This window comes from Cinclus cinclus, chromosome 17 (genome assembly GCF_963662255.1).
Source record: "Cinclus cinclus chromosome 17, bCinCin1.1, whole genome shotgun sequence".
In the NCBI taxonomy this organism is placed as follows: Eukaryota; Metazoa; Chordata; class Aves; order Passeriformes; family Cinclidae; genus Cinclus; species Cinclus cinclus.
In genome coordinates, this window is record NC_085062.1 from 9,815,032 (window position 1) to 9,884,400 (window position 69,369).

At 52.5% G+C, this 69,369-nt stretch overlaps 1 protein-coding gene across 1 annotated transcript; it reads left to right on the forward strand.

The window, feature by feature from the left end:
• Positions 1-3,184: 3,184 nt before the first annotated feature.
• RBM19 (RNA binding motif protein 19) lies at positions 3,185-55,001 on the forward strand. Its single transcript, XM_062504197.1, has 25 exons — positions 3,185-3,220; positions 3,888-4,070; positions 4,498-4,629; positions 4,834-4,872; positions 5,326-5,527; positions 6,464-6,720; positions 7,158-7,232; positions 7,477-7,555; positions 8,275-8,346; positions 9,282-9,482; positions 10,052-10,182; positions 10,545-10,666; positions 11,347-11,443; positions 11,879-11,989; positions 12,449-12,649; positions 13,192-13,309; positions 13,540-13,685; positions 14,697-14,757; positions 16,040-16,119; positions 16,539-16,594; positions 17,908-18,024; positions 36,345-36,450; positions 41,968-42,088; positions 47,499-47,612; positions 54,643-55,001. The coding sequence occupies exons 1-24, from the start codon at positions 3,185-3,187 to the stop codon at positions 47,588-47,590; spliced, it is 2,835 nt and encodes a 944-aa protein (XP_062360181.1). The 3' UTR covers positions 47,591-47,612; positions 54,643-55,001.
• The last annotated feature ends 14,368 nt before the right edge of the window (positions 55,002-69,369 follow it).

The following is a 69,369-nucleotide window of genomic DNA, read 5'->3' on the forward strand; positions in this document are numbered from 1 at the left end:
CCCTGGCTGGAGCTCATGGGGACCTCGTCCTGTCCCTCCTTCATGGCTGATGGAGCCATGGGTGCCCCTCTGTGCCCAGCGTGGATCTGGAGAATGAGGGAGAAGGGACAGTTACCACCTGGACCCTGCCACCAGTCTGTTGGCACCCCAACATGGAGTGGGGGGACAGCAGACAAACATGGGGGTCTCTCTGGACAGCACCTGGCTGGGGGGGGGATGTGTCACTGTGTCATCTTTGCTGGGCCTGTCACCTCCCAGTCACCCTCTGCCTCTTGCTGCACTAAGCCAGTTCAGGAAACAAAGCCTTTTCCTTTCCCTGCCCCACCCAGCAGCCACCTGGCCACCTGCATCCAGCCCAGCACTGCTGTGGGGACAGGTGACACACAGTGACACTGGGACATGGAGTGTCTCATACTGTTATCATCAAATAAAATAGTTTCCATGTGGAAAAACATCCCAAATAGATTTTGTTTATTATATATATATCTTCCCCTGCCTCTGTTTCAGAGTATGTGCTGGGTGACCTGCCCCTGGTGAACTATCCACTTTGGCTCAACAGTGCCTGCTCTGTCCTCTGCTCATGCTCTTTGCCAGCAGTAGAGGGGTTAAGGATGATTTTCAGAGCCATTCAAACACTGGGAGCTTTCCAAAAAGTCCTTTGAGCCTTCTCAGGACAGGGCCTCAGTTTCCCTCATCTGCCCAGGGCTGGAATCTCAGGTTGGAACTGAGCCTGCCTTGGGGAAAGACCTTCCATGGTGCAGCACAACCACCTGCTAAAGGGGCAACTCTCATGTCTCTGATCCCCTTAAAACCCCCAGATTTCCAGAAAAAGGGTGTTCCCAGTCTTACATTTGCAAACTTAAAATCTTGACCCACCCTGAGGAGAAGAACCCACAAAGGAAATCAAATCTGAAGTTGGTGTGTGTGTAAATCTTGTGCTTCTGTACTGAAGCTTTGCATTTGGGGAGGGATAAAATCAGTTGTTTTCAATTAAGTGAGACCAGCAGAGCTGAACATCTCCATGTACTTTGCCAAACCCACTGCATGACCACTGGAATCAAGAGGTAGATGGGTACCTGGCCTGGTCTCAGTTAAGCACTGCTCCCCCAGGCTGTCCTGGAGAATAGGCTCTTTCTGATCCCAGGCATCCTTAGGGGTCACACCTGTATCAGCTGAGCACTGGGGCCACGCTCCTACCTGGGCAAGATCACCCTTGACTGCAGAAAAGGCAACGAGGAGGCAAATTGCAACTGTGCTGTGAGGTGAGAGCCCAGATGGAGCAGAAGAGCTGGACGCAGCCAGGCTCCATCCCTGTGCAGCTTCAGAAGGCAGGAGCAGGCAAGGTCACGGCTGGTGTGGGCAGGAGCTGGGCACTGCTGCCAGCTGCACACAGTGGGTGAGGGGGACATGGGGAGGGACACAGGGGGACAAGTGTCTCGGAGAGGAGACAGGAGTGATAAGGGCACAGTCTGGATGCGTTAGTGATGGTGTGATTGTCCTGTCAGTGCCAGCCTTCATCCCCAGTGACAGCCCTGACAGCCCGGCCAAGGACGAGCAGGAGCAGAGGGCAACGGGGGGAGGGACCTGGGTCCCTGTGCTGTGACACCTCACGGAGACTCCTGTGAAGGGACAGAGGACCCGCTCCCCCCCAGCCAGGGCTGAGGGGTGAGAGGGGGCTGTGCTGCGCACTTTCCCTCTGAGCAGGGCACTGATGCAGTCCCAGAACATCCCGCTCTCTCCTGCTCCCCCTGTCCTGAGCCTGGCCATTGGCTCTGCCCTGCCTCCCTGGAAAATGCATTTCCCTCTGTGTTCAGCCAGGGGAGAGCAGGGGCTGCAGCCCAGTGCTGCCAGGACACTGGGATGTGCCTGGGTTGGGGTTGCCTCCCCCAGACAGCTCCTGCCCTGTCTCCTTGCTGCCTTCAGCCTTTGGGATGGGCTCAGCCAAATCAGTTGCATTAGAAGATGGGGAGGGGGCTTCAAGTTATCCCCGGGGTAACGCCAAACTGTGGGGAGAGTGGGTGAGCGCTGGTGCTGAAGCTCAGAGCTGTCCTGAGCATCTTCTTCTGGGAATAATGGTGTAAAAATCAGGTTTCCAGCTCGTGTGACACAGGCAGAGCAGGGCTGAGGGACTGTGAGCAAGAGCAGGCACTTGAAGAATGCTTCTGCTCCCCCCAGATATGCTCAGCCTCCAGCAGTGGATCATGGAAGCATAAAATACCCTGAGTTGGAAGGGACCTGCAAGGATCACAGAGCCCTGGTCCTGGCCCCTCTCTGGGGGGGAAGAGCCTTTTCCTGAAATCCAAGCTGATTTTCCCCTGGCACAGCTCCAGCTGTTCCCTCGGGTCACAGCAGATTGGTGCTGCCCCTCACGAGGAAGCTGGAGGGGGATGTTCAGGTAGCAAAGGATCTACAGTGTTTACTAATGCTCAAGGGATTTTTTTTATTCTGTGACTTTTGCTTTCTTTTATCCTTTGGAGCTGTCACAACACAACATTCTCTGGCTGTCGGGTTATTTAACCATTCCTTGGAGGGGAAACTGCTTTTATTCAAAGAATCACAGAACGGTTTGGATTTGAAGGGACCTTAAAGCTCATCTCATTCCATCCCCTGCCACGAGCAGGGACACCTTCCACTCTCCCAGCCTGCTCCAAGCCCCAATGTCCAGCCTGGCACCGTGAATACATCCAGGGACGCAGAGTTTCCCTGGACCAAACCCTCTGTCCCCCTTCCCTCCTCTCTCCCGCATGACTTTAAGCCGTGATATCGAGGCCCTGTGCGCCACGCCCCCGCGCAAACTCGACATTCTGGAGCTCCTTTGGCTCAGTGGCCGGCCGGAGCCGGGAGCGGCGAGCGCGGAGCTCCCTCCTGCGGCCCAGCCGAGCAGCACGGCCGGGCCGGGGAGCTGCAGTCGCGCTCTGCGGGGTAACCCGGGGATTGTCACCCCTTTCTCATCGTGCCCCTGCTCCGCTCCCGGCCCCGCCGCTCCCCGCCCGCGGTGCCCCCGCGATGCCCCGCGGCCCCGCAGGCCCCGTTGCTAAGGGGCCGTTGCTACGGACCAACATCCGGGTTCCGCCCTGCGCATGCGCGGCACCACCCACAGGGCACGTGACCCGGGGAAGATGGCGGCGCTCATGGGGCGGCGTGTACGGCGCTGAGCGGTCCCTTCTTGGTGTCTGTCGCTGCCATGTCGCGGCTTATCGTGAAGAATCTCCCCAATGGGGTGAGGCATCTGTGCGGTGGCGGGGGTGCAGGGGGCGTGCCGGGCCTAGGAAGGGTCGGAGGGGACGCTGCGGAGGGAAAGCGGGATGCCGGGCAGGGAGAGGCATTGGGAGGGGAGCGTGTAGTGGGTATGGGAGAGAGCGGGAGAACCTGCGGGAGAGGTTTGAAGTGGTGGAAGGATGAGGTTTTGGAGGGGGAATGGTGATGAGGTGTGAGATGTCCCGAGGGAAGGGGCTGTGAGGGATTAATGGTCGTGGTCAGTGCTGGGACGGGGGGCATGGGGACGCCTCGGGGGGAGGATGGTGCGAGAGCTCCTGGCGGAGTCAGGAAGGTGCGGGAAGCAGCATGAAAGGTACGGGCTGGGCAGGCGGCAGCCTCTCGGGGGGGCAGTGGACCTTGTCGTGGTCACTGTACCCTCCTTGTTGTCCTGGAGCTGGGAGCAGGTGCTCTCGGTCCTGCTGTGCCCGGCAGGATCCCGCCCTGTTCCCCGTCCCCATGTGTGGATTCGCGGGGAAGATGAGTGGCTTCGGTGCCTGAAGTAGGGATTTGGTTCACAATGTGGTTCCTGTAGTCTTCTAGAAGCCTTCTGAGACACATTTGGTTTGGACTTGTTCTCAGAGCCTCCCTGTGGCTGATTTCCCTTCCTGCTGCTCTCCCTCCTTTCCCAGATGAAGGAGGAGCGCTTCAGGAAGCTCTTTGGTGCCTTTGGCACGCTCACTGATTGCTGCCTGAAGTACACCAAGGATGGAAGGTTCCGGAAATTTGGCTTCATTGGCTACAAGTCTGAGGATGAAGCTCAAACAGCCCTGAATCACTTCAACAAAAGCTTCATAGACACTTCCAGAGTCACAGTGAGCTGATCTCTACAAATATCTCCCTGAGGTTCTTAAGGAATGGGATCTTAGGAAGAGATTTTTCCCTGGGAGGGTGGGGAGGCCCTGGCACAGAGAAGCTTTGGCTGCCCCTGGATCCCTGGCAGTGTCCAGGGCCAGGTTGGACAGGGATGGAAGCACCCTGGGATAGTGGAAGATGTCCATGGCAGGGCATGGAACTTCATGGCCTACTGCAATCCAAGCCATCTTGGGATTCTGTTCCTGTCCATTCCTGACTCTGCCATGGTGATTGAATGTGTAGCTCTGGGCTAATCATCTGTAAGAAGTTGTTCCTGCACATGCCCTGCATCCCATCAGGGTTACAATAATTCCTGAGTGAAGTTATCCAGCGGTTACAACCCAGGCTGTTGAGCACGTGTTTAATTAAAGACCTGACTCCTTCCAGGTGGAGCTGTGCAAGTCTTTTGGTGACCCTACAAAACCCAAAGCCTGGAGCAAGCACTCTCAGAAGGCCCCTGCCTCAGAAAAGCAGACCAAAGAGCCCTTGGCAAGTGCAGCTCCTGCAGGCACAAAGAAAGTGAGTCTTGCCTGAGTGCTGGAGGCTCTGATGTGTGTCAGTGCCAGAGAAGGGTGGCCTGGGCTGTAGGGAAGGGGACAAAGCAGCTGGGACACCAGATGCTGGAGTCCTGGTGCTGGTGTATTCTGCCTCAGGATCTCTGTGCTGTTGGGTTCTCTGGAATTGCCTGTGCTTCTAATAAACCTTTCTGTTTTTTTTCCCAAGGATAAAAAGAAGAAAAATCCAGTGGATAACTTAAAGACGGTGAGTTGAGGTTGGATTGCTGTCCATGCATTCTTGCTGCTGAATAGTTCCTTTCTGTCCTACTTCCCATGCTGTTAATTCAGGCTGGGGCAGCCCAGTTCTATTGTAAAAAATCATTTTCACAACCCCAACACGGGGGTCCAACTTTTTAGTGTGTTCTGTGAGCATACACTGCATCCAGGTCAGTTCTGTTTCAGCAGTTATGGGGTTTATCCATGTGTGAGTTTTGTCACATTGAACTTGTCTGCTTTTTTGTCTTTTTGTTTTGTTTTCCTCTTTAAAGTACTTTCTAAACACCAATTATAAAAGAAGAGTAGGAATGAGACACCTTGTCAGTGTAAATTGAGCTCCCCTTAAGTTTACACTGCTGGACAGAAGGTGACATCTTGGATTTCAGATTCACTGAGTCTCCCTTCACAGCTTGTCTTTTTTTTTTTTTTCTCCCCCCCCCAGCTGGAGGAAGATAAAACATTCCAGGAGTTCTTGGTGGTTCACCAGAAGCGGTCCCAGGTGGCCACCTGGGCTAATGACACTTTGGCAGAGGAGCCTAAGAAGGGAAAAGCAGCAGCTGATTACCTTAACTTTGATTCTGATGAGTCTGAGGAGCTCAGTGAGGCTGGGGATGAACCTTCTGAAGATGAGGAGGAGACTAAAGGTACCCAAGGGACTTGTCACCCTTTGCTTGTCTCAGGGACAGGATTGGACTCAGTGTCACCTTTCTGTGTGCTGGGAATGTCTGGTAGTTTCCCCAGATTTGGGGAAATGTGGCAAATGCAGTGTCTGATATCGGGGAGAGTGGCATTTGTGCTTTCCCTGTGTTGTTAGGGAGGAGTAACAGGGCAAACATCTGCAACTTTCCTTGAAGTGCTCTCCTTTCCTGCAGCCCCTTTCATCTCCAGGATTTCCAGGGCTGGATGTGGTTGTTGTTGGTTTAGGAACCTCTGTGAACTTGTCTGGTCTGCCTTTGATGCATGTTTCTGGAAACTGGGGCTGCCAGGGTTGATGGGCAGGAACAAGGTTCAGTATCTTGGCTCCTGAGAGGAAATCTGGAGTTGTGGGTTCATTCTGAAGACTCACAAGTCTGGGCTTGCAGCCTGGTGTGTGTGTTTTGGAATCCGGTGTCCCTGCAGTAGGGGTGGGTGTGGATTTGAGCTTTTTTCCCTCTCTCCATGAGGTTTCCTCAGGCTGTTCTGGTGGAGTGAGTGGTGTTTTCCCTGCTGCTCCTCATCTCTCTTTTGGGTAACTCAAATGCAGGTGTGCTTGTGTCCTTTTCCCTGTAAAACTAAACACTTCAAACCCTTCTCTGAGGCCTGATTGGGGTATTTAATTAAAATTGTGACAGAATACGTTGTCCTGGAGTACCTCAAACCCTTTTCTAATGTGTTTTATATGTGAACTGTTGCTTTGAAATCCAGGCTGTCGGTCTGGAAGTGCTGAGATTAAATTGCTCTGCTGTTCTCAAGCCTTTCCCATGGAAAAGGTAGAGGACAAGGAGGTGATGGTCATGATTGTGTCAGTTCTCTGCTTCTTCCTGGCCTGGGGGTAGAGCAGCAGCATCTGTGTGAAAAAACTTCTCTATCCTCTCTGCCAGGAAAGAAAGAAGGGAAGAAGGCAGCTACCAGCAAAGACCTCTCAGATATGGATTACCTGAAATCTAAAGTGGTGAAGGATTCTTCTTCCTCATCCAGTACAGAGGAAGAAACAGAAACTGAGGGGGAAGAGGAAAGTGAGACTGAGGAGGATTCATGCATTGCAGAAGCCCACCCAGAGAAAAGGGGGAAGCCAAAAGCCCAACAAACAGAGCAAAAAACACCAGTGGGAAAGAAGAAAAAGGGATCCAGACTAGAGGTACAGCTGAATTAGATTTCTGTCTGTTTTGAAGCAGCAGCTTTGGTGATAGCAGGTGTCTGTCAGTCCCTGCAGGGATGAGCTGACAGCCTGGGAGGGCTGCAGGGCCCACTGGGTACCAGCTTTCTTGGCATTCTTGGTGTGACCCATTTACAAATGTTGAATCTCCTCAGGGCTGACTAAATTCCCAGAGATGGGGCTTCCAGCTAAGTGTTTCTAGTGTCCTTGTCAGAGGCTTTTTTCCAGGAAATGCTGTCCTGGAAAGAGCAGAATTCAGTTTTTCATGGCAGTGCACCTTTAGCTGGCACCTCCTGCCCCAGGCTGCTGCAGCTGTGGGAATCTCCTGATATTCCCTCCCACTCTTCAGCCAAGCCCAGCTGGTTGTGCTGTGATTTTTGTTCTTTCATTCAGCTTTTTCTCTCCCCTCCTTTGTGCAGAGCCAGGGCAGCTCAGGGGAAGCCATCACTCCATTCACAGTGAAACTCCGTGGGGCCCCCTCCAACATCACTGAGGCAAGTTTGGTTTCCCAGCTGGGGAGGGAGGCTCAGGGGCATCTCCCAGTGTACCTCTGCAAGATGTTTGCAGAAACTTTTCACTCTTTTGAGGGATGTGTTGGTGATCAGGGGAACTTCTGAGCTGTCTTTGTGCAGAGATCTGCTTGCTGAGCGGGGTGTTTTATGTATAAAAACCTGAGCCTGCAACTTGCTGCTTCCTGTATCTGAGAACTTATTCAAACAATTCTAATTCTTCCCACAGCAAAAAATTCAGGAATTTTTCTTCCCTCTGAAGCCAGTGGCAATCCGGATGGGAAAAAAGGCCCAGGGGAAGAATTCAGGTAAGAGCTGTGTGTGGAAGAGGGGTGGACTCTGTGAGCCAGGGCACCTCTTGATCACCCCTCTGCTCTTTCAGTCTGCAGTTCCAAATCCCTGGCTCGTGGCCTGATTCTTTGAGACCTTTCTGTGACTTTGCAGCTCTCCTGCCCTACTTGCTGTCCACAGGATGCCGTGGGCAGAGTAATGTTGGCTGTGCTCCCTTAGCAGTAGCAGCAGCCTTTTTTTAGGAGACTTCTTCTTTTTTTTTTTTTTTTCTTTTTTCTTTTTTCTTTTTTTTTTTTTAATTGAGCTGCATCCAGAACTTTTCTGAACACCCCAAACCATGCCAAGGAAAAGCCTGTTCCTCTGGTATAGCTGCAGCAGCCCAGGGCACTGCCGATTTGTGGGAGCAAGTCCTTGGGGCTTTGCTATGTGCTCTTTACTTTAATAGTCCAGCAAGGATGCACCTTTTATTTGCTCTCAGAGGCACCTGTGAAAGCCTCCTCCAGCTGCTAAGTCAAGTTTTTTTTTTTTTTATTTTTGTATAGAGAATAAGATTTGAAAAGGCAGCCTTCCAGCCTGACATGGCCATTTCCAGGCTGGATTGAAACTTTTCATGGGAACTGAATGCCCTATCTATAGGAATCTATATTAAAGCAGGCCCAATTCACCCTTAATTACCCAATTAGTGGCTGTGTGTATTCCCCACATGATGCTCAGTTGAACCTTCCCTTCCTCCAAGGTTACATCTTTGTTGACTTGAAGAGTGAAGCAGAAATGCAAAGGGCCTTGAAGCGGAAAAAAGAATTCCTGGGTAAGGGCTGTTTGTTCCTCCTCGTTCCGGCCGTGGGAGCTCAGCTGCTCGAGTGTTCCCTGCACAAGTAGCTCCTGTGATTGGAGTTTTTCCCAGGCAGATGGGAGGCTTGTTCCTTGGGATAAACCAGGTGCTGTGGCAGGAGTGGGGTTTTGGGGCTCTCATGTTTTGCCGTGTGGTTGAGGTGGTTCTTGTTGGGATAAAAATAACACTGCTGGAGTCCAGCTTTGTACAGACAGTGCTGCAAGGTTGGGTTGGAGCCCTAGGCTTGGCCTAACCCTTGGAGTAACTTCTGAAATTCTGTTTGCAAATATTGTGTAGGTTGGCACAGACAGGCTGGGGCTCTCTGAAAGGAAAGATTTTTATGAAAACTGACTCTTACAGCCCCCACCTCCCCCTTATTTTTGAGTCTCAGCCTGCGGGGCTATGATTGTGTCTAACCATGGGCTTTTTGTGATGCTTTCAGTTTTAGCTTTCATATTATCCAGGTTCTGTACTGCGTTAGTATGTAACTCTGAACTTCATATAAAGTCTTAGCAAATTCTCCTCCCAGCTTAGTTAGACAAAGCAATCCTTTTCCAGTTCAGGCCCAAAAAGTATAAACAACAGTGAGTTGAGGAGAGCAATCTGAAAGGATAAGACTTCGTAACCTGGAGCTGTAATTGGACAATTAACCCCAACATATGAATGGGACAAAAGTTATAAAAGTGTGAAAACTCGTGACCCATCATGCATCTTGGGGGTAGCCTCAGCCAGGCTCTTGCACTGCCCAGGGTGTTTCCTTTGAAGGCCTTTTCATGAATACCTCCTTTATTCCTTTAGCTCTGTCTAGTCTGTGTTCCAGGCAGCCTCTCTGGGTAGCATTTGCACGTGAGTGTTGTTTGCTCATGGCCTTGGGAAGCATCCAAGGTCCCTCTGTGCTGTTTGGGGATCAGGTGGACGCTGTGTGGAGGTGTCCCGGTGCAGCAACACTGCAAAAGAAACTGCTCCAGCAAAACCTGAGCACCAGCCCTGGCAAAGGATCCTGAGGGATGATGAGGAGGAAGAGGACTTGTCTGAGTCAGGGAGACTGTTTGTCAGGAATCTGCCTTTCACCAGCACTGAGGAGGACTTGGAGAAGATCTTTTCAAAGTATGGTGAGTGTTTGCCATGGGGCTGGAACCTGCAGGGTGACCTCTTTCCTTTGCCCAGAGGTTTTCCTGCTGGGTGGGAATGGACAAAGCTCTGTGTCCCATGCCTCTTGAATGTTGCCCAGCTGCCATAATCTTCATTTTCTGGTGTGATAATGTGAGCCTGCTTGGCAGGATGCCTCCTACAGGTGAATCCTTGAGATCCACCTGACCTTCCAAACTTGGGGTGTAAGTTTGAAGTGTCTCTCTTCTACCTCCAAATTCAACACATATAAGGTTATCTTGGCATCCTGGGGCAGAGAGGGTGAGGTAGTGGAAGTCTTTATTCCTGACTGGAGGTGAAGGCAGCTGCTCAGAGTTTGCCTGATTTGTGTCACCTCTAAGATCCCATGAGTTGCCACACCTAGACTCGGGGTGCTTGTGCTGGGCCAGCCTTGTCCCTCTGCAGCTCCTGGCACAGGCTGGTGGTTCACCACACATCCAGAGCTGCTCCCCTCATTCCTGATTGTATGTGGGAGGTGCCAGTTCAGAGCTGTGCAGGGACATCTGTGATCAGCAAGCCTTGCCTCCTGCAGGTCCCCTCTCGGACATCCACTTCCCCATAGACAAATTCACCAAGAAGCCAAAAGGATTTGCTTTCATCACCTACATGATCCCTGAGCATGCTGTGAAGGCCCTGGCAGAGCTGGATGGGCAGGTGTTCCAGGTACAGCAGCTGATGCTTTTCCTGTGCTTTGGGCTGCAGCTGGTGGGAGTGCTTGTTGGGAATGTGGCTGAGAGTTTGTTCTCGGCTTTGTTAAAAAGGTTGAGGCTCTCCTGCAGGCTCTTTTGGTAGAGTAGATTGGTTGGAACAGTTTTGCAGGCACCAAAATCCTGATAGAGGTGGGGAAGGAGCTCTGAGTCTGTCTTACACTGTGTGGCCACTTTGACTTGAGGCTGTGGATCCTTTGGGAAAGAAAATTCCCTCCTTCCACCAAGGCTGACTGGGAAAGGTGCCAGGAAATTTTCTCCACGTGGACATCTGTGGTTTATTCCAGAGCTGCTGGACCTCTTCTTCCTGTCTTGCAGGGCAGAATGATGCATCTTTTACCGTCCACAATCAGAAAGGACAAAATGGAAGATGGGGATGCAGAAGAGTCTTCCTCCTACAAAAAGCGCAAAGAGGCCAAGGACAAAGCCAACAGTGCCAGGTACAGGACAAGCTGCCAGATTCCCAGGAAATTGCAGGAAGGCATGTGGGATCTTCACAGGGGCTGTAGACATTCCCAAAGTTGATGAAGCATTTGCTGTGCAGCTCTGTTTCTTTTGTCTCTTCCTACCTGGCTCCTGTGCCCAGGTAGCTGCAGTAGCTCAGTGGGCAGCAAGGCTTTGGTATGAGTTACTTCTTTAGAAAGAGTTAGTCTGTAATTCTTCTGGGGAGTGGTTTCAGATCAGTTGGGCCTTTCTGCACTGCTTGGCCACCTGTAATTCTGAAGCTTGTAGCAGCTTTGCTTGCTGGGTGACAAATCAGTTTGCAAGAAGTGGCTGATATTTTCTGTATTGAAGGGAAAAAGGTGCAGCCTTTCTTGCTTGGGGTTTGTGGGTCTAGGAAACCAGTTGGAAAGGTGTGTTCCTCTGAGCCAGTACCTGAACTTAGCTGCAGAGCTGTGACCAATCAGGTCTGTGGAAGCAGAGCTCAGCTGCCTGCACTGCTTTCTGTTTGCTCTCCAGTCACATCTGCCTCAGCCTGTCCCTTCTCTAGGGATCTTCCACCCTTCTTTCCCTCTCTCTTCACCCTGCCTGCTCATGGTGGTCCTCAGAGCTGCTTTCTCTCAGGATTGTTGACTAGAGGGGCCCCATGACTGACCCTGGCTGTGTTTTCTCTTGCCAGCTCCCACAACTGGAACGCGCTCTTTGTGGGAACAAATGCTGTGGCTGATGCCATGGCCCAGAAGTACAATGCTTCCAAAAGCCAAGTGCTGGATGCTGTGAGTTGGGTTGGGATGGATCAGCTGGGGTGGGACATCACTTGCCTGCCTGTTTCTTTGTGGCCAGGGCCTTCCTGGTCTTGTACAGGAAAAGCCTCTGTGCATCCATGGGCACCACACAGCTAAGGCCTGTGGTTCTGTGGCACCTCTGTGGGGTCTGAGCCTATTGATACCCTGGTGTCCAGCCTTCCTTCCCACTCTGCTTTTCTGTGACTGAATTTTGCATTTCTACATAACTAGAAGTTGATGGGAATTTACACCCTATACCTCAGCTTCTTCCTGGAAACTTCATTTTACTTTGGGATGTGTTTGAATTCCAACAGCACAATTTCCAGCGGCTCCAGAGGAGCTGGAGCATTTTACCCTCAAGCTGCCTGCCACATTGCTTTTGCACGTGCTTCTGAGAGCAGCAGGTGACTGAATTCTTGCCTGCAGGAGGGCAAAGACAGCGTGGCAGTGAGAGTGGCTCTGGGAGAAACGGAGCTGGTCCAGGAAATTCGCCGTTTCCTCGTGGAAAACGGAGTCAGCCTGGATTCCTTCAGCCAGGTGAGAGGCTCAGCTGGAGGCACCAATAGGGATCCACCTCTTCTAGTCCTAGTGTTCTCAGCTCTCTTGGAAATTGGTAATTGAATCCTGAGCATCTTGCAGGATTGAACCCTCCCTGATAAGTTAGGAAATGGATCCATTTGAAAGTACAGCTGCCCTCAGGATGGGTGACATCCATATTATGATGGCTTTGGGATGGTGGGAAGCTTGCTGTAGGCAGGGAAGGAGCCTTGTGGATCTGCAGCTGAAAAGTCCATCCAAGGGATGTGGTTGTAGTGGGGTGTGGATTTTCCAGGGGAGATTTTCTACACAACTGTTGGTCCTTTTGGATCTGAGAAAGGAGTGGCACGGAGAGATGAGAGCACAACCTGCTGAATCCGGAGTCTCCAGTTAGAAAATTGGTGGATTTGCTCTCTTACATCCCATATTCTTTCTTTCTTTCCCTGCTGGCTGTCTCAGGCTGCTGGTGAGAGGAGCAAGACAGTGATCCTGGTGAAGAACCTCCCAGCCAGCACGAGCACGATGGAGCTGGAGGAACTCTTTGGCAGACACGGCAGCCTGGGCCGGGTGCTGCTGCCAGAGGGAGGCATCACAGCCATCGTGGAGTTCCTGGAGCCCACAGAGGCCAAGCAAGCTTTCACCAGGCTGGCCTACTCCAAGGTGAGAGCACTCCCTGGGGAGTGGGATCTTGGTGAGCTGGGAAGCTGCAGAATGGCTCTGTCTGAGCGTGAGGAGCACAGGGAGTGTGGGAAGGGTGTTATCCCAGAGCCACGGAGGTGCCTGGTACAGCAGAGCAGGGCTCGGCCTGCAGAGGATGCTGGAGAAGGGGGCTGGGACACAGCTGGAGGGTTTCTTTTCCCTTTCACAATCCAGAAGTGACCCATGGCAGGCTGTGCTTGTGTAAGGCTGGATCCTTTAGTGTCAGAGTTTAGGCTGTGCTCCTCCTTTAGTGTCAGAGTTTAGGCTGTGCTCCTCCTTTAGTGTCAGAGTTTAGGCTGTGCTCCTCCTTTAGTGTCAGAGTTTAGGCTGTGTTCCTGTAAGGCTGGCTCCTTTTGTGCCAGAGTTTAGTCCATTTGAAAAGGTTACTCAGCTTTTCCACTGCTGTTTGCCATTACAGAGCAAGGTGAAAATGAAGCTGAGAGCAGTTTTTCTTTCAGGCCTTTCCCTTCACTCATCATTTCTCTCCTGACTTCTCTTCACAGTTTCATTCTGTGCCTTTGTATCTGGAGTGGGCTCCAATGGGGGTTTTCCTTAGCTCAGCCCCTCAGAAAAGAAAAGCTGGGGTTTCAGGAAAGGAGGATGAAGCGGGGCTGGCACCAGGTAAGAACTCTGCCTGACTTGTCATGGGTCTCTGTGTTTCTCTGCTGTTGTGTCAAGCCCCAGGATATGTTTGGTCTGGGGGATTTCCCACTGTGAGGGCTGATTTTCCCTCCCTAAGTACACCCTCTTTCTCCCCATCCCAGGGGCTCCCCCACTCTTTGAGTGGGCAATTCCCCCATAAGTTGGCTTTGTTGCATCTGACAAAGTTGGGTTTATTCTTCTTGTTTCAGGTGAAGCTATAAAAGACTCAGAGGAAGCCGCAGCACAAGAAGAAGAGGAGGAGGAAGAAGAGGAGGAAGAAGAAGAAAATATTCCTGGGTGTACCTTATTCATCAAAAACCTGAACTTTGCCACCACAGAAGACACACTGAAGGAGGTGAGCAATAAGGACACAGTGTTTAAAGGATTTCAGCTGCAGCCAGTGTGACCTAGTGGGAGATGAGTGAGCACTGGGTTCTGCTGGGACTGGGTACATCACTCCAGGTGTCAGTTAAGATAAATGCATCTGAAACTGTTTTGGTGGGGTTTAATTCCACCTAGAGACAGGTGGAGGCAGTAGGAAATCTTCTAACATTCCTGATTTCCCATGTTTTCTGTAATGCTCCTCCTTGGGACAGGTACTGCTGCAGCTCTACCACTGCTTTGTGTGTGAGAGGCAGTGAATAAATAGATGATGATTTTTAAATGGGCTTTTCCTCTCAGCTTCTGCTGACACTGCTGCCTTGTGCTGTTTCTCCTCAATGAAGCACTTGGGAGAGAGTCTGGCATTCCTGAAGTTCTGTGGGGTGTTAATACCAAAATAAAGAAAGGCAGCTGATTTTGCCATCCCTGGCACTTCTTGTAGCCAGAGTGTAAAATGCCACATTCCATGGCCCAAAAATCCTGGACCTGTGAGACTGTGTAGAGACTCTGATCCAGCTGTGGACAAATAAATGTCCAGTGGAGGGCTGGCACTTTGTCCCCTCTTCTTTTTCTGGCTTTACAAGTGAGTCAAATAAATAGTTTGCTACTCTCTAAGCCCCCATTTTTGGGAAGAGCTATGTTGTAGGGACATCACAGGCACCACCCACCCTTAAGGCCTCTACCTGGTTGAGAGCATCTTGTAATCCAGTGTTCCTCCAGAGCCATCTCAGATCTCTGCACAGTTTCTGAGGGGTGGTGGAGCATTTCTGGGAACACGTGTCTTTATCTTTAAAACTGTGTGTGTGTGTGTGTGTGTGTGTGTGTGTGTGTTTGCACAGAAATAACGAGGTGAGGAAAGGCTCAGCTGCACTGCCTGGCAGGTGTGTGCTGGGGAGGAGGGCCTGTGTGGAAGAGGGCCACGTTGGCAGTTGAGTTGCAAGCCTGTGACAAAGGGAACTGAATCACGTGTCCAAATTCCTTGCAGACGTTTGCCAAAGTGGGAGCCCTGAAGAGCTGCACAATATCCAAGAAGAAAGACAAAGCAGGTACTCTAGATGTTGCTGTTCAGTTCCTTCCCTCAGCTGGTTGCTGGGGGCTCAGGTGTGGCATTGCTTCAGCATTCATCTAGCTGAGCATTTGTGTTCCTGCTGGCAAAATCCTCAGTGCTTCCCGAAGTGTTCCCGTCGAAATGGCTGCAAGCAGCCCCCAGACCTTCCCCCAGGGTTCACAGTCTAGAAGCTTGAGCTCCACTGTGGGGTTTGTGGAGACGTGGCCTTCTCTTGAGATCTTGAGATGGGAGAAGCCAAACTCCTTCAGGATGACAGAAGAGAGTGGGATGCAGGCTGACAGGAGCCGGTACCCCGTGATGATTAAACCCTGCGTTATCTTGGAAATGCCAGATCCTCAAGGATGCCTGGCTGAGAGCTGTGCTGAGTGGGCTTGGTTTGCCTTCTCCCTGCCAGCCTTGAGCCCCCCAGGCTGCAGGGATGAGTGCCTGTGCCTGTTGTTGGCTGCTCTCATTTCCCAAGGAGTTGGATTAATGCAAGTGCTGGCTGGAGGGGCTGTGGCTTCTCTCTGGGAGCTGCACAGCTTTGTGGTATTTCCTCTTGACAGAGCTTCCCTGTCGTGTGATATTTGAAAACTCAGATCTGCTGGGAGATAAAGAAATGAAGTGAATTCTTCAGTTCTCTTGGAGGTCTGAGCAGGCAGCACCAAGTGTGAGCTGATCTTGGAGCACCTGATCCCCTCTGGCACTGGGGGTCACCTCTACGCCCTGCCACTACTGAGGCTCTGAAGTTGAAAATGGGGTGTTGTTTTCTCCCCTTATTATTAATTGTCCTTTAATTATGGCTCCTGTATTAGGCAGCAGGTTCCTCAGGGGTGTGGTGTGACTGCACGTGCTGCAAACCTTTGCTGTGCAGGGGTGGAAGAGATCTCTCCTTTCTTGTGGAAGTGGCAGCTGCCCACTCCAGCTTAAGGGATGTCTGTCTCCACAAGGGGATCACTTCTCCTGATTGTGACCAGCAGCTGCTTTGTAGTGTTTTGTTGAAGGAAGTTTCACTGAAAGCATCAGTTTGTGTGCAACATCTGTTAGCCCCTCTTCACATCAGCACCAAAAGCAGCTGGTCCAGAGCAGTGCCTTTCTCAAAAATCTCAGCCAGGGGTGCTCATGAGGAGTATCCAAGTCCACCCATGGACAGGCTGGCCCTTTTCATGGGATATGAAGTTTTTGTCCCCCCAGTTTGGCAATCAGTGCTTGCTCCTGGTTTGTTTTTATATCTTTTATTATCACTGCTTTCTTAGCAAGTCCCCTTTCTCTCCTGACAGGCACTTTCCTTTCCATGGGCTTTGGATTTGTGGAGTACAAGAAGCCAGAGAGTGCCCAGAAAGCCCTGCGCCAGCTCCAGGTGAGCCCGATTCTGATTTCCACGCTGGGATTCTTCCCAGACACTTGGGTGAACCTGGCAGCTCAAAATGGAGCTGAGGATGTCAGTGCTGTGGGTTGCACTGGACAGGTGGAGAAGCTTCTAAAATGGGCCAGGATTTTGAGGGAAGAGGACAGATTTTATAAAAGGACAGAACCGTGGAAAAGTGTGTTTCTTAGTGCTGATCCAACATGGAAATCCCAGAAATTGTACAAGGATTGAGTTTTCATGAGGTTTCCTGTCAGGTGCCCCTTGCAGGGGGTAGAGACCCAGATATCCCCTCACAAAACAAACACTAATTTAATGTTAATTCAGTGCTGATTTGACTTCTAATGCATTTATGTATTTATTTATATTAATTATATGCTTTTTTCCTGCTGTTTCTTTGTTTGAACTCCCAGGGCTGCACTGTGGATGGCCATAAGCTGGAAGTGAAGCTCTCAGAGAGAGCTGTCAGGTAAGGCTCACCTCTCACCTCATTAACATTTCAGCTACAGTAATCCTTGGGAACTTCTTCCCTTCTTTCCCAGCATCTGCATCTGAGGGATGTGGCCAGGAGTGCTCCAGCTGTTGAACACATCAGCCTTTGCTCAGCTGTACTCAGTCAGCTTTGCTTGAAAGGAAAAAAAATTAGGGAATGAGCTGAAGTGGGGCCCCAAAACTGAGCCCAAAGTGAGAACCAGGCAGAATTTTCTTCACTGCTCAAGGAAAAATCCTCTGCTTTGGTGACAGTTCAGGCAGCACTGCAAGTTCCCAGGAGTTTGAAAAGTTCTTGGAGAGAAATTTTCTGTGGGTAATGAAGTCTTTTACCTGTTCATCTGAGAGAACAGGAACTCAGGAATAACACTCTGGTCAAATCAAGACAAAACCAGGTTTCTTGCTTGATAAAAAATTTAGATTTACCTCCTTTTGTCTGGGCAATCAGGCACAGAGGAGAAGGTTACTTGTGGGTGAATTTACCTGGAGCTAGCTTTGGCTTTTAGGGATTTCTTCCCAGTTCTTCCTCAGCACAGAATATTCTAACTGCAAAGTTGCAAATTAATCCAGATATTTGTATGGGCACCTAAACACTGTCCTTCACACACTCTGGAAACCCTACTGGAAGTGATATCTGTTAAATGTCAAAATTTGTTTGAAAATCTGGTTGCTGGGAACCACAAGCAGTCATGACAGCTCCCTGTGTCTGCACTTTGTATTTCAATTCTTTCATGAACCATTTTTATCCAGTTTGATTTTGAAAATCCCTTCAGCAGGTATCCAGGCTGCAATGGGAAGTGCTTTGCTTTACGGAATAAGCTGCTGTCTTTTGTTAGGTAAATTCTGACCTTGTCTAAATGCAATACAATTCCAGAGGTAAAAAACCAAAATTCGTACTCTGTTACAAAATTTCAATTACTATTTTATAAGCCAGGAAGCAAAAGAATCCACGTTATCTTACATTAAGCAAATTTGAAAAAAAATATATTCATTAATGCATTCTCCTGACAATTAAAAGGCAAGATTTGGTGACAAAAACACAAGTTAGTGACAAATGTGAGACGAGGACCTCACCTGGGGCAAGGTGGGCTATTTAATTTTCAGATGAGGGACTTAAAGGTGTTTGGAATTTGATCCTTCTGGGTGTCCTGTGTGGCACTGCCACTGTCTCAACTAAGGATGCCAATGTGAGCTGGTGCCTTAATTTTCCACATTCCAAATCCTGAGGGAGCCACGCTTCAAAGGGACTTTACTGCTGCATGTTCTTTACCTGCCCTTCCTGTTGGCTTCCAGGCCTGCTGTGAAATCAGCCCGAAAGAAACAGACTGCCAAGAAGCAGAAAACTTCCAAGATCCTGGTGCGAAACATCCCCTTCCAGGCCACTGCCAGGGAAATCAGGGAGCTCTTCAGGTAGGAAAGTGCTTTGTTGGCTCTGTGGGTTACTCTGGGTGCAGCTGCTGTGATTTTCATACAGGGTCTTTATCAATCTGTAAATATTATGAATTTTCTGTTGTCTCTGTAGAAGAAAAACAGGGATTTTGGGATCACCTCTTGTGTTCTGTGTGTCCTCAGCTTGTTGTGCTGAGATTTAAGCATCGTTCCATCCTGAAAAATAAGTGAAGCTTTGTGAAAGGATAACCATTTATGCTGCTCCCAGGACAGGATTGTTCTGCTCGCTGCCCTGGGCTGTGGTCCCTGCTCTGCTGTTGTTTTGCAGGAGGGATTTTTCTGCCAGCTCCCATCCACAGGGTGCTGTGTTGGCAGGTGGCCCCTGTGGGTCTGTCCTAGCAGAAATTGGGTGCTTTTGTCACAGCTGGGGCATTTCTTTCCAAAGGGGATATTTGAGCTGTTGCTTAACCCTTTAAAACCTCCTCGGACCGTGCAGTGCAAGGCTCCTGGCAGCAATTTGTTTGTGTTTCCTTGTGTTCATGGAATTCCAGCTCCTTTATTTGTGTGAAGATGGGCTTCCTGGGTGGCTGGGAGGCTGTTCCCTTGCAGGCTGTGAGGAAAGCTCTGTGTTGCAACACTCATTTGGGATGAATTCCAGGGATTTCACTAAAGGCAAAGCCTGACCTGGCTTTTGGACAGGGGTGCGATGATGGTCCCAACAAGAAGATGCCTCTAGAAGAGCAAAAGCTTTTTCTTGTGCAGTGCAGCTTGGATGCTTTTGCTTCAGTTCTATCCTGAGGGATTCAGGCAGAGCTCCTGGGCTGCCAGTCCCCATGCTGAGTTTCCTCAGCACGTGGAGCTCTGCTAATTTAAATCCCAACACTCTGAGCTGCAGATGTGACCCTCGTAAAGCTCGAGCCAGCAAAGCTGGGACTAAGGTGAAGTTCAAGGCCTCGGGAGGGTTTGTACATCACAAGCACAGAGCCTGTGGGGGGTTTTTGGTGTGGGTTTTTCCCCTCCTGTCTTGTCTAGCACCTCAGAGCTGTGGAGGGGAGGGGCAGGGGAACATCTGATTAATGTTGCAGGGAATGTGCAGCTTCCAGCTGGTGACAGCTCTCAGAGCATCCCTTTCATTTACCTGGAATATGCAGAGCTAGGGGTTTAGCCTCAAAACAAAACCCAGCAGCTTGGGGGGGGGAACATTCCTTTCACTTCTGCCACCCCTCCTTCCCTCTGGAGAAGCCAAAACCAGGCACAACAGAGCACTGCCCAACACCTCACCCTCCTGGATTGCTTCATTTGTGCCTTTGAATCAGCTGCCTTTGCCTGGAGCTTTGGGCTTGCTCTGCCTTTAGGAACCTGTCTTAGTTTGTCTTTTGTTAGGGATTGATTGGGAATGGCAAACAATCCTTTGGCAGTGGAAGGGCTGGCAGGGCTGCAGGGGGCACTCTTAGCCTGCCCAGGACAGCCAGCCTTGGGGACAGCAAGGGACAGCCAGCCTGGGGAGCACCAGGCCACTCAGCCAGGCATCACCACACAGGGTGACAACCCCAGGTTTTACATCTTCCCTATTGTTTCACCTGCTCCAGAGCCACCTGCCAGCTCTGCAGCAGGAGGAAAATTCAGAAATATTAATTTAAAAAATAAAGAAATACTAATTTAGAAATAAATGCTAATTTTTATATGTGTGTATTTATTTTATGTACCCACACATATTACGTACATCCACACAGAATCTAGATATTATGTAGGTATTACCCCAGAAAAATACATAGATTATGCCAATATTGTTCAAAAACTATCTCTAACACATTATATGTGTGTAGATATATTTATTTTATTCCTCCCAAATAAATATTTTCACGTTTTCAGCTTTGTCAAGGAATTCAGTCCCCCTTTACAAAGGGCCCCCCAAAAGGTGTTGATGACTCTGGGACAGCAAACCCAGGGAGCTGGGTGCTCTGAATGGTGGATTTTTCAAGCTGCTGGAGCTGCTCAGCACTGGCACTTCAGGGATCCCTGCCCTGGCTGCTTTTACACTTGTGGATCTTGTTGTTCATGGATCCATCACTGGAATGCTCAGCCTTGCCCTGCACCATTCCTGTGTTTCTACAGCAGCCTGCAGGAACTTCACATTTTGGAATTTGGGGATTGCAGCTTCTGTTTCTTAGATTGGAGAAAGGTGGTGCTTAATTGAAGTGTTTGAGGGGAGTCAGGAATGCTCGGATCAACAGCTCAGGTCCTCTGCCTGCAAAATAATATTTTAGCAGTTCCACAAGCCTCAGGTGCTGCCCTCCTCCCACCCCAGCCCCAGTGGCTTTGCTGGGCTGTGACACTGGTTCAGAGCATGTCCTGCCATGTTCTCCTGGAGCTTCTGGCTTCTCTTGCACCCTCAAGGGATTTATTTATCTTTTTTTATTTTTTTTTTTTTTTTAAGATAGGTGTTATCTTCTTCAGAGGGAGAAATGCTGTTCAATTATAGGGACTGCTTTTGGGCGAGGTGTGAAGATTTAGCTTTTGTGGGTGTGTTTTTTTTCACCCATTTTTGTTCTTGATTAGATCCTACTCTTCTCTTTACTACCTGGAAAAATAACAAAAGGTAAATGGTGCTTAGTTCTTTGCAAAGAGCCATAGTTAGTGGAGGAGAGACAAAGGGATTGCTATCCTATGAAGGCTTTTTTTTGAGAAGGAACTCTAGATCTGTGAGAGGCCACATTTTCACAGATTGGAGCCCTGGCAATTTCTGAAAATTGGGCTCCTTTAAGAATCTATCACATGAAATCATGCAGCCTTCATTGGGAGTTCCAATTAACTCTTTGTTTCAGAGTTCCATCCTCCTTCCCTCTGACTGCACCAACTCCATGAAGATTGACAATCAGGCTGTTTTGCAAGTGGTTTATAATGTTTATAATGTTTTGAGGAGATGGGGGTTTCGTTTTCCTCAAAAAGGGAATGATAAAATTTAGAAAAAACACTTCTTAAGCTTTAGAAGTTTGGAAAAGCACTTCTTGCTGCTCATCCCACCAAAGGATGCAGTTCTTGGAGTTGTGTGTTTGGGGGATGAAGTTGTTTCTTCTTTTCTTTGCAGAATATATCTGAGAACTTACCATTTTGGTTTTCTCTTTGATATCTGTGGAATTTGCAGCAATTGTTAGTTCCAGCCCTGCCCTGCCAATTAGCTGTGGGAGACAAAGTCCAGGGGGAGATCAGGACTCAGTGTGGAAGGTGTTTTATCATCCCTCTGACCATCCCTTGCCTTGCACCTGTAGGAACTGCAGTCAAACACGTTGCACAAAGCTGTCAAATCACAAATTATTATCAGCTGGGAGGCTGGACTTTAGTTTGACTAAAGAAGCAGCGAGCAGAAAAGCAACTGGAAGGTATTGCAGAGCAAAGAACAGGTTATCAGGTGCATTTATCTCCATAGTCTGACTTTCCTACAGAAAAAGTAACAGTGCTTCTTGCAAAGGCCTTTGGGGGTGGGTGTCTCTTTCAATTTTAATTCCTTTGCTGACTATTTTCTCTGTCTTGACAAAGACATGGCATTTATTGCATCTGGCAAAGCAAGTGTCTGGGCCTGATTAGGAGGAAAAAGAACTATTCCCTCTAATGGAGGGGAGAAGTGAAGTGGGACAAGACTTGGGAGTCAGCCCCTTCTGGGAGAAGAAAAAAAATCTCTTCAGGGAGATGCAGTGGATAAACTGGCAGAGGGGGTTTTTTTAGGCAGTCTTTATGAAGTTAATTTTATAAGATGATGCCTTTCACTTCTTCTGACCTATTATAATAAAGTGTAGTTACCAGAATGGGCTTTTCATTTCCCATTATAAAGGACACGGTGGGATAATGAATCCGTCTGCCAGACATGCTTGCTGTTCACACCTTTCTCCCAGTAATGGAGTCTACATGACTGGAGACAATTTCTCCTTCCCCTGTTGAAGATGTGGAAAATCTGTGCTGGTGAAAGACACAGGAGGAGAAAAAAATTGACGAAATGCATGTGAGTTTGTTAAGCAAGTGCTAGGCAGAGTTAATTAGAGCATTCCATGCAAACAGAATGTCCAGTGCTGGCAGGATTGCTGGGTTTCACTTTAAAACCCTTTGATGTTGTGCCAGAAATGGCTCAAAACCTATTGCTGCTGCTTCTTAGCTGCCTGAATTTTGTCTCCATGTTGTCCCCCTGCAGTCAGATGCCCAAGGGCTTGGGGACAGGTAGGAGCATCTCCCTGGGGTGTGAGGGACTGCTGGGGGTAGCCCAGGAATGGATGACGTTTGGGAGAAGCCATCTGAGCCAGGGCAGAGCTGCTGATGTGTTGGGATAGCAGAAAGAGCAGGCAGAGCAGGGGAATCACTGAAGTCCCCTGAAATGCTGACACCTCTGCTTGTCGCAGGGTGCTCTGCTTGCAAGAAGGGAGCACCCAAAAATGAACCTTGGGGAAGCAGCTGGGCACCCTGCAGCCAGCCAGCCACCAGGGCTAGGACCCCACCTTCCTGGCCTGCCCCGAGGACTGGAAGGACTCTGGAATGTGCACCTTGCCTGGAGGCAGAGCCCAGGTGCAGTCCTGTCACACACAGGCTGGGAGCAGGGTCCGGCAGGGCTCAGCTGTGCAGTGGCAGCTGGCAGGTGCCTCTGAGTTGGATGTGCTGGGCAGTGGGATCACCACATCACCTTCTCCAGCAAACAGGTGGGGCCATGAGCTCTCCAGAGCCCTCCCCAGGCTCCTGCTCCAGGGGTTACCATGTGGTGGTTGGCATCCCAGCACATGGGTGGCTGTGCTCTGGTGTTTCCAGCGCAGGGCTGGATTCCCAAGCCTTGCTGTGGCCTGTCCTTTGGGATAACAACATTTTAAGGCTGTCTTTGCAGGGTGCAGCCTGTGCTGGGAGCTCTGAGCCAGGAGCTCCTGTGGCACTGGTGATGGCACAGAGGATGTGGTGCCTGCGTTTCCACCGGGTTCCAGCTCCTCACTGGGATGCAAGGGCTGTGCTGGGCTGCTCAGTGTCTGAGGAGGACCCTGCAGGATGCTCCTGCGGATTGAGGTTTTCCTCCCTGGCCTCTGTCCCTGTCAGCCATAGGCTGTGGGGTCCCACCCACGCTGATTGAAGATTCTCACAAGGATCACACCTTTGGATGTGTTGAGTTTGTTTTTTGGGACGAAGGAGGCTGCCTGGTTGATGGCTCTCTCTGTCCTGGCTGGAGAGCTGGGTCCCACTGTTTGTTTTTTAGTGTGTCTTTGCTTTGCAGGGGGAGCACAAGACAGATGTGGGGCTGTTGGAGTCCAGAGGAGACCACAGAGTTGGTACAAGGGCTGGAGCCAGGCTGGGAGATGCAGGAGAGAAGGATCCAGGGAGAGCTCAGAGCCCCTTGCAGGGCCCAAAGGGGCTCTGGGAGAGCTGGAGAGGGACTTGGGACAGGGGATGGAGGGCCAGGACACAGGGGTAGATGGGATATTGGGAAGGAATTCCCCCTGTGCTGCCCCCTGAAGCACCCCATGCCCTCTGCCCTTCCACACCTTTGCACTGGGTGCCCTGCATCTCCTGCACAGCTGGTCCCAGTGCATCCTTGCAGCCTTTTACAAATCCTGATGTTTCCATGCCCAAACTGCAGTGCCAGGGGATGCTGCACAGGAAAATGCAGAGTGCAGGAGCTTTTTGGGAAGCAGCTTGCAGGAATGAGCTGCAGGTAGGAGTACAGGGATCTGCTGAGCTGCTTTATTTCTCTTACTCTTTCAAACAGCATAAATGAAACTAATTTTATTTTATTCCCCTCTTCAAGTCTTCTCCTTGTGTACTGGAAACCCAAACACAGCAGAACTGGGTTGATTTCAGAGCCCAGAAATGGAACTGGCCACTTTAATTTGGCCACTCTCCAAAGCGAGCCATGGGGTGAGGGAGAGGGAAATGGGTTTGCAGTGCTGTTTTTCAGTTTGAATCATAAAGGTGTTTAACATAGATAAGGAAATGTTTAACTCTGTGTTATCTTAACAAAGTTGCTTTAAAAGGTGGCTCTTCCCAAGAGCAGAAGGAACAACACTTTTTTTTTTTTCTCCCAGCACATCCCTTTCCTGGGTTTGAATATTCATTACATACTTGATTTTTATATTTATTTTTTTCCCCTTTTCTGCTCTCCACATACTCCGAGTCCCTTTTCTGCTCACTCAAAACCTGGATTTCTCCTGTGCAAATGAAGGGAATTTCTGGGCTGCTTTCTCCCAACTCCTGCCACAGCCCCTCTCTCCAGGGCATCCAGCCGAGCTTCCCAAGGGAACTTTTAATTAGTTTTCCACACAATTTCTGCTGCTCAGCAGCGTGGAGGGGCTCGGGGAGGTGGAGTGAGGTGGGGAAGGGGCTGCTTTTGGAATGTCTTGTTCAAATGCTACTCTTGGATTCTGCTTTGGGGTTTTTGCCATCTTTTCACTGCAAAAAAATTTCAGATGTGGGCAGGTGGTTCTCCATAGGGAGCAAAACCAAAGCCTGCTTGTGCTGGCTGCTGAAAATAACCCACTCAGGGTTCTTAGTGTTAGAAGATCTGGTTTTGTCTGAATTAAGAAGAGCATGTGTGTGTGTAAGAAAGGAAAAACGTGGGGTTTTGAGGGGGTTTTTTTTGCCTTATATTGTGGCCAGTTCTTGTTCATTCTCAGAACTGGCCCTTTGGGAGCTGGCAGCTGGGCATTACACAATCTATAATGTTGAAATTGCACTGGACTAACTTTTGAGCTTGTCTCAGCCTTTCATCAAGGTACAGTCGAGATGATTATTTCCTTGCTCTTAAGATTCCTCTGTCTGTTGGATTTCTGAACTCCAGCTCTTTCCTGGTGATGTTGATCCACCCACCCCCCCCCCCGTCTTTCACTTGTGTGGGTATTTTTCAGTCTCACTTCACGAGAAGGTCCTGAACAAGCCTCTAATGAATCACAGCTTTCTCCTCACGGTGACATCGTGTCCTTTATTTGCATCTCTGTTTGCATCATTATTTTTTTAACCTCATGCCTGCTGCAGCCTCTCTCCCTCTCCCAGTTCAGGAGATTTTTCAGCCTTGGGATGTGATTGCAATTAAAGCCCTTCCACTGCAGAGTCTCTCAGCTCCCCTGAGGCAGTCCCTGTGCCCAGGGCCTTTGAACTGTGCTGCCTTCTGCAGCTGCTGGCACCAGCAGCATTTCTGTCTGTGCCTTGTTTTTCCTGAAGAAATCAAGTTAAGGCAGATCAGGATGACCATCTGTCTTCTCACCTCTCTTTCCTCCTCCCCTAGCAGTATCCTGAGCACTTCCAGGCATCTGGCAGAGGACAGGAGATCTTAAATTTGCTGCAATTAAGCACAGGAGGAAGCTCCTGAGCCTTGTCCTCTCAGGAAGGTACTGTTGTGGGACTGACCCTTCCCAGGTACCCAGGGATTCACATCAGCTGCCTGTGAAGATGGGATGTTTTTTCTGCCCACGTTCCCATTTATTAGCTACCAGGGAAGCCAGAAAAACACTTTTTGTTCTGCTGCCCATCAGTGGTCTGTGCACATCAGGCTGTCCCCTCGTAGCTGGGCTCTGGGCCTTGCCCAGGGGTGTTTGGAGGACAGGTCTGCACCTCCTTCAGCCCCTCTTTTTTTTTTTTTTTTTTTGACATCTCTTTGTGAAACCTCATTTAGAAAAGCAGCAGTGTTGACTTTTCCAAGCCCAGGAGTGCCAATCTCAGCATCTCAACAGGCTGGGGCTGCTCACAAGCAGCACCACTGAGATTTGTGCCAAAATTCACCCTGTAAATCCCATTTCAGGTGGGCTGCGTGGCCCTTTGCTGCTTCTCTTTAACCCAGCTCCTGCTCTTCCCACTCTTTGATCCCGTGCCAGCAGCTGAGGGGTTAAAAGTCTGGGGGGGGTGAGGGGGTGGGGAACGAGGTGTTTCAGCTGCTCATTACTCACTGCCAACTTCCCCCAAAATCATATTAATTTCACGCTGTCACGCAGGACTGCGCTGTCTGTGCCGTCAGCAGCCAGGAGGGTGACGGGGCTGGGGGGGACCATGGCTGCCCCTCATCCCCACCGTGGCTGCCATTAGGGAATCTCACTGCTGGCCTCTTTCCTCGCCCAGGTACCCACCCAGGTGAGGCTGGGGCTGCTCACCTTGCGGGGGTCTGGGGAGTGCTGTGTGCTGCCTCCCCCATGATCATTTTCCACCCCGCTGCCTGTGCAAAAACCCCATGAAATTGGGTGTGCTGCAGCAGGGAGGTCTGGGGGAGGGAAGGAGGGAGGCAGGGGAGCTGCCAGCCTGCCCTGCCCTACCTGTGCTCAGCAAGGATGCTGCTTAAAAGTTGCTTTTTAACCACTTGCCTCCCTTTCTTAATGCCAGCGAGCACAGCTCAGCTCTGCTTGTGAAGATGGAGCTGCCTTTGCCTCCTGTTTGATTTCTCCCCCTTTTCTGCTGTTTGCTCTCTGCATCTGCCAGAGCTGTCACCTCTGTAGGGACTTACTGCCATCAGCTGGGCCTCTGACAGCTCCCACACAAGCTTAGCACTCCTGAGCCCATCCTGGCTGAAGCTCGCTCTTCATAGCAGATATTCTGTTTTTCCTCTGCCATTTTGATTGCTCTTACCCCCAGAGCCTGTCTCACCTTTTTTCCAGGTGTGTGCTTGCATTTTTTTGTGTGTTGTGGCTGTAAGGATGATCCCCCTTTTCTCTCATCACAGCCACACTTCTTGGAGCTCTTGGCAGGGGGATTGGACTAGATGCTCTCATCCCAAACCATTAGTGATCATGTGAAATCCCTGTCCTATTCATCCAGCACTTTGAGATGTGTGGAGAGCAATGAGCTTTCCATGAAATGGAGTGGGATCATCATCACTGAGTGCCACAAGCGGTGCTTGCTCCAGTCACTCCCTGTCCTGTCTTTTGGGACTTTTCCAGGTGACCTGGAGAGATGAATTCCACTGTGCCAAGTGGCCTCTGAGCTTTATTGTGATCATGGCATGTGGCAGCAGCCGCACCGTCAGTTTTGGGCACAGGAGAGGCAAATTGGAAACACGCCTCTGCTCCCGTGGCTTCTCCAGTGTGAGCAGAAAATGGGATGTTCTGTCTCTGGAGCGTGGTGCCTCCCAGCCTGCCTCACCGAGGAGCTGCTCTGTGCCTGCTTTTAATGTTCTGACACCTGGCAGATGTCACATGTGGCCAGCTGGGCTCTTGGGGACGAGCCTGAGCTCAGGAGAGCTCGGCAGCCTCGCTGGGTTTGAGTCACCAGCGCGGCTGCCGCGTTCCCGCTGCGCTTGCGTGCATTTGATCTTCCCTCTGTGTTTCTCTGTTCTCCTGATGAAAATAATTAATCAGGTTATTTTTCTAAGTCATCCTGCAGCTTTACAGGGACAAGACTTAAATAAGGATTCTCTTTAAAGCAGAGCTGTGTTAAAATAGCTGCGTGCCTATAAATATCTCATGGCTTCTGTATTTATTCTCTAGCTCAGTGCAGGAGGTTCTACAGTTGAATATGAGATATATTTTTATTTTTTGGATTGTTGATGCAGCTGGTATCTTAAGAGCAAGGCTGCCTTCTCCAAAGGATGTCCTGGGTACACCTTTGGGTTCCTTCTGTGTTTCCTAGTTGCAAGTTGTACAAATTTCCTCTTGTCTTTGAAAGGAGCTGACTCATAAGAATCCTCCAGGAGCAGAGATTTGCACCAGACCCTCCTGTGAGCACTATTTTTAGCATAACTTATTTTTTTGACCAGAGCTGCACTCTGATCAGGATTTTCAAAGGAACCCAGAAGAGATAAATCCCCAAATCCCAGCGCTGTCGGAGCTGCGGGTTCTTTTGAAATCCTGACCCTCTGGTGATTAGGGCAGTGACTTGGTGGCTCCTAAGCCCTGGTCCTGCAAGGTGCTGCGTGCTGGGAGAATCGTGGCTTAGGAGTGTGAGCTCTGAGAAAGGCTTTGCAGGCGTGGGAGGCTCTTGTTGAAGGCTGTGCAAGGATTGAGATTTCATGAGGGTTGGGATATAGGGGTTATGACTGCTGCATTTGTGCATCTCAGGAACAGCTGCTAGGGGAGCATGGTTTGGTTCTGGTGTGCTCCAGAGAGGTGATGTGGGGGAAGATGTCTTGATGGAGCTGGTCCTTTCACCACCAGAATGCCTTTTGTCTCCATCAGCACAAAAAACATAAGTAATTACTATTAGGACTAACTAGTAGTAGGATTAGGATTAAGAAGCAAGGTGTTGGATAGGTGAAATGAGGGAATTTGAGAGTGGCTGGCCCATGACAGCAGAGGGGACAAGAGCCCTGCTGTGACCAGAACCAGCTCAGAGCTCTAGAAGACTGCCCAAGAGAAGAGAAGAGAAGTAACAACAAAAGCTGAATAATATGAAATTGGGATTTCCCCCCTCCATCCTCTTTTGGGGTGACCTCTTCCATCACACATCCACCAGTTATCTTTAAATCCTCTGAGTCCAGCTCAAACTCTTTTGGGGTGGATTTGAACTCCCAAACTCATATCATTGTTCAAGTCCAGCAGTGCTGCTTAAACCTAGGGTTTCCTAAAGTTTGTGGTGTTCCTTGTGCCAGCTCTGCACCTTGCCCTGTCCCTGAGGAGCTGGAAATTGTAGGTATTGAGGTGTAAAATTTCAGGAGGAAATCTGTTCCTGCTTTCATTAAATAGTGAATCATCATCTTTAAAGCATGGAAATAAATGTGGAGAATAGGCAGGTGTCTTCTCCTGGAGGTGTCACTGAGTCCTGGCTGCTTTTCCTTGATGTCACCAAGTCTAAAATAGATTTATGGCAAGAAGTGGATTAAAAAAATGCTTCCCACCCCAATGGTGCAGGCTTTTCCATCAGCAAGGAGCAGGAAACAAAGCAGGAGCTGTGCAATACCCCATGGGCAGCCACAGGTGGGAAGGGCCATCCTGGGTCCTTGCTTTGGAGTCAGACCAGAAGAAAGATGGAAACAAATCAGGAGCTGACCACGTCCAACCCTCTGTCCTAACGGCATGTGAGGCTTCTGGGTGGGGCTCTGCACCTCCCACCTGCTGCTGCAGGGTTCCAGGGCCCTCATTCCTTTCTTCCACCCTCAAATTCTGGCGTGGGAGCTGGTTCTGGAGGGTGAAATGATGGTCACACCATAGCAAGTGTACCTCCAGGAGCTGGGAAAATCAGCATGGATTGGGAGGAGCTGCAAAGGGAGGCTGCAGGGAGTCGGTGCTGCTCCCACCAGCACAGCAAATCCAGGCAAGGGAAAAGCCCCTTTTCCCACCAGCCTTTAAAGCCCATCTCTCCCGATGATAAAACCTCCCAAAGTCGGATTAAACACAGCAAAATTAAGAAACCAAACCTGGTTGCAGCACCTGCTTAGAAATGACTTAAGTGGAGGGATATTAAAATTTTAAGACTTGCTGCTGTGCTGCTGATGGAGGATTTAAAAAAAATAATAATTACTGTTGTGGTTTTGTTTTTTTTTTTCCTTTCTGCTTGGTTTTCAGGATTGGTTTCTGTTTAGCGTGCGGACTAATTGCGTAATTACACGATAGACTGGAGTAGAATTTAGTGTGTGTAATACCAGTTATAAAGAAAAGCCCTAATTATGTAGATCTTCTCAGGTAAATAATACATCAGGGGCATGGAGTGGCCTAATTACTGTTCTGAAAACCTGCCTAATGACTAATTTACTTGGAATTTCAGAACGCTTTTGATAAGGTCCCTCATAAGCAACTGTTAAGGAAAATAAATTGAGAAGGGATAAAATGTTTTGCTGTGTTTTTAAACAAGCCAGTTAAGCCATGGGAAGCAGCCACTGTCTCCTGATCCAGCATCTTGAGGAGAGGGAAGATCCCCTGGCTGCCTTCTGCTCTGGGGCCAAAGCTGTTGTGTTCCTCATCCTGCTTTGCCACGAGCTCCAAAGGAGGCTGCTGCCACTGTCCTAGAAATGGGATTTGTGGGTCAATTCCCAGCTCCTTGGAAGAAGCACATTTATGTCCACATCGTCCCTGGCACTTGCAGTAGTTGTGGTGTTGGGCATCTAAGTAATTTTTGAAGATCTGTGCCAAAATTCAATAAACCCAAGAAGAGCTAAACTTGGGAGTGTTCCACAGGCACAGAATGAGAGAGGGCAATCCAAGAGCTGGAGCAGCTTCCCCAGGACTGTTTTCTTGTGGATCTCATTCCTTCATGAGGAGGGAGGTCCAGAGCTGGGCCCAGCAGCAGAGTTATTCCAGGGAGAGAGATGCTGCAGTGAGGAAAGCCTGCAAGGCCAGGTCTTCCCAGAAAACTGGGCTTGGGAAGGGATCCACGTCTTGGGGCAGCCGAGCCTGGAGCAGGCAGCAGCACAAGGAGAAAAGGAATCACATAAAGCAAAACCCAGTTGTGCTGCAGCAGCAGATCAAGGAACCTCCAAACAAAGACGATGCTCCTGGGCAAAGAGGAGAGGAAGCTGGAAAAACTGCTGATCCATGGAGGAGAGAACAGGCGCAGGCGTGGCTGTCCTGTGTCCTGCTGGCTTTTCACACGGAGTTTGCAGGTGCTTTGATTATCCAGCAGGACTGGCCAGCGTGGGAATGAAGGAACAGCGCTGCACTGGGGACCTGCCTCCTGGTGTCACTTCACCTGGGGGCCAGGGGGACACTGGGACCCCTGCTCTGCTGCCAAATCCCTCCACCCACAGCTCCACCAGAGCTGGAGGGAGCCACGGTTTGACTTGGCTCTGGGATCCAGAGCTTTCCCTCCCACCTTGTCTTTCTGTGCCTTCATTTGCTGATTTCCAGAGGTGAAGGAGACATTATTGATGCTGCTGCTGATAATGGTAATAGGGGAGATAGGTGCCAGATGCTTCCTGAACTCTCTAACAGGATTTAAGCTAACAAGAGAGGAAGGCTTTTTTCCTCCCTCCTTCCCTTTCCCTTCCTCCTTTTCAGATATTTCCTGTGCTGGGGATAACAACACCAAGGAGTGTTAAATTGGCTCTGAATGTCCACCCCTGGCTGTCCACATTCTTGTAACGATTTCATTAGCTTGAATTATCCACGTTATTTTCTTGTAATGGGATTAGCCATCCTGGAGTCAGCTGAAGTCCTGGAGGGAGGCGGGAGGGCCCTTCTGCTGCGTATTCCATTAACTCCCTCATGCAGGGGGTGGAACTGGCCATGGCTCAGCCCAGGGGCAAAACCATTTGCCAGGGTCCTGCCTTCCTCAAGGAGGAAGAAAGAAAAAAAGGACCATTACTGTATTTTTTTTTCCCTCCCCCTTTTAATCAGCAAATGGGTGCAGAGGCAGAGCCTGGCGTGGCCATCATTTTCTGAGGGAGGGAAGGTCCTGTTTGGGGGCGAGCGGGGGAAAAGAATCAAAGCAAGAGGAGCATTGCAGAGGGATTGAGGGAATTCTGTGTGGCTGCAGCCTGCTCCTGGGGCTGAGGCTGTGCAGGGAGGGACTTGTGTCTCTTTTGGACTCGTCATCCCTGCCCAGAGCCATTTGGGATGAGCGGTCACGGTCACGCTGCCTGGCTCATCCGCCTGAGCTCCAGCCTGGGGCAGCCAGCAGTCACCAGGGGAAATTTGGGCAGGGCTTGGCAGCAAGAGGAGAGGAGGAGGAGATGGTGGCAGTAGATGGCAACCCAGGAGAAGGTTGACAGCCTTGGTAAAGGTTTTCATATTCAGCTTTGCAGCGTGATTTTGCAGTTTCGTTTTTCTTGAAGGAATATAAACCAGAGAGGGGGATTTAAGACTGTTCTGTGCAGTAGAACCTCTGTACACATCTGCAGAACACTCAGGATGGTTTTTGTGGTTGTTTTCCAAGATATTCTGAGTTTTTGGCAGTGGACAGATTTGTGGTGTCAGTTGTGCTTTCTGCCTCTGAACATGGCAACCCAAGAGTCCTTGATCAGCTCATAGCTTCGGGTGCACCAGGATCAAATCAGATGAACATATCTGTGTGTTTGGGTCTTGAAAATGCCCATCAGGGATGGGTAGCTCTGGCCTGTCCCGAGGATTTTGCACGTTCAGTGCTGCTCTGTGAGACGGGGAAGGGGTTGAAATGGAGGGAACGCTTCCCAGCTGGAGAGATGTTTACAATTTCTTAGAAGAAGAAATTCTTTGGAAGAAACTGTTCCCTGTGAGGGTGGGGAGGCCTCTGGATCCTTGTGAAGTGTCCAAGGCCAGGCTGGACAGGTTTTAGAGCACCCTGGGACAGTGGAAGGTGTCCCTGCCCATGGCAGGAGGTGGAGCTGGATGGGCTTTAATGTTTCTTCCAACCAAACCATTCTGACTCCACATTTACCCTGATCTGGAGGTACCTGTCCCATGAACGAGCAGCCTTCACAGCTGCCTGAAGCTGGGGGGTTTTCTTGAGACCAGGGAGGAAGGAAGAGGTTTTTTGGAGCCCTCCTGTATGCCCATTCTCCTCTGGCCCATGGCTGTGTTGGTGAAGGATGTGCAGGCTCCTTCTGGTGACCAGGCAAAGCCAAGTGAGCCGTGTGTTGTCTCCTGAGCTGGAATGTGCTGTTTAATAGCAATATAATGTCCTATAATTAGCAGGCAAAGGACTTGCCTCCCAGCTGGCCTGTGCCAGAAGGCTATAATAAAAATCCCAAGGAGTGATGTTCCTCTGACCTGCAGCCAGCTTGCAGTGATGAGGAGAAATCTCCTTTTCCTCCCCGTGCTTAGCCAGGGAAGCAGGATGGCAGCTGGAAGGGCTGCCAAAGCAGCAAGAGAGCAGCTGATAGCCAGCACTGCCATGGAGAAATGCTGCATCTCTTGTGGGAGGGAGGGAGGGGATATCCTTGCTGGCATCTCTGGGATGCACCCCGTGTTTCTGCTGAGCTGGGCATGGGTGACTTATCAAAGGAGAGCTTGTGGCTCTCTGTATTCTGCAGCCCTGTGGATCGTGGCTCAGCCAGGGCCAGCACAAGCTTTGTCTGGTTTCCTAGCAAATCTGGATGGGTTTAAAACAAAGGTTCTCATTTAGGAAATAGGAGTTACAGTGTTTGTAGAGGCTGTCATCCCTCCCAGCCAACAGCAGGAAAACTGCCAAGCCTGGGAGAGCGAGGCGTGAGGACAGATCTGCCAGCCTGCCTGGCAGGGACAGGGGAGCCCAGGCAGAGCCACATCCTCTGCATCTCTGCCCTCCCCTCCTGGTCCTGATTCCACTTGGGATTTCAGAGAAGAGCTGTTGGACACTGTTTTTCATGGATCTGCAGGAGGGGAGGCAGGAGGAGTTGGGGCAGCCATGTCCATCCTGCTGCCTCTGTGGCAAAACCCTTTTTTTTTGCCCCCCCCCAAACCTTCCTGTACTAATTGTGAGCAGCTCCATGGGGGTTTCACAAGAGATTTGGGGTTGCTGCACACCTTGGCCACACTGAAATCCCATCCCAGTGCGGTGCCACCAGGAGCTGTGGGGGTGTCCTGCCAGAAATGCAGCTCCAGGCCAGGCACAGGCATCTGGTGGGCTCATCAGGACTGAGGTTCAAGTCTTGTGCAAAGTTAAGCCAGGCTGACTGCAAACAAGTCAGTGTCTGAAGCCTGAAAGGGCTTTGTTCCCCCAACCACCAGGTCCTTCAGCCCTGCTGCAGGGGCTCAGGAGCACTTGGGGAGGGCATGGACGGGGTGGGTGAGTATAAATCCAGAAACCACCACTCTGGTTTCACACTCACAGATGCTGGCAACATCCCTGTAAACCATTCTGTTCGAGGGAAGGAGCCTGGCCTGGTGCTGTGCTCTGTGCTGGCAGCAGGATTGCTGATCTCTGCCCATTTTGAGAGGAGAGAGGCACCAGCACCCAGAGGAACCCCTACCCTGGGCTGCCTGTGGGTTTCTGGCTCCATCTGTGTCCATCAGAAGTCTGTGCTGGAAGGGGAAGGAGCTGGCAGTGCCACCAGGTCTGTGTTGCTGTGACCCCTCTGCCTCCACAGCCATCCCAGCCCCTGGGAGCACATTTTCAAACAGCTCCATGAGATCTTATGGAAGAGCTGCTTTCGTCCCTCCCTTGCCGTTGTGCTCTGGTGTCACTTGGGTGTTGTGCTCCGTGCTTTTCCTCCTCCCATCTCGAGGGCACCATCCATGCATGGCCATCCTGGAGCCTGGCTGCAGCTGGGGTGACAGCAAACGTGTCAGCACTGGCTTCCCTCTGGCTTCCCTGGGCACGGGAGCCTGCCACTGCAGGGGTAATTGGGTTTCCTTCTCCCTCTGCCTCTCTCTCCCCCCAAACCCAGGAGAAATAATTGGAAAAGAGAGGTGTGAGTCTGTGCCTGGCACCGGAGAGGAGAACATTAAAGGCCGGAGCTCTGCGCTTCATTCGCAGCTCCCGGGCCGGTAATTGCTGTGTTGTGGTTTCTAATTAACACCGCTGTGGGGGGGATGCTGTTCCCCTGCATGGCCCCACTGGGGTCAGCCCTGTCCCCTCGGCTTCCCTCACCTCGCTTGTTCCCTGGATCCATCCCTCTGGAAGCCCCTGCTGGTTCCCATTGCCCGGGGAATGCTCGTGGCCAGCCCTGCTCTGGATCTGGATCAGGTCTCCGCTCCCTCCACACCTCTCCACGTGCAGGTGGCTTGGACTGCTCTGAGCTGGAGAGGAAGGAAGAGCCAGTTTCTCCAGCTCTGCCCAGGCTGATGTGGGTCAGCACAGCTTCCCTGGGACGCTGAATCCAGAGCCAGCCTCCTCCTGTGGGTACCTCCTGACCCATCCTAGCTGCTGGGTCTTGGTGTCAAAAGGACGCGGAGGTGTTTCAGTGCACAGACCGAGCATTGTCCAAGACCTCCCTTTGAGCAAATACTCTGCTCCTTTTCCTTCAGCAAATATTCTGCTGCCCCCTGGCAATGTCCTTGATATTTTTCATGGAGAGAGAGAGAGAGAGAGACTGGAGCATGCCCATGGCTCTTGCCTCCCATTTTCCCTAGCTAGATGGGCATCTCTGTGGCTCAGGAGCTTTCTCCTTGCCTCTCCCTTCACCCAACCGCAGTGTTTGAGACGCTCCAGGGATCCTGGGAGTCCCTGTCACCTCCACCCCCTTGCAGGAGGACCTCTGGAAACCACAGGCTCCGAGCATTCCCAGTGGCTGAGGCTGCTCCCTCTCCTGTGCTGGGGTTTGTTTGTTTGTTTGTGTAGCTCCAGCTCGGAGGGGGCACGAGGGAGAGAGGGAGGGAAAGCACCGAGCGAGTGGGAGACGTGCAGATTCATTTTGAAGCTTCATAATGGTGCATTTACACACCACGTTGCCTAAGGAAATTGGGTGGATGAATGCCTGGTCATGCTGCCAGTGCAGCAGGTTAACTCCCAGGATTTAGCTTATATCATTTCACGAGAGCGTTTATGGCCTTTACTGTGTTTATTCCCAGGTGCTCTTTGGCACTGCTGTATCCTAGGCTCCTTTTGTGTATGCACGCCTGTGTGGAGATTTTCAAATAAAATAACACATCTCTTCAGACCTGGGCCACGTTAAATATTTATTGCCTGCAGTTTGTGCATATGTGTTTGATAAATGGGTGTGAGGGGAGGAGAAGGGGAAGCGGGAGCTTGGCAGCAGGGAAAGCGTTGGCTTTGTCCTGGAATTTCTCCAGGGGATGGCACTGGAGAGGGGTGGCCAGCCCGTGCTGCCTTTGGGGCTCTTTATAGGGATTCTGGGCAAAGTGGGATGGCTGCGTGCTTTGCTGCTCAAGTCACAAGTTCCTTCTGTGGGACAGGTAGCCCCTTGTCTCCCCATTCCAGGCTTTCCACTGATATTGCAAAACTTGTCTGAAATGCTGTTGGATATGGAGGTTGTTATGGTCTGCTGGGTTTGCCTGTTTCCCTTTCTCCATTCAGAAAGCTTTGATAAAACCAGTTTATTCCAGCACAGAAGCTGCAGGATGGGAGAGGCTGAAGGGTTAGAGCGAGGAAATCCCATCATAAAAAATGCCCAGGATCCCTGGAGCTGGAGGGATGATACCTCTAGGGATGGAGGAGCTATTCTGGAAACAGAGTAATTCCCTGTGGGGTCATGCTCTGTCTCCTCCCTGTATTCTGTGCACTCGTGCACTCCAGCCCCTCTTTAAAGGTGTAAATAAATCTTTTGGTGAGATTTGGAGCGGCCCTGGTTTCCTGGAGATGCTTTGCCCACCAAGAGCAGGGCATGGCATTCTGGTTGGCTGTCCTGAGGGAAGGGGGAACAAAGCAGTTACACTGAAGTTTTTTGTATTGTTAAGTTTTATATCCAGAATGATCCTTGAAATCCAAGCTGAGTTTTTAGCTGATTGTATTTGCTTTGGAAATGGGGTTTGCAGGCAAGCAGAGTACCTGGAGCAAGATTCACCTAATGTGAGTGACCCACTCAGCATGGGTCTGCAGCTGGCACTGCCAAGGTTCGTGGGACAGGGGTGACCCTTCCCTTCCTCTCATGCTGCTTTTCCTTGGATTCACAGCACCTTTGGAGAGCTCAAGACTGTGCGGCTGCCCAAGAAAGCGGCAGGAACGGGATCCCACCGGGGCTTTGGCTTTGTGGACTTCGTCACCAAGCAGGATGCCAAGGTGAGCTGTGCTCCTCCCTGTCCTTCTGGCACTCCCCAGCTGGGAGGGGAGCCTGGAGGCTCTGTCCCGTGGAGGCTTAGCCCAGGTTTGGGGCAGGCTGGCAGCATTCCCCAGGAAAGCTGCAGTCAGGCTGAAACCACCTCGTGGCCAGCAACAAAGCCCACAACCCAAACCCTAGCAGGGATAATCTTGGTGCAGCTGATAAAATAACTCAAAATTCTTGTAATGCAGAAGGACAGGAGCTTATTTTTTCAGATTTGTCAGCAGCAAGGTGAGACGGGATGTTTTTGACCCAACATTAACACATCAGGAAACTTTTGCACATGTTCCACCTCCACCCCTACCTTTATTTTAGGGCAGGTTTGGATATTGTGGCTGTTCCCTAATTTGTAACCTGTGCGAGGTTTCTGTTCACCAGTTCTTGTGTGTGTTTGTGAGCAGCCTTATCCTGCTGCTTTCCCAGTGTCTGTGCCAGAGGATCAGTAGTTATGACTTGGCCTAGTTCATTTCTTTTTGAAAGCTTTCCTCTACCTTTAAGTTCCATGCTTTTAGCAGAAACAAGGGGATTGCAGCCTGTCTGATGGTACCCTCCTCTTATCCTTTGCCAGAGGTTCTGGAGCAGGGTGGATTTCATCCTGCTGCTGATTCCTGGGGATTTGTGCAGGGTGTGGAAGGGAGTGACTGTAAGCACAACCCACGGGATGTTATGGCTGGAGGAAAGAGACCACATGAGCCCCCAAAACTCCAGATTTTCCAGACTGTGAGCAGAGATGAAGGAGGGAGGAGGGGGGAGCCAGCCAGAGCCTGTGTTTATATTTTTAGACAGCATTCATTGATCCAGGATCACAAGGGACTATTAGATCATCCCTTCCAGCCTGACCTCCTGTATAACACAGTACATGGAGTTTCTTTCTTAGTCCTGTATTGATCCTAACTCAAACTTCCCTCTGCTCAGCTCAGCTTCCCTCATCCCCTTGGGGGTCAGCTGGGGGTGCAGGGATCCCCCAGGAGCCTGATTCCTCTCCCTGCACCTTGAGCTGTGCCTGTGGCTCTGCTCAAAGCAGCTTTGCTTTCACCTCTGCTTCCCTCCACAGTCATTCAGGCTTTGTTCCTGGAGTTTGAATTAATCTCTTCCCAAGGAAACTTTAGGCTTTGGATGGAAAGGTCCGTAGAGGGACCCGACTGGTTCTTTTACTGCTGCTCAGTTTGGGGGGGTGTGAGGCAGCACCTGCTTTACTGCTGCTCTCTGTGGGAAACAGGCACAGGCTCAGTGTTTGCCTCCCTTTTCATCCCCTCAGGGACTTATTCCAGCTGGACTGGACAAATGGGACCTCAGTGACAGGGGAGAGAGCCAGGCAGGGCTCTGGCCCAGGGCATTGCTCTCTAAGCTCATGGAGGGGAGCATGCAGGGAGAGAGCTGCCCTGTGGAAGAGCTCTCAGCAGGGTTTTCTTCTTTCCCAGCAAAGCAGCTCTTCTTCCTTCTTCATATTTTTTTTCCACCCTCATCTCTTTGAGGGATTTAATTGTCTCACAAGTGGCACATCAAGTACACTCCATTGGCCGTCTGGAAAAGGATGCACGGTGTATTGATGAATAGGATCCTGAATATTGTAAACACGCTCATAATTGGCTTAGAGTTTATTGCTGAGTGAAATGAGAGAGGAGGGGAGTGGGCCTGGAGACCTCTGAGCTGAATAGCTCTGACTGTCAGTGACGCTTTTGCTCAGAGTGGTAATCTGGAAATTGCTTATAAGCATCTTATAAAACATGATGGGTTTGTAATAGAATAGTTAGGCTGCCTTTGTTGGGCATTTAAAGCCTGTGACCTCCCGTGTTTGTCTTTTTCTCTGAACAACCACGGCTGCTGTGGGAGTGCACATGGAGATTTTCCACAGCACAGAGATGGGGGGCTCCTCCTGCCAGCTCCCCAGTGCTGTGCCTGCAGCTCTGCCCCATCAGGCTTGGCTTGATCTCCTCAGCCTCCTCTGGAACTCCCATGCACCAACAATACCAAATTAACTCTACTAAAGGAAGCACTAACCGTTTCCTGACGTTCCCTGTGCAGAATTGGTGCGGAATTGTTTTTATTTTTGAACTATTAACTGGGAAGCCGAGTTCCCACTTTTCTCCCCTGTTGATATAAAAATACATCTGGTCTCCAAATAGAAATTGCTCATTTGGGAGAGACAGCCAACGCTTTCAAAATGCACACACACGGAAGGAAAAATCCTTGTGTGCAGCTGGCATTGCAGAGAGCATCCTCAGTTGGGACTGGCTCTTGTGAGGCTGGGATATTTATCAATCTCCTAATGTTGTTGACCCTTTGTCCCTCTAATGATTCCAGCCTGGAGGCTCTTTGGCTTGAGTATTTAATAGGGCAGGGGGGAATCTGGAGGCAGAGTAGCACTGTCCTCTAAATGAGTGCAGCAGTCAGGGCTGGCACTGTCACACCCAGGGTGACAGACGCTGCTCCCGGCCCTGCCAGCACAGCAGGCTCTGCTCCACAGCTCTGGCTGCCTCATCCCCACAGCCTGGCCTTCCTGGGGTTTGTCAGCCACCTCTTCACTTGGAAATTCTCTTTCTGAATCCCACAGTATGTTTTTAAGCTGCTGTTCCAGCCTCTCCCTGCTTTTTCCCACCATGCTGATCCTTAACGTTAAGCTTGAACCAAACTTCGCAAAAAGAAATGGCATTTTTAAGTGTGCTCACATCCTGTTCTCAAGGAGGAGAAGTCTATAGGGTTTTCATGCAACCCCTAAAGCATCTGGAAAGTGAGGCCTGGGAGAAGATTTGCCAGGGATCTTCAGGCTTTGGGGTGGCCTGGCAGAGGGTGTGTTACCAAATGCAGCAGCTTTATCAGAATCGGGTTTGGGCATTTCAAAATGAGGTTTTTGTGGCAAAGGCTCCCCTTGAAGGTGTAGGAAGATATGAAGCCCTGGAAATTTTTGTGGTGAGTCTCTCTCTAGGGTTAGCAAACACCACACCTCCCTTTATCCCTCATTTGGATACATCTCCACAAACCTCTGGCCCTTCTTTGTTCCTCCAAAGAGGTGTCCTGGGAAGGCAGATGCTCATATAGAGGAGCTGCTCCCCAAAAATAGCTCCTGCTTTCTGTGAAAGCCAGCCTGCTTCTCCTCATTTCATACTTGTCACCTAATTAAAACATATTTTTCCCTACCTATCTCTTCATTTGGAATAGCAGCAGTGGCAGATTTCCTCCTCTCCCTGGAAGATTTCCAGCAGTGTGGATGTGTGGGGATGGCATTTCTCCCCTTCATCCCTTTGTCTTTTAAATCATCAGTGCTTTCTCTTTTTTTTTAACCCCCCTGAAAAAGTCTTAATTCCTCTCAGAGTAATGGACAGCTTTTGTCTTTTAGCTTGTTTCCAAAGAAGTGACATCTGTGTGTTTGGCACCTGAAATGTACAGCTTCTCTTCTGCATTCCCAGCTCCTGGTGCCCATCTGGAAGACAGGGAGCAGGGATCCCAGTACAGGCTGGAGCTTTCCTTCATCGTGGGTGCAAGCCACAACTCATTTTGGGGATGTATTTGGCGAGGAAGGGCCAATGTCCCCAGGCTGGTGGCGGGTGTGTCTCACCCAGCACGTTTCTTGCATGTAAAATAACTGGATGGCAGCATCTGCCTTCCCTCTTGCTCCATGACCTTTCCCAGGGCTGCCAGCAAAACTAGAGGATGGCAGTCCTGTGAGGAGGAGGAGGAGGAGGTGGGGGCAGAGAAATGGCTCAGAGGACCAGAGCCCACCAAGTGCCACGTTCATTATGGTCTGCCCTCCTCCATGACCTGTGGAGCACGGATGGGCTGTGTGCTGTCACCCAACCTCCCTCTTCCTTGTGCTGTGGGAAGGAGAAATCCAAAAATAGGAATTAAAGGAAATGCAGTGTTTAGAGCCGTGGGTTGTGTGCCAGGCTTTGGAAAAGGCTCCTGGTGCCAATGTAAACAGCCCTCACAGCTCCCTTCCACTGCCTCCCCCCGAGCGTTTGTTTAAGCCAACACATTGCTCTGCTAATGGGGAGATAGGCCTTGAAAACACAGCAGCAGCAAATCAGCTCTTCCAGGAGGAATGCGTCCCTGGAAAAGGGAGCACTCGGCCCTGCTGGGATCACCCCGGGGAGCAGGGGGTGCTGGGATCATGGGAATTTCACCCATGTCGTGGAGCAGGTGGAGCTGGTGCTCCTCGTCACTGTTTGATAGCACGTGAGGGTTATGTGGGTGCAAGGACTTTGGACAGAGAGGAAAACTCAGGTTACTGGATGCTGCTTACTGAAAGTGGGGTTTTTCTTATGAGTTTCATTACCCAGCAGCTCAAGGAGGGTCCTGAGGAGCAGCTGTGGGCAGCAAAGCAGGACAAGCCCTCTGCCCAAGGATGTGGCATTTGGGGACAGCTGCAGTGGCTCAAAGCTGCTTTTAGCAGGTGGCTCACAGGAGAGATGTGGGCTTCTACAGGACAGCTTGGGAGCTGGTTTGGGAGCCTCCAGATGGGAGCACAGCTCCCTGCTGGACAGCAGGATGTGTGTCTGATCCTAGAGCTGCTAGGATTTTGTTCCAGGGGTGTGAGTTTGCAGAGCTCAGAACCTGAGCTAATCCCAGCCTTAGCTGGGTTTTTTAAAAAAGTTTTTGGGGCATTTCTCTTCCCCTGTGCCCAGCCTTTACTGTAGTGTGGGCCCTGGGGGATAAAAATATTAGGCCAGTGTGTTTGTGTATTTGGATTGTGGGCCCAATCCTGCTCAATCCTGAATTTCCTTGAAATTCTGTGGGAAATACCGACAAAAATCAAACTTCCCTGGACTGAGGCACTGTTTTCTGGGTCTCTCTGCTGGTTGCTTATGGACAGAGGAAGGCATCTGAGCTCTGGGCTGGCTGGCACATTTGTGTTCAACATCTGCACGAGTTTACAGCTGTATGGGTGTTACTGAGCAGGATCTAACACCAGGAAACCTCTGGATTTCTGGAGTGGATCAATCCACCACAGGCACAAAGAACAGAGGACTTCTGTGCTGGCTTCTGCACTGCCACATTTGCTGTCAACATGGCCAAGTCACCAAATGGTTGGCAGGAGAAAGGCAGTTTTCCAGCTTGCTTCCAGAGCAGAAAGAACTTCTCTCTGATAGCTGAGCTGTGCTTCCAGCAGAGAACAGAATGCTGGGGAGTCAGGAGGTCCCACCCAGTGCTGACCCAGAACTCCAGAGACTGCAGCATTCCCAGCTCAGGGTGCTCCCATCCTGCTCTGGATTCCAGCCTGCCCCACCACGAGCAGCAGCCAGCAGCAATGGTGATGGCAATGTGCTCTGCTGCAAGCACAGAGAAGATAAATGACCGAGTCAGAGCCTCCGATGGAGATGGATCCTGCCCCATCAGAGCAAAGCACTCCGAGCACCGTGTCCGGCCAGTGGCCTTTCCCCTCCAGGGCAGAGGGAGGGACATTTTTGCCTTCCTTCCTGTGAGCCTGTTCTTATTTTTTTCCTTTAATTTCTTTTTTTTATTCTCGTTGAACTCTGCAGAAAGCCTTCAGTGCCCTGTGCCACAGCACTCACCTGTACGGCCGCAGGCTGGTGCTGGAGTGGGCAGACACGGAGGAGACGCTCGAGGCCCTGCGCCGCAAAACCGCCCAGCACTTCCACGGTAAGGTCACCCCTCCTGCCTGGCACTGCCCACCTGGCACAGCTGGGGGCTGGCAGGTACTGTGCTGGAGCCTGAGCATGCAGCAGGAGGCATCCAGGCCAGGGCTTTGTCTGACAGCTCTACCTGTGAGCCTTAACTCCGCGTGCGCCAGCCGTGCCCAGGTGCCGCCTCCCAGCCACAAGGCCTGTGCTCCCTCCCCTGGGTGCTCCTGAGCTGGGGACACGCTCTGCGCATGCAGCACGTGGGTGTAGAACTGTGTGGGGATGGGTTGGGGTGCAGGAGGGACTGCTTGGCTCAGGCCGCCGGGAGTTACAGCTCCGCAGATGACAGCACTGCAGGCTCCTATTGACAGCCATCGACAGGCACAAATGCATTGCTTGGCAAATATTTATGTAGGAAGGGCTCCCCTGGGCTGCAGGGCTAAGCTGGAGATCAATGCTTCTCCTCCTGCATCCCCTCCCAGCTTCCCCTCTCCATCACCACACGCCCCTGGCCCGGGGTTTTAGCAGCAGTTGTGGGGCTGCACATCCTTGCTGAGGGAAGAGCAGTACATCTCAGTTATTGAGTGGTCCTGACTGATCCAGTGATCCCCATGTTCCTGAAATAGTGCCGAGCTGGGAATTCCAGGCTGGGGAAACTGCAGCTTGGTGGTGGCAGGGCTGTGAGGGTGCATGTGCCCACCCAGAGCCCAGCACTGGAGTGGGGACATGTCGTGCATGTGAAGCTCCACCTGGGTGGAGAAAACAGCAGGTGAGATGTTTCAAGCACTCAGTTCTATCTTTCCCCTCTTTCCACTCTGCTCAGTGTAGGGGGAAATAAACAGTCTTGGCTTTAGGGTCCTTGCAGACTCTCACAGATGTGGCTGTGAATTCTGCCACCTCCCCTAGGCTCTGCTTCCCGATTTTTGCCTGCCTTTGCTCCAGCCACCTTGTCTGGGCTCTTCCTCACCGAGCTGGGGCCCTGGGTTGGGCAACAGGAAAAGAATTTTCACATCCCAGCAGGAATGCAGCCCTGGAGCTGAAGTGTCTCCAGGGTCTCAGCTGAGGAAAGCGAGCAAGGCTACCACTGCCCATCTTCAGGGGTGGGAAATAGGATGGAAGCACGATCCCTGCTGTGCTCCAGCCTGTCTCAGGAATATCCAGTGACTCCAGACCTGGCAAAACTGCCAGTGGCTAATCCTGCAGCAGAGTGGGATGTGCCAGGAGGGGCTCTGTGCCAGGAAAGCCAGGCTGGAGCACACCTGTGGGCACCAGGATCTGGCTGGTGCTGGGACCAGGTCTCAGCCTCTCTGTGCCACGCTGGCAGGCTGGAGGATCACGGGCAGGATTCTATTCCCTTGGGAAGTACCTGCTCCTGATTTCAAGGCACCATGGGGTGCCAAGGGCTCCGAGGTAAGGCAGGAGCTGCACCCTGTCCCTTCTGTGGGTGTGCAGAGGGTGATAGTGATAAAGAGAGGAAAACAGGCTGCCACCACTCTGCCTGAAGCCCCCTGGAAGGGGGATGCTCCCTCAGCTTTTCTCCCTGGCGTGGTTAGAGGCTGCTTCTCCCACATGGAGCAGGGATGGAGAGGATGCAGAGCTCACACAGCCAGGCTGACACGGTGCATCTCTTTTCACTGGTGGTACAGACCAGAAACCAGGCTTTTTCCTACTGATCCCCATTTCCCCAAGTCTCTTCTTCGCCCCACAGGGCACAGGGGCAGCTCAGTCATCCCTGTGCTGTTTATCAGTGTCCCATGAGTCCTCCTCTCCCAGCACAGCGTGGGTGAATTGTGAGGGTCTTCCCACACCTGCAGTGGCCAGGTCCCTATCCCGAGCTGGGAATAGGAAAGAACAGCTAATTTTGGGTCTTCAAGCCCCTAGAAACAATCAAGACCAAAGGTCTGGGGTGTCCCCAGCTCGAATGTCAGCCATCATCTTTGTCTTAATATTTCAAAGTCCTGACCTGGGCTGTGGCAGGCATGTCCTACCACTGACTGCTCTCTGCTACAATTACACACCTCATTTCTAGAGACCATTTAGAGAGATTGGGCTTCCAGTTCCAGGTCTCTGCTGTTATTTGTGAAGGAGAGGTCTGGTCTCCCAAATCTTTTCTCCATGCAGGCGTTTGTCATGGCAATCAAGCCACTTCTGAGCCGTCTTTTCAATAGGTCTAATAGATGCAATAAAATGGAATAGGCTTCCTTCCCATTTTGTGTAGTTTTCAGGTCATTCTTTATGGCTTGTTCTGAGGCTTTGTAATGTTCCAGGAGAAAGTGAGGAGCCCAGGAGTGGTCACTGACTGCCACGGGTGGTTTCAGTAATTCTGGCAGGATTGAAGCCACAGCCCAGCCCTGAGGCCTGGGACCTCAGCCCTGCACCCCACGCTGGTTCCCAGCACAGTCTGGGAGAGGTTTAAGGCTTTTTGCTCATTTCTGAGAGTATCAGCTCTTCACCTTGGGCCAGAAGGTTTTTACATTAGAAATAAAAGAAGACACTTTGAGTGTTGTTTGCACCCCACTTGTAATTTGGGGGACCCACTGCTGCAAGGTGCCTGGAGAGCCTGAGGGCTTGGCCAGGGCCAGGCAAGGCTCTGTGCTGCTGTGGATGAACTTGGTGACTGCTAACGTGGGAAGGAGAAGCCAGGGACAGCTTGGCCAACGGTTGTCCCTGGAACCTCTAGTGCAGCCAGTAACCTGGAGCAGGGTTGTGGCAAATGCCACAGCAGGGCAGGGACAGGTGACAAACCCTGCCAGCAGCAGCATCTCAGCCTCAGCATGGGCAGGGGCATCCTCCCTTTGGGAAACAAGGATCACCGATGCTTTGGAAACCAGCAGGGTGGTTTGGCGTTCTGGCTCTTGGACCAAGGGCTCCTGCTGCCCAGCAGCTGAATTTGCCATCCCTGGGGCAAGGGGCAGCCATGCCCTGTGCAGGAGGAGAGCGCTTCAGGCTCGCCCCTGCACTTCTGCATCCCAAATCAGGGAACCGCCAAGGGCTGGGAGCAGCTCCGTCCCCTTTCCTCCCCAGCTCCATCCTGGAGGAATGGCGAGCTGGGGGAAGGATGGCAAGCACTGCCCATGCCCTCGGCGTGCTCTGCTGTCTCCCGGGAGCCCGGGGCCGTGCAGGGAAGGCGCTGGCTCCCAATCCCACTAAATGACAATGGCCCGTGCTCCGTGCGCTCCGCAGAGCCGCGCTCGGCTCTCCTGCCAGGCCTAACTTGGGCAGCCAGCTGTGCCGGGCCGCTTTTCCTGCTCCTTCCCATCGATCAAAGAATTAAATTGACAGATGGGGAATTTCGCCACGCCGGGAGGGGAAGGAATGACTTGTGGGGGGGTTTGCTAGGGAGGATGGGGAGGGTGGATGAGGAGATGCGTGAGGAGGGGGTTCAGCTGTGGGTGGGGGTAAAGCGGCCGAGCCCCGCTGTGGCTCGTCCCTGGTTATTTACAGTTGTTGCTGGAAGCAGGGGGCTGCCAGGGAAGGCATGGTCCTGATCCTGCCGGCGGGCTGGGAAAGTCTTCCTGCTGCCATCACCTTTCCCAGCTTGCTCCCGCCTCCATCACCTTCTCCATATTGCTCCTCCTTTGGCCACAGACCCCCACGTTTCCTTTTCCCTCACCTCCCAACCGCTAGACTCCCTTTTTTCTCCTTTGTCCTTTCTTTTTTTTTTTTTTTTCCAATTTTTTTTTTTTTTTTTCGAGAGCATCTGTAACTAATGCAAACACATGCCGGAGCCGGAGAGTAAAACCCTGCAGGATTAGCGTGGCATCCGCAACCCTGCCACGTTCTAATCCCATGGTAATCCCCCTCCCGGCCCACCCCGCCGGCTTTGCCCATTGTTTAAAGGAAGCAAATGGGATCGTTAGCGGGCAAACCTTAACCAGCTTGGAGCAGCAGAACGGAAGGAAGTCGAACAAATTCGCTTCCCCACCCTCCTGGGTTTTTATTTTCTCTTCGTTGGACCGGACGGGGATGCTCCTGGGGCTCCCCGTGGCTGAGCTGGTCAATCTGGGGGGGTAGCAGGGGGAATTGCCCTGTCCATGCCATGGCAGGTCCTGCTCTGCTGAGGGATGCTCCCTGTGCACCCAGCATCCCATCTCCAGCTTCTCCTCTGCTGTGCAGGGTGTGCTTGGGAAGGGGTGGCAGGTACAGGACACGCTTCCCACAGTGGATTTGGGAGACGAGACCACATCTGATGCCATTCCAGAGCAGGAGAGCTGGGAGCAGAGTAAAGGAGAGGGAGAACTGCTGAGCTGGCACCTTCCTCTGGGGTGGGTTATCCTTTGTGCCTTTGGGTGATGGGACTGGGAAGAGCTGCTGGAGGGCCTTGGGGTAGCACCTTGGGGCCCCCTGGGCTCCCCTGAGCTCAGTGGGGTGGGTGCTGGGAGGGCAGTGGGGTCCATCAGCACCCTCGTCCCCACAGCCCCCAGGGAGAAGGGAGGTAGGTTCTGGCTCTCTGTCAAGGAATTAATTGAAAAATAAAATCATTAGATGGGAACTCCAGAAATGCAAAATTGTTGGGAGTTGGGGGGGGGGGGATATGTGAGCTTTTGTCAGGTTAATTTCTCCTGTATTGATGTTTTGTGACATTTACTTGTTGTTTATCTCCCGCAGCAGCTGTAATACTAAAAGAAAATGCACAGCTTGTTCCATTTATTTATTTTACACCTTTTCTTTAGTCCTATGGTATGTTTGTTTGTTTGAGAAACCCAGCGAGGCTTTTGATGTCTGAAAGCAGGATTTAAACAGCTGTTCTCCATGTGCTGTGTGTGAGCTGGGGAGCCAGGGGGGGAGAGAGGGCTGTGCCACGGCTCCTGCAGGGAGGGCACTGCTTGCCCAGCATAAAGCAGGATGTCAGCCTCAGATCAGGGACCAAATGGCTTTGTCACCTCAGGTGCTGGGGTTGGGATGTTCCCCCAGGGTTCCCCCCTCTCCTGCCTCCATTGGGGAGGATGTGTGCATGGTGCTGTGTCCCAGGGAGCTGGGCAGTGCCAGGACAGCGCTGTGCTGTGGGGCGGGAGGGACAAAGCAGGGACACGTCCTGCTGAGGTCAGGGATGTGCTGCTGGGATGGAGTGGTCTCAGTGAGGCTGTTAGTGGGGCTGTGTCCTACCAAGAGCCCTGATGAACCCCTGGTTAGGCTTGCAGCCGCTTTTCCATGGGGAAATTGTGAATTCCACTGTGAACTGGGGTCAGCAGGAAGGGTTGGCATCACCATGACCTGTTTGGATGTTGTTTGCTCCCAGCCAGTGAACTAAAGCACTGGTGGGGAGGTATTGGAATCCCAGGACCTGCCTGGAAAGGAAAAGTAGATGGTACTTGATGACCTTCACCTGGAAGGGTATCCTACCACCTCCAGCCCCTCCCAAGGTATATCCCAAGTTGTAATTTTTGCTTTTCATCTTCCCCTCTTTGCTCCCATCTGGGCCTGGACAGACTCCCCGAAGAAGAGAAAACGATCAGAGATTTTGAATGAAATCATGGAGCACCTGGAAGAGGAGAACAATAACAAAGATGAGGACATCTAACAGCTGCCTGGGGTCTGGTGAGGTGGGTACTGGGGCTGGGGTGGGCACAGCTGGCCCTTAAGGACACAGTGTCCTGGCTTGCGGTGGGGTTGGCAACACCAGGGGCAAGAGAAAGTGGAATTCCAAAGGCTCAGCAACCTCCAAGCAAGGATGCCACCCTTTGCCCCTCCCTCCTGTGACCCCACAGGCTCCTGGCTGTGGTCCCAGGGGTTACAGCCCAGATTTGGGCTCAGTTTGGGCCCCATGTTGAAGTGAGTGCATGCCCTGGCTACATTCTGTGTGCTCCCCTGGCTGTTGGCATCCCCCCCAGGGGAAGGCAGCAGAATTTCTGCTGCATCAGAAATTGCTGTCAGGGTATGAATTGTCCCTCCCTGTGGCTGGGGGAGAATGGATTGGCTGCCAAAAAATCCAAGTCCCTGTTTGGACACCAACCTGCAGCTGTCACCATGTCACAGATAGTTTGGCAAGGGCCTTTTACCTGTCAGCACCAAAAACTCCACGGCTTCTCTCCCTCCAAAAGTACCACACCCCGAGGTGCCATCACTCCTCCTTGGTGTGTCTTGGGGTAGCGTCTCAAGGCTGGAAAATACGGGATGGCAGGAGGGAGCCAGGATGAAATGGCTCCCTGAGGTCAAGCCCTGCAGTCCTGTCAGCCCCTCTCATCTTTTCGAGACCCCTGAGCTCATCTCACCCTGTGTGGGTTCAGGAGAGGTGAGATGAGCTCATGGTGTCCTTTGTGTGAGTTTGTGGTCAGTGGAAACCCTGGGGATCTGCTAAGAGCCCTGTTCACAGCATCTGAGCCATGCAGGGAGTGCCAGGGTTTTGGGGTAACATCTGTCCAGCTGTGCTTTTGGGGATCCTCCAGGTGTGTGTGCTGTGAACTCCTGTCCAGGGTGGAGCTGGGCAGGGCTGGAGCAGCACTGGAGAGACAGGACCCATGGTGCTGCTCACAGCCCAGCCCTTTGCTTACAGACAGGTCCTGTCCCAGCTGTTCTGCAAAATTCCCAAGAACAGGGCTCAGCACTGAGGCTGCAGTCCCAGGCTGAGCTCCTGCTCAAGGACCAGAGGTGTCACAGCCCTTGCTGGTCCCCCAAACTGTGCTGCACCTCCAGAGCCCTGCACTGAGAAGCTTCCCAAAGCCAACAGCAGAGACTCCTGCCAGGACCTGGGAGTGCTGGCTCAGGGGATGGACCAAAATTGAGGGATACCCCTTTGGGATGTCTCAGGGTTGGGGTGTAAAACCCTCTTCCTGTGCAGCAGGTGGGGAAACTGAGGCACAGGTGCAGAAGCAGCGCTGTCAGAGGGGGTGGCAGTGTCACCTGAAGTGGTGACAAGCTTTATTCCCCTTTTTCTGCTTGGCATTGGTGAGTTGCTTTCCTGTCCCTGTTCCCCACTGCCTTCACCACCTGCTCCTCCACTGGCACAGCTCTGACCAGGGCGTCACGGCAGGGAAACTCCAGCCTTGGCTAAATTCAGTTTAATCCTGCAGGGATGTTTGTCCATGCTGGCTGTGCAGGACCAGCCCATGTCCAGCACAGAGGACAGAGAAGCCAGGCAGGGTCCCCTCCAGGGACGTGCATCACCCAGCACGTGATTTCAGCAAAGCTCTGCAGCCTTGCAGGTTGGGCTTGGATTTTCCTGTGGGGGTTTTTTTTTTCCCTTTTTTCTTTCTTTTTTTTTTTTTTTTTTTTGGTTGTTTTTTTTCCCTCTTTCCCTTCATTGTCTTTTGTGGCAGGGCAGGTTTCTTGCTGAGTGTCTCTGAGGTCTGCAGCGGCGACGAAAAGGATTAGCACAAGCAGAGCATGTAGGCTTTAGAGAACAGAGCAGAGTTTGGTTTCAACATCTAATTCAATTTGTTCTGCCGAGATTGAAATATGAAATGGTTGCCAGTCAAACGTTCAAAGGGGGAGGAGGGAGGAAAGAAGAGAGGGAGCCTTCTCAAATTTAAATTTTAATGAAAATTAATTTAACCCTTTGATATGTTTTAAAACATGTTATTTCCCAGGCTGGGAACAGGCTGGAAAACATTCATGAGGGGTTTTTTTTCCCCCTGTACCTTCAAACATAATGAAGATTTTCTTTTTCCCTTAATGATACTTATCTTATGGAGCAGTTTGACATTGGTTAATTTTTCAGGCAATTTGGTATCAAGGAAATCTGTTTGATGTGAGCAGGGGGGGGCTGTGTGTGTGTACACAGATACATATGTGCCTGGACATTATTCATGGAAGTGCTGATCACAGCTCTGGAGAACAGTTGGAGTTAATTCCTGCTCCACTTCTTTCTTACGTATTGAGAATCCCACACATTGCACCCCTAAAATTACAGCAGGAATTTTCTAAAACCGAGCATACACCTGAATTAAAATGATCACTTAAGTAGGTCTGCAGAAATTCAGCACTCCTCACTGGCTGTTTTCTTTTTTCCCCTTGATCTGAAGCAATCCTAATGATAAAAGAATGCAAACTCTCTTACCTGTCCACAGAGCTAAAGCAGGGAACAGCCTCCCCCTGGTCCTTAACCTCAGCAGTGCTGCTGCAATGCTCTCGTTTGCTTTGGGAGGAGGAATAGTTGCTTTTCTGTCATTCAGGAAGGTTTTGTCTGTCCCAAATGACTGGACACTGATGGCTGTAACTGGGCTGGGATGAGCTGTAGCCCTGTCCCCTTGTTTTGCTGGTTCTTGACATGCCAGGGTCGGTGTCACCCGTGTGTGCCTGTCACCCCTGTGCTCCCAGGGCAGAGCTGGGCACAGGGTGGGGGTGATGCCCATCTGGGTGTTCTTTTTGGGGTGCAAGTGCTGTAGCCAGGCTGTGCTGGTGGCAGAGAAGATGAACAGCTCCAAGCCAGAGTCATGCATCAGGCTTGGCTGTGAAGGTGAGGGCTGGGGTACAGCCACCCCTGATGGGCTCTGGGGTTCACTGGGCTGTGCTCAGCCTCTGCAGAGAGCTCACACCAGTGCTTTGCACTCAGTTCTGCCTGCTGGGATATGGTGCAGGGTCCCTGGAGGGGTGAAGCCCACTGCCTTGGCCAGTGGACTTCTGTCAGGTTGTGATAGCTTCATCCAGGGAGAGACCCCAGCGAGCTGGACAAGAGCAGGAGCTGCTGCAGCTGCTCCCCAGGCTCGCAGCAGATCCCCCTCCCCAGGGCCAGCTCTGCAATTGGATTAGGATATTATTCAAATGCAGCTTTTTTTGCTGAATGAGAGGGTTAAGGGGTTTGAATGTAGAAGCAGCTCTCCCTCATTGCTGCCTGTTGCCAGAGGCCCATGTGGGCTTTTATCTCCTTATGGGGACAGCTGGCAAAGCAAGGCAAGGCACAGAGCATCTGCAGGGAGCCTGGGTTTGCTGGGCACTGCCAGCCCCTCTGCTGTGCCCTGTGGGTGCCCAAAGTGACCCATCCCCTTTGGAAAACTCCTGATCACCATCTGAGTTTTCCTCCCTGACCTATAGGAAGAAGGCAGGAGAGCTGGCAGGGACAGGCAGCATCCATGAGCTCTCGGTGGTTTCTTTTCATCACCACTGCACAATTCAGGAAATTCCTGCCCACAATTCAGGAATTCCTGCTCTTCTCATCCATTCAGTCCCATCTTGCCTGAGCTTCCTCCCAAGTTCATCCCATGGAATGAGGTCTGGGAAGCACTTGAGGGCCAAGCAAGCATCATAAATGCTGTTCACCCACCCTTTGGCAGTGCTGCAGGCAGATCTTGCATCCCCTGTGTCCTGCCTGCTGCTTTCCAGCCCAGCTGCTGACTCCAGGAACTCTGGAATCTCCAGAGCGAGGTTCAGGTTGGACTTCAGGAAGAATTTGCAAATGCAGATTGAGAGGGTTGACTTGATTGCCGGCTGGGAGATCTGGGGAGCTTCTCTTTCATCACAGAATCCCAGGAGAAGCTGAGTTGGAAGGGACCAATATTCCAACACATCTGGACTTTACCCTGGGTCACAGCACCACCAGTGTTTGGCACCACATTCCAGCTTCCAGCAGCACATTCCAGCATCCACCAGCACCTTCCTCAGCAGGAGGAGAAGGAGGCAGTGTGCAGCTTCCCTGACTGAGGCACCCTGCCTCCTGTTTTCCCTAAATATATGCATTGGAGAGGAAGAGAAATCGCATGGCCGGGCTTGAGATCTCAGCCTTCGCCAGCCATGAATAATAATCAGGCTCAGTAATTCACAGTAAATAGGGATCCAAATTGGCTAATCAGGGAGGCTTTCACCCCAAACTGGAGCTGGGAAGGGAGGCAGAGCACGGCAGACGGGGGTGTGCAGGGTGTGACCTGAATCGGTGACAAAGGGGAAGTGGGGCCAGCACAGGAGCAGGGAGGTGGGAAGGATCCTGGAGAAGGGAGTGTCCTCTCCTGGGAGCTGCAGGAGCACAGTCCCTATGTTCCACAGGCCATAATTAGCGCCATGTCATTAGGTTTGTGTCTGGTCCAGCCCCAGGATCATGGTGGGCTGCTGGGGATGAGTGTGGACCAGGGGAGTACAGAGCCAGCGTCACCACGTCCCCACATGTGGCATCATCCCCAGCTCAGGGTTTAGCAAAGCTGCTGGGGCAGACTGGGAGGGCAGTAAGGGCTGTGGTGTGTGTCAGGAGAGGTGATCTGGGGAGAAAAAGGTTTTCTTTGTGTTCCCTCAGCTAAAATTTGGTATTTTCTGGTTAATTTTCTCCTGCAAGAGCGAGCAGGGCAGTGGTAGGAGCTGTGTTCAGGTGCAGTGGGGAGGGGCTGGGGGTCTTCATCTGCCAGCAGCAGGCTCTGACAGGGAGGAAATCCCATGGACACCCCCTGTGAGCAGGGAATGGCTCCCAAGTGCCCAGCACTGGACAGAGCAGTGACAGGCAAAATCCTTCCCTGCTGCTTCCCAGCAAATACTCTTCCAGCAGCATCTGAAGGCACTGTTAGTTCAAGTGAAGATAAAACCATGGGAAAACCCCTCAGCCCATGATTTGGGCTATTTAAGTATGTGGAGTGTGAGCTGGAAGTGCAGTTGATGAGGAGCTGGAGGAAGGCTGCCCCTGCAAGGTGTTTTGCAGCAAAATGCTAAATGACTTTTGAAACTGAGGAGGAACCTCTAGCCACGTTCCCAGTGCCCTCAGCTCCCCTGTGCAGGGCAGCACAGTGGCTGGACAGCACCAGCCTCCTCCTTTGGCACCAGCCTCCTCCTTTGGCACCAGCCTCCTCCTTTTGCAGCTCTCCCAGCCCTGGGAGAGGAATGGCTCTGCACTCAGATAAACCACAGCAGCTCTGTCCATTGCTCTCCTGCCCTTTCTTTCCCTTTCCTCAGCTCTCCCCTCCCCACACCACGGGGTTAAGAACACTCAGGAAATTCAGCACACTGGGAGGGATGGAGAAAACACCTCCTTTAGCTTCCTTTCCTCTGGGACTTGGGTTCTTGAAGTGGAAGGGGGTTTGGGATGTGATTGCTTTTCCTTGGGGTGTGATGGGTGCTGTTTGATGTCTCAGCACCTCAGAGCTGTTGGTCAGAACCTCCCCATCCTCTCCCTACAGCTTCAGTGATCCCTCACAGCCCAAAACTGGAGGTGGGTTGTAGCAGGAGTAGTAAGGACAGCTTTATAAGCCAGGAGGGATGGAGACAAAAGCAGGTTCCTGACTCTCCCAGACTTGGTGACCCCAAATCTTTTTGGAGATAAGTGTAGCTCCTGTTAGGAGCCATCCCCCTGATGCTGCTGGGACTGAGAAATCCAGGGCTTTTCTATTTCACCAGCTTAGAAACCAGACCACAGAAGGCAAAAAAAATCTCTCCAGGAGAGATCTGGGGCTAGGCAGCCATCCCCTCAGAGCCATCCTCTGCTCCCAAAACCTGGCAGCAAAGCCCAGGCTTAACCTCAGCCTCAGCAAGGCTGAGCCCACAGTGGAGCTTTGCACCTGGCTGGGACAGGGATCTCCTCTGGTGTTTTGGGCAAAGCATTAATTTTTGCATTTAGTAGTCCGGTGATGTAGAAAACTTTGGAATTTCTTTTCTACCCCAGGCTCTGGGAGGGTGTGTGGGCTCAGCCTGAGGTGGATCCCCCTCCAGCCCAGGGCTGGGAGTGTCCTGCTGGATCTGAATTAACCTGGGTTTTTCAACAGAGCCACCACAGGCAGGGACAACCCATGGGGTTGCTTTGGTGGCCCCAAAGGCTCTGTGGTACACAGTGGGGAGGCAGGAACAGTCAGGTTGCAGGCAGGAGCTGCTTTAAATCCATTTTCAGCCCAGCCCAGCGTGTCAGCCCCAGGAAACAGCAGCACGGACTGTCCCAGGAGCAATTCCAACCACGGGGCAGAACTGGTGCAGGGCTGCAGAGACATCAGCCAGGGGGTACAGCCCATTCTGTCCCCCAGCCAGATAAACAGGACAGGCACATCAGCCCAGGCAGGAGCTCCTCCCGCCAGAGATCAGGACTGAAAATCAAAACCTGGCAAGTTCCTTCTTTAAATTTAAAAAATGAGAAACCAATTCAACGCAGTGTGGTTTCAGCTGGGGGTCTGCAGGCCTGGGTGGCAGCAGGAGGGGCCACAGCAGGCAGGAGCCTTGGACTTCGTTAGGATTCAGCCGTTGGATCTCTCCTTTCCCTCTGATGGCTGAGTGTGATTGACACTTACAAATTACCCAGCCAAAAGTGTCGAGTCTTTGACCCCTGAGTAACATCTTTGGCAAGCCTGAGATTTGCCAGCATTTTGTCATCTAATTACTACAAATCCCTTGAAAATTCACTGGCTGGTGAATTTTTAATGCGGGACAATTTCAATGTGATGCATCGCCCAGATGGGCACGCGCGGGCTCCTTCCCTCTCCCCCCGCCGCCGCTTCCCTGCCCTTTCTTCTCCTGCTTCCCTCCTTTCCTTGCTCCTCTTCCTCCCCCCGTCCCATTCCTTATCTCCCTCCTGCCTCTGTGCATCCCTGTCCATGGGAGTGCCCCGGGATCTCAGCTCCTCCTGGGCTCTCCATCCCAGCTCCGTGTATCCCCCCCCCCCAGCCCGGCTCACGTCCCCTCTCTGCCTTGCTGAGGGAGCTGCTACATGGAATTTATTTTTTTTTTCCACCTTCTTAGGTCTCTAGCTGATGGATAGAGCCAGGAGAAGCCTCCATGAGGAGCGAGCCCACTTGTTGCCAGTAGAGTCCACTCATCCTGTGAACCCAAGGGCTGATTTATGCCTTGTGTCCAGGTCCTGGAATTCCCAGCTTTTGAAACAGACTTTAAATTCAGAGAGGAAGGAAAACCCTTGTCTGCTGGCAGCTCCTGAGCATCACCTTAAATCCGGGCAGGGAGTGATTCCCTTCATCTCAGCCCAACCTGTGAGAAGAGGAACCTGGAGCAATGGACACTTCCCTGCTGACCTGGGGACTCTGACAGAGCCTGCCCCTTAATGTCTGAATTAAATAATTCCTGTACATTAAAACCCACATTCTGTACTTTAAAAAACATATTTTTAGTTTCCCAAACTGAGCCACGTCTGGGTTTTGTGTGGATTTGTTTCTTCTCCACAGCCAGGTAGATTTTTGGGGCTGATGGGGAGATAAGAGCATTTTAGGAGGGAGGCCTGGGTTTGCCAGGCTCAGCTTTGTGCCTGTGTCATTTCTGTCCCCGCTCCCAGGCAGTCGCCTCCCGACTCTCCCTTCCCAGCTTTCAAAGGGAAAGAGGCTTTGCTTTTCAACCAGGGTACTGCTTTACATATGTAGGCAGCTGATAAAGTATTTTCACTTCGCCCCTTTCCCCTCTGGGAATCGCTGTCTTACGGCAAAACTGTTTTGTCTGACAAGGGCTGCAACAGATTACACGTGTTGGCTGCAAACACAGGGCCTTTTTTTGCCCCCCTTCCCCCCCAGCACCTTTTTTTTTTTTCTTTAAAAAAAATAAATCTCTATCTCTGCAGTGCCAGGAGGAGCTCTGCCTTTTGCCTCGAGCCCCCGGGAGCAGCCCCGTGTTGGGATCTGCTGGTGGCACCAGACCCCCTGCCTGGTGCCTCTGGCCAGACTGGTTTTCTCACTGAGGTTAATTTGAGCCTGAATCCATGAAAATGCCACTGATTCCGTCAGGGCTGAGCACTTCAGATGGGCTGGCTCGGGGCTTGAGGTGGGAGATTTTAGGACCAAAAATGCTGTGCCCACAGCACCCCTGGGGGACTCAGAGTGATGCCCTCGTGCTGCTGAGGGCCAAGCTCCCAGTGTCACTGACAGCCACGGCAGGGAGCCACATTTGATCAACTGAGCAGCTCAGGGACATCCAGGACACCCCTTCCCAGCCCATGGGCCAAGGGTTTCTCCCCTCTCTAGCTGGATGCAAGCTGGGATAGGTTTACAATTTGCTTTTCAGATTGTCTTTTCAGGCACTGAAAACCTTAAAACCCTCAGGTGGCACCAGCAGGAGGTGAGCAGAGCTGAGAAATCCCTATCCAGGTTTGGCCCTTGGCTCTGTCTCCTGAGCTGCCCCTTCCAAAAACTGCCCCTTGTCCTCCCAGCAGCCCTGGCACCTGGAGGGAAGGGCTGGGAGAAGGTGGGGTTAAACACCAGGGATGAAGGGAACACCAGGATTCAAGGATGTTTCACTTCTCAGAAGCTGCACACCAGGGCTGAGACGTACCCAGATTTCAGAGGGGGAAAAGTGAGGACACTGCAGTGCCTTGGAATGGGCACCCAAAACTCAGGGTGCCAGAGGGGAGTTTGGAGAAGAGGAGCCTTGGGATTGGGGCAGCTCATCACCAACTCAACCAGGCAGTGCCTTGGCTGCTTTAAAGGGGAACCACAAAAAGTTTAGTGATGGGTTTGAAGGATTAGGACCTGGAGTCACCTCAGGGTGCCTGGGAGTATCCAGCAGTGCCAGCAGCTCTCCCTGTGCCACCACTGATGGACACGGGGCTGCTCCCAGAGCCCTCAGGGGACCCCAGCTCTGAGCAGACTTGGGACTCATTCCTGAGCTGTGACCACCGAGGATGCTCAGACCCAGGGAGAATCTCAAGCCCTGGATCCACCCAGCCTGAGGGGATTTCACTGACATTCCTGTGGGGTCATTCCTCAGCAGCACAGTCTGGCTCTGGGCACCTTGTGCTGGGAATTTCCACACCCGAGGATATCCAGAAGTGATGTGAGTCTTTACCTGCTCTTTTCCAAATTTTCCCTTTTTTCCCCTCCATTTTCACTGCTTCACTCAAGAAATCCCATTAAAGCAACAGGTCTGGGCCCAGGGAATGCTTTGCTTGCCCCGAGTTGTTCGTGGAGATAATTAACTGTGTGTTCTCATCTGAAACCTGTCATGGCAGCGCTGAGCCAGGGCAGCCCAGGGCTGTGCCATCCGTGGGGGATGGACTGGGAGAACCACAGGTGGAAAACACAGGAGGAACCAGCTGGGAGCGACCCTCCTTGGGCTGCCTCTTCTCTTGGTGTGTACTTGTCCCTCAGCCCAGGCCATCCAGTTCTGGGGACATCCTTTGTGCCCTTTTCCAGCTTCTCCATGCCCCACCAGAGCCTGGCATGGGCACTGCATCCTCCCCTGCCCATCTGGGTGCAGCTCTGGTCTATCCCGTGGTCCTTTCCCATCTTTTCCCAAGGATTCCTGCCTCTCAGGCTCCCGTGACTTCACCCCACTCCTGTTCCTTGCAGAGCCGGGTCTGACACTGCCCCGGGCAGCCAGGGGAACACGGGGGATCCATCAGCCCAGGGCACTGCCAGCTCCAGGTGTGACACTGCTGCTCTGAACAGGGCCACCCACACCCCAACAGCTCCCCAGGCTCTCCCCAAGGCTGGAAACACCCTGGTGCCCCTGGCACTCCGTGAACCCCCTGCTCCCGTCGTGCCTGGGTGAGGAAGAAGTAATTAGTGCTGCTCGCTCCAGCGGGCAATGCCCAAATGTCAGGGAATAGCCAAGTTACTGAGACTTGGTTTTACTCCCTGATTGCTCCCAGAGTTTGTGGGGCAGGGGAGGAAATTTTGGGGAGTGACTCCAGCCCCAAAGCACCGGGAAAAGTCCCTCCCCCTGGGTGTGCTGCCCATCTGCTGCCTGCCTCAGTTTCCCTTCCATCTCCTCTCTCAGGGACCCATCACATCCTCCGTGGGGAAAATCACAGGGTTATGTGATGGGGGGGCCAGGTCCTGCCCTGGGGGGTGCAAGGTATTAATGCCCAGGATCCCTGGTTTCAGCAGCTGGGGTGGGCCAGGGTGGCTCAGCAGCCAGGGAAAACCTTCTGCTCCCATTTAGAGCTTCAAATCACATCACCTGGGGTGAGCTGCCCTTGCTTGGGTGCCCACCCAAGTGCTCTCACACTCCCAGAGTTGGGTGCTCCAGGCTGTGGGCAGGTTTTTGGGGCACAGGCAGGCAGAGGGTCCTGCAGCAGGACCGTGCTGCAGCCCGCTTCCCATCCCTGCACTGAGCAGGAGAGGGAGAGAGCGGGAGAAAGCGGGAGGGAAAGGACGTGTCAAATCAATCATATTTAAACAAAAGCCTCTTCAGCCCAAGGGCCCTTTTAAAAGCTGCTTATTTAATTAAAAGTCCCATTTTCCATATTTATGGCCCTTATTCAGTTAAATATTAACCGCCTGGGCCAGGGCTGGTTTATTCTTTGGGAAGAGGCAGAGTTGGGAGGTTCATTAGGGGTTTATCCGGCAGATGGATGGATGGAGGTATGGAGGGATGTGGGACAGCTCATGTGGGCTCGTGATGGTGCCTGGGGACTGGGGGGATGACACCAGCACTGCCCTGTCACCTTCCAGCAGGACAAAGGGTTAAAAACAGGGGAATTGGAGCTGTTGGGATGGTGTGGGAGATGAGCTCCTGCAGGAAACCACCCGGAACCCAACACCAGGCACAGGTTATGTGCCCAGCTCCGCTAAGTTGTGGCAGAATAACCATAAAAGCACCTCAGTTTTTCCCTGGGGTCACGGGTTCCTGGCCAAACCCTTGCCAGGGCTGCTTTCCCCCAGGATATTATTCCCAGCAGCGTGTTCAGAGCACGGCTGTGCCAGACCCGGCTCTGCTGGGCTTTGACATCTCAGGGCTGGGCAAGACCTCACTGAAGGTTCATCTGTGGTGTCACTGCTCCAGGCTGGCCCTTGGGACCTGGGAACGAGCACTTCTGGGGGGGTCCTTGGAGTCACGGAGGGAGCCAGAGCCGCTCAGCTGTCTGCAGTGAGTCGGGGTGGCTCCAGAAGATGGGGGAATGAGGAGAAGCTGGAGTTTATGTTTGGGTTGGAAGGGACCTTCCCTACCATGGAAGGGGGGAAGGGAAAACCACGGAGCAGAGGAGCAGCCGTGCTCCAGAAGGTGTCCATAGGGTCAGTCCCTCACCTGGCTGTGCCCCGGTGCTCACCTTGCCACGGGGCAGAGGGGAAGCCCTGGCCGGAGGAGCTGCAGTGTCCCCTCAGGGCTGGATCCTGCAGGACACCCTGAGCTCTGGATGTGCTGGGAGATGCCCCGTGAAAGCTGCAGAAGAGTGGAGCTCACCCGGCCAGACCAAAACATTACTCTGAGCTCTGCCCACCCTTCTCCCCTCCGTGTTTTGGGAGGCAGCAAGCAGCCCCGCGCAGCTCCACTCCCTGCATGGCAGCGAGAGCAGCGGGGGTGACGGGAGCATCACCTCCATCCCCGCGCGGTCCACACAAAGCCAGCCCTCCTTTTCCCTTCCATCCTGAATAACGGGACACGGAGCACGCAGGCGGCAGAGCCCGCGGGGAGCCTGCCTTGGAAGGGCAGGGAATGAAACGGAGCCGGTGATTTCCTCCGGGGAGCGGGGCACGGACGGGAGTGGGGGTTGGCTGGCGGGGAGGGGGGGTGCTGGCAGGAGAGGGAGAGACACCGGGTTATCAGAGAAGTGTGAAGACAATAATGCAATCTGACATTTCTGAAATGAGACCCCCCGGTTGCCCTGGCAACGGCTCACGTGGGACCAGCTCCCGGGAGACGGCTCCGAGATGTGCTATAAATGATGTTTGATTAGAATTTAAATCATTTAGGCGGAGAGAAGATAGGCCTTTTGTCAGCGCGGGGACCCGCGGGGGTCACCCACCCGGCAGCTGCCAGCGTGGGGACCGGGCCGAGGGTGACCCCGGGCTGGATCCTGCCCCTGTCCCTGCGGACCCTTCCGAGGGACGAGAGGGAGCTGCTGGCCGCAGCAAACACGGCACGGGAGGAGCACGGTGCCTCTGAGCCCTGCGAACGGCCCTGGCATCTGGGCATTGTCACCTGAGCTTCGCTCTGTCCCCAGCTGGGGCAAAGCCACCAAAACGCTGCCGTGGCTTCTGCCAGCTGAGAGCCTTGGCTTTTTCCGTGCTCTAATTGAGATGGTGACGCTTCAGAATTAATTCTGCCTCCCTGAAAGTTTCCTTCAGGTGCAGGGAATGCAGCATGGTGTCACCTCCCAGGGGAGAGCCCTTCCCAGGCTGCCTCCAGGGATGTGTCCAGGTTTTCCCCAGCACCCCCAAACCACGGCCTGGGGAATTCTCCAGCATCCAGAGCTGCTTGGGGGCAGGAATTTTGCTGGACAGCAATCCCCTGAGCATTCCTTGCTCTTCCCAGCTCCCTGGCACGCACAGCGAAACCGTTTTTTTGCTGAACAAAGCCTTCCTTGGGATGAAATACATTCCCGTGGCTCCGGGGGCTCGGAGGACTGCCCGCACGGGGGTCAGCAGCCGTGGTTGATGTTCCTGCCGTGCCCAAAGTGCAGCTGCTGGGCTGTGGGGTGAGGGCTGCAGGTAACGAGTGCAGGGCATCCTCAGTTCGGGGCTTGGCTGCAGCACAACGGGGTTGGGGTCACTCCGGTGCTGATGAGCACAGCACCCCAGTCAGCCCAGTTGTCACCGCCCAGTTCAGTAACAGGATGACTTAAAGGCATCTGGACATTCTTCTGAGGTCTCATGGGTGGTGGCACCATCAGACCCCTTTTGGGGAAGCTTTGAGAAGCTGTTTATTTGCTTTAATATCAACCAGCCCAGGCCCTGGGCTGAGACTGAGTGAGGAACAGAAGTGCCTGGTTCCCCAGCTGGTGGGAGAATGGTGTTAGAAGCAAACCAGCAACAGGCATTCTTTTCCTGGGAAATTTTAAAATTCCTTCCTCTTTAATGCCATGATTTAGATCCAATGAATCTTTAGAGCTTGCTTTTCAACTCCCCAAAAATGCCATCTGATCATGAAATTACAGCTAAACTAATAAGTCTCAACAAATATTAATCTAATGAATTTAGCTTCTTTCTGTTTGTGGACCAGCAAGGAGGAGAATTGCAATGTTCTCATATGTATTAATTATGTGAATGCATTCAACAAACCTTTCCTGACTGCTCTGAGTGGGAACCTTGGTCATGAATATTCTGAATTTTGTTTTGTGGTTGTGACCACCCTGTACATTCAACTGTTGGTTTGTGGGGCAAGAATTCAACTGAGGGGAGCCTGGATCTTAAAACCATTAAATGGTTTGTGTTGGGAGGACCTGGAAGCTCATCTCACCCCACCCCTTGTGGTGGGCAAGGACACCTTCCCACCTTTGGAGCAGGTTGCTCCAAACCCATCCAGCCTGACCTTGTCTTGCAGGCTCTGAGCTTTGCTGTAGAATTTCTTTACTTCAAATGGACTCTCTGAGTGTCTGCAGGATGAACTGGGTGGAAGGAGAAGACTTGAGTGATGCAGGTTCTGGACGTGTACATGTTTTGGGATGCACAGGGCTAGGCTTGGGGGCTGGAAGAGGCTCCTGGACACCTTTGGGTGGTTTTGGTGGGAATCTCCACGACTATAGAATCACTGGTGAGCGTCTGTGGTACCTCCAGCCTGGTCTGGGGTGCTGCACTGGGATTTATTGACAGATGTCGTATTTGGAGTGGTGGTAACTTTTCCTTCAGGGAGAACTCAGCTCTCATCTGGGCAGGGCAGTGTTGGGGCTGCTCCCCAAACCACCCCAGCAAGCTCTGCCAGCCCAAAGCCACTGCTCCTGTGCCTGTGTGTGGCTGCAGAGCCAGCCCAGCTCAGGGCTTCAGGGCTCACACAGGACCAGAGGAACCTGCTCAGCTGGAGCCCTCCTTTCATAGCTCTGCCGCTGGAAATGGGTTTTGGAGCAGGAGACTCCCTGGGCAAGGTCCCTGCCTGCTTCCAGTCAGAGAGGGTTTGGGGGCTGGATTTTCCTCCTGCAGCTCGTGCTTTGGGATATGGGCACCCCCAGTTTGGGGAGAGGGGCTGAGAGAGCTCTGCAGGCAGGTAAGGTGTGTTCAGAGGGGCCGTGCAGGGCTGGCTTGGGGCTCCACTGAAGCTCTGGCAGTGACACCTTGTTAATTGACACGAGCTGGAAGTGCAAAGCCAGCACAGGAACAGGCTTGTCATTGCCTGGGAAGGTGTCCTGCAGCTCGCCAGGGACAGAATTTGTTACTCCTGCGTGGGGCCAGGAGGAAAAAGCAACGGGGTTTGTTCCAGATCAGAAGTGAATTAAGTACGACCTCCACCTGATCCACCTCCAGGCTTTGTGCCACTTCACAGAAGTGCAGAACTGCTTGTTGTGGTGGTTGTTCTCTAGCAGCACTCTGCTTTTGGGGCTCACCCTGCACACACAGGCCATGGGGACAATTCCATGGGTGCCACCTGCACCAGCTCCTGCGTCCTGGATGCTGATCCCTGGCAGACCATTAAGGAGCTGAAGCGGCCCAAGGTAATAAAGACTGATCCGGAACGGACATAAAACTCAATATATGGCTGTGTCTGATTAAAGACAAATTATTTTTGGCAAATATTAATGTTCCAGCAGGAGTAGCACAGCAGCCACTTCAGCACTCCTGGGAACATCTCTTTATTTCCTTCCAGCTTTTCAGTTTGATGTTTGAAATACCCACCCAGGACTGGTGTATCCTTCTGGGGACAAGGACAGGGAGAGGCAGCCCTTGTCACCTCCCTGGCACCAGCTGCTCCCTTTTCCCTGCCTGGAAGTGTGGGGAAGAGCTGTATTTGCACCTCAGCTGAGGTCTGCAGCACCTGGCTGGGTGTGGAGAGGGTTTTCCCACTGGGAAAATACCTGTGCAGGGAGCTGAGAAGGTCAGTGCTTTTGTTTTTATCACAAACCTCCTGGCAACGGAAAGGGGAGCTTGTGAGTGTGGTGACCTTGGGAAAAGCTGATCCTTGGGAAGGGTCATGGTTGGTTGAGGGATAGTGCAAACACTGGTTTGCACTAGAGAAACCTGGAGAGGAACTGGTGATAAAGGTCTGGAGTGACAGGACAAGGGGGAATGGCCCTAAACTGACAGGGGATGGGGTTAGGTTGGATGTTGGGAAGGAATTCCTTGCTGTGAGGGTGGGCAGGCCCTGGCACAGGTGCCCAGATTTGCTGTGGCTGCCCCTGGATCCCTGGCAGTGTCCAAGGCCAGGAGCAGCCTGGGACAGTGGAAGGCATCCCTGTCCATGGCAGGGATGGAATGGCATGAGCTTGAAAGTCCCTTCCAACCCAAACCATGCCATGATTTCTGAGCCCCATATCTGCAAACATCCCTGGCAGAGACGAGAGATCCCAGCTCAGGTTCTGGGAAGGCTTTGAGCAAAGCACAGAGCCAAGAGCTGCTGCTGGGGCCAGCGCCTGGCAGCACCTCTGTGTGCCTGGACCATCTCTGAAGCACTGCAGCCTGTGACCTCCTTGTGACCAGGACATCTCCAGCCGAGGAAGAGCCATCCTCCCCCTTTGTCTGGCTGCTCACAGCCGTGGCTCTGGCTGATGGCAGAGGGAGGGAGGGGGGGACAGGCGCCAGGAAGGCCGGGACACTCGGGAGCAGCTCCTCTCACTGATCGAAGCTCTTCTGCTCCCGGTGTTTCCCTTCTAGGTGCCCATTTCCCAAAGCGTGCCCGTGCTTAACCCTTCCCATATCCCAACCACTGTAGGATCCACCTCCTGAAGTCGCCTGATTTTTATCTTTTCTCTCTTTTGTTTAAATATTTTCTTTATCTCTAGACATTTGATGCTTCCCCTCGTGCTAATGCAGGCATCTTCCATCACCAGAACGCCTCCGGGGTAGGAGCAAAAGGCATCGATAGCTCTGCAGCCTGTCAGGAGCGCCGGGAGCAGGGACAGCGGGACACCGGGAGCAGATGGGGACGCTCCCCCTCCGTCACCCTCGCCAGCAGCGGCTCCAGCCACTTGGTGCCTCTCGGCTCACCCACCCTCTGATCCCCTCGGCGCTGCAATTCCTCCTCTTTTCACCTTTTTCCTTGGAATATCTCCGCGTCCCGGCCCTGGTTGCTGCCCAGCTGTGCGAGCCTTTTGCTCCAGCCCTTTGGCTCGTGAATATTGAGGCAGGGAGCCCAGGTTCGGGCTGGCTGGTGCTGGAAGAGCCCCCCTGACGGTCCCGGTGTCCTGGTGGTTGACGCGGGGATGCGGGCTGGGCTGGAAGGTGATGCACGGTGGGAAAGGAGAATAAAGTGGGGTCTGGCAGAGCAAACCCATTTCTGCGATTGTCTTGCAGCTCCAGAGCAGAGATCCCTTCATTTCTCCGTGGGAAATCGGGGGATGGAGCTGTGTCGGGTCCTGCTGAGGCAGCTGTCCGTGAGGGGGGGGGGGGGAGGGGATTTGGGGTGGTTTTGGGGGGTCCCACACCTGGCAGTGCCATGAGGAGGTGGCACCAAGGCCCAGATCCATTCTGTGGGGTCTGCAGGGAATCCCTGCTACTGCTGCCAGGGGGGATCGGGACCTGGAGGGGTGGCGCGGGGTGGGGGTTCTGCCTGCTGGGAGTGACAGAAGACATCCAAAAAACCCCGCTGGAGCCAAGGAGTGCTTGGATAGCCACTCTTTGCTGCTGGGCCGTGCTTCCCAGCCCTCCTTCAGGTGAGGAATGTCCCTTAGCATCCCCCACCTCTGCACGGCGCCGAGCTGGAGATGCAGCAGTGCCCCAGATAATAAACAACCAGAGCTTAGTGAAGCTATTCTGCCAAATTTACACCTTCCCGCAGCTCACGGAGAGGGGGGCAGGAGCCGCGGCCGCTCCCCTTGATCGCCGCATCCATCACGGGGTATAAATGGTGGCGCAGCAGCAGGTATCGAGCGGGGACGGTGCTGGCTGTGTCAGCTCCTCTCGTCCATCACCGCAGCTCAGGGATGCTTTGGCTCCCTCCCGGCAGCTACACGGGGACCGGGGTGTCACAATGGCCGTGGCTCACGGTGGTCGGGGGCTGCATCCTACGCAGCCTTTGAAGGGAGTTTTACAGGCGTTGCTGCCAACTTTGTGGGGCTCGGGAAAGGCAGCATTGCTCCAGCTCCTCGATTCACTTGGAAGCCACGGTGCTTCCTTCTGTCTCCCAGCTCTTGTTTTGTCTCTGTTCCATCTCCTCTTGCACGCACCATTCGAGTGCCTCTTACCTATTTATTTCCTCTAATGGCATCAGGCTACAAGTGGCTGAACAGTTAAAATGAACACCATCACGATGGATTTCTCTTTTTTCTTTCCCCTTGCATCCTCTCTGGAAATGGGGATTTTTGCCCTCCTCTAGCTGCATTCCCAAGGGATTGGGTCTGTCCCCTTCCCTCTGTCCCCTTCTGAGAAAATATCAACCAAACTCCTGGAATGTCGAGAGGTCTGGAAATGCAGAGGTCTTAAAACCAGGTGCTTTTGGGATGCAGGCTGGTGTTTTTGGGATGCAGGCTGGTGCCTGGAGGGAGCAGATCCTTTGATGATCACCAAATGGAGCTGGAGGAGCACTGTGGGGCCGGGTGCCCACCCCTCCTGCAGAGAGAGGAGTTCTCCTGCAGAACAGGGAATCCAACGGGATTTTGGGCCAGAGGGAAGGGCTTGTGTGGACCCCACCTGCTGCTTGGTGCTTTCACTGTTTTCCTGGCTTTCCTTGAAATCCCTTGTGTCCCACCCTGCTGAGATGGAGGTGGTGTGCTCCTGTGAGCGATGGGAACCAGGCCGGGGTTCTGGTTTGGGAGCACTGAGTGGCCATGGAAAGCAGCTCCTGGCTGGGCTGTGGGGGTGTCTCGGGGGACAAAGGATGGGGGGTTCAGCCTGGAACCACCCTGGGCTGTGATGGGTGCTGACACAGGCTGCTGTGATCCCGAGCTTTCCCTGCACTGTATAAATCCATGTCTACATATTCCAGCTGCATTAGTGATTAATGCAGCTCGGCTCCTCCAAGTTTATTGCTCAGAAGTTCAGACCAACTTCAGACCCCCAGAAAAGGTTGCTTTTCCCTCTCTGGACTATTTTTCTCTGGTGTTGGCAACCAGCAACTGCAGCATCCCAAAGCTCATGAGGAGGGTGAGGGATCTTCCTCCTCAAGCCAGGCTGAGTGAGGGAAAAACTAACGAGATTGCAAACACACCTCTTGTAATATATGGGGTTAACAGAAATATCTCTGCAGGATTTGGAGGAAACAGATGACATTGCCAGGCCAAAGCTTTGTGAATGAAATCTCATTTCTGCTGTTCCTTCCTTCTCCTCAAACAAACTGTGACTCCACAGCTACAAGACTTTAACACACTCAGAATGAAGCAATTCCTGAGTGCAGAGTGTGTTTAGGGGGAGGTGAGAGTCAGTGCTGGAGAAGATCCAGCCCCTCCAGCCGGGGCTGCCTGGCCCAACTCAGGGTGCAGGGCAGGACCTGGTGCCTGGGGTCGGGGGTCATTTCCACGGTGGCAGCTGCTGGATTCCGTGGGATCCCAGGCAGGCAGGAGCCCCTCACCATGACCTCAGGGCTGGGGTGGGAATCGCTGTGGGGTGATGCTGCACGCTGCACAGCAGGGACAGGGAGAAGTCCCTCTCTGCTGCTTGCATCAATGGGATTTGGGGCACATCTGGATGGTGCCGGGGGGGGGGGGGGTCCCCAACAACCTGAGCTCGTGGTCCCCGTGTCCCCCTCAACCATTCCCAAGCCCTAGGAGTCCCAGCTGCAGGGTGGGCTGGAACTCGGGCTGCTCCGAGCTGCTCCTGCCTGGGGCTGCCTCTCCCGCCCAGGCTGGGCGTGCTCCATCCCCATCCTCCCCCACGGCTCTGCTTTCCTGCTTCTTCCCTCACAGCTGCTTTCTCCTTCTGCTCCTGCTCCCCTCTCGCTCCCTCCACTCTGCCTCAGAGACACACATAACTCTCCCGTGAAATATATACAGTGTAAATATATAAAAAGCCGGCGTTTGCCTGCTGCTTATGTATTCATGAAATAGTAAATAAATTTTATGGGATAATGTGAAGGCTGCCAGGGAGCAGGAGGATGAAAACTAACCCCTAATGAGGCTCCGTGTCAGTTTGGCACACTCGGGATCGATCTGCCGCTTCCATTTAGCGCCCGAGCGTGGGGGGGAGCAGGCGCTTCCCCGGCGTGGCCTCGGCAGCGACATCGCGGTGACGGTCACAGGGTCACGGGCTCGGCGGAACAGGACGGGGCCGGGGCTGGGGGTGCGCTCTGGGGGTGTCTGGCTGGCTCAGGGGGAAGTTGGGGAGGGTGCAAAACGGTGGGGGAGGCGCGTTCCTGGGGAGGGGATGTTCAGGCTGGCTTGGAGAGAGAGGTGGGGGCAGAGGCAGGGAGGGATGCAGGGAGGGATGCAGGGAGGGATCCAGGAAGGGATGCAGGGAGGGATGCAGGAAGGGATCCAGGAAGGGATGCAGGGAGGGATGCAGGGAGGGATGCAGAGAGGGATGCAGGAAGGGATCCAGGAAGGGATGCAGGGAGGGATGCAGGGAGGGATGCAGGAAGGGATGTGGGAAGGGATGCAGGGTTGGAACCAAGCTTGTACAAAGACAGTTGCAGGCTTGGATGCAGGCTTGTATGAGGAAAGATACTGGGAGGGATGACAGGTGAGAAGCAGGTTTGTACAAGGAGGAATGTGGGGAAGGATGCATGGAGGGATGCAGGCAGAAATGCAGGGAGGGATGCAGAGAGGGATGCAGGGAAGGATGCAGGCAGGGATGCAGGGATGTAGGGAGGCTTGCACAGACTTCCAGGCTGCAGAGAGGACACTGCCCTGAGCAGGCAGGAGAGGAGCTCTGGGGGTGACAAAGTGGGGAGGGGGCTGCAGAGCTGAGGCACAGCCTGGTGAGAGCCAAACTGACACCTCCTGCCAGGGCTCCGGCCCTGCTGCTGATCTTGGTCACACAGCCAGCCCAGCTCAGCTCAGCAGGGGCTGGGCTCCATCCTTCCACTGAGACCCTGTCTTAGGAAAAAGGCAGCTCCTGGGGCTTGCCCAGGGCTGAGCAGAGCTGGGGTTCTTCCCTGCAATCCTCCCCCGAGGAGCAGCAGCTCCAGCAGGGATGGAGAGGGGTGATGGCTGCCCTGGTCACTGGCACATGGAGATCTTGCTCCTGTTATCTCCTCCCAGGAGCAATAGTGGGGACTCGGGGCATGGAGAGCACTGCAGAGGAGAAGGTCTGGGGCTTGGGAGGACCCACAAAAGCCAGTGAGACCCTGGGTACCCCACATCCCTGTGGGGCTCAGCCTTCCTACAGGGAGTACCCTGTGCTTGAAGGGCTGTGGTGCAGGACAGCAGGATTTTCCCCACTGCTGGGTCCCCCACCCCTACCTGCTGCAGCAGGGGATGGATTTGAGCTATTTGGGGTATGGTACAGTTTTTCCTTTAATTCAGTGTTTGAGGAATATGGTCATACACAACGGGGGGAAAGCAGCAAAAATGAATGTATGCTTCCAAACACCTGGGGATGTGGGAATCATTTGGCACACCTGAGAAGTTCCATCACCTATGAAGAGATTTTAGAATTTTTGTAGCCTGGATGGAAAGGAACCAGAAATGTTGGTGAGGTTAATCCTCTGAGTCAGCTGAAGGTCAGTAAAGTGGGAATACCATGCCAGGCACTGGACTAGCACTGCATCTTTCCAGGCATCCCTGAAAAATGTAGGGCTTTGTTTAGAGAACAGCCAAAGTGCCTGATGGAATACCGGAGGGGCTGGGAAATATTTACAAACATGAATACATTGAAGTTTTATCCTCTTTGGTGCACCCAGATTGAAGCCACCTTTGGGCGCAGCGCAGTGCTGTGGGATCCAGGATGCTGCTGCTGCTGCTGGAATTTCAGCTTTGGATGGGCTTTCCCGTCCAAAGGATCTGAGAAAAAGCAGAGGTTTTGCCAGCCTGTGGAAGTGCCGTGTTGGGTGAAGCAGCAGCGTTTCCCCTCCATCATCACCCTGCAGGGTCCTCACGAGAGCCTGCCCCACGCGAGGCACAGGGCTTTAGAAAGTCACAATATTTGGGGTATTTACTGCGCCGTTTCATTGCCAGTTACCTTCCTCACCCGCAGGAGAGCTGGAGCCGGGATCTCCGATGCTTTCTGTGCCTTGTGGGGAGCTGCAAAGAGAAGCGGGCTCAGCCCCGCACGGCCCCAGCCCCTCCCGCAGCCCCCGCGGCTCCCACGGGGCGGGACGAGCTCCTGGTACCGCTGGCTCTCCTCAGCCTCCGGCTCCCAGCCCTTCCCTTCCCTTCCCTTCCCTTCCCTTCCCTTCCCTTCCCTTCCCTTCCCTTCCCTTCCCTTCCCTTCCCTTCCCTTCCCTTCCCTTCCCTTCCCTTCCCTTCCCTTCCCTTCCCTTCCCTTCCCTTCCCTTCCCTTCCCTTCCCTTCCCTTCCCTTCCCTTCCCTCCCTCCCGCGCCGCCTCTTCCCTCCCTCCCTCCTTCCCCCCTCGTATTTTTTTTTTTTTTTTTTTTTATGGACGGAATGAGATGGAGAAGTAAAAATTATTAACCCCGAGGTCAGCGCTGGCTGCCTCATTCCTCTCTAGCTTCAAGCACTTTCTCCCTCATCTGTTTCACAGACAGCGATGTTCGGCTCAACACATTTGCATATACTTATTGCATTTTTTTAGTCTTTATCTATTTATTTATTTTTAAAGAGACAGAGC

Excerpts from the sequence above, each read along its gene's own strand:
- RBM19 (XM_062504197.1), top strand. The coding sequence starts at position 3,185 with ATGTCGCGGCTTATCGTGAAGAATCTCCCCAATGGG. Across the intron at positions 10,667-11,346 it reads GACAAAGCCAACAGTGCCAG|CTCCCACAACTGGAACGCGC; the intron begins GTACAGGACAAG and ends TTCTCTTGCCAG. Across the intron at positions 42,089-47,498 it reads AACCGCCCAGCACTTCCACG|ACTCCCCGAAGAAGAGAAAA; the intron begins GTAAGGTCACCC and ends GGGCCTGGACAG.